Genomic DNA, 72,089 nt, shown 5'->3' with positions numbered 1-72,089 from the left:
CTACGCAGCATTTGTACCAGCGCTGCGTTCTTCTCAGTTAATATCTGCTGGCATTCCTCGTCAAACCATTCGTTACGTTGATTCGGTGCCACACGGCCTGGCACGTTCTCCGCTACGCTGTTAATGACTGTTTTCACGGCATTCCAACAGTCCTCAAGAGAGGCTCAAATGTAACTATTTGTAACTATTTTTACACAATTTTCCAAACATATATTAGTTATCATAGAGAATATGTGGTACGGTCCACAGCCTGTTCTCATCAGTAAACTTGAAATTAGGCATAAAATTGGACTGAACATTCTTTCAAAATTGCGGCCTTAATTTGAACTTTAATTCTGGCTTAATCTTGAAGTTTTAAAATTAAAACTAAACTAGAAATTGTACTTGAATTTGAGCGTAAAACTTGACTTAAAATTAGAAATAATAAATAAAGAATGACTTGAAATGGGACATAGAATGGGATTGGAAATAGGATTAAAAATTGAACTGAAATAAGAATTAAAATTGAATAATAATCGGACTTTAAAGTTTGAACCCGAAAACACAAAAGTGAGAATTTTGATTGTAAAAAAGCAATTGTAAAGCAAAAGTCAAAATGCAAAGCTCCAAAGTCAAAATTCAAAAGTCAATAGCCAAAAGTCCAAAATTTTACTCAAAAGTAGTAACTCAAAAATCACAAGGCGAAAGTTCAAAATGGAAGGCAAAATATAAAACTCAAAAGTCAAAAAAACAAACCTTAAAAGCCAACTCAATCAAAATTCTACATTTAAAATTTAAAAGTTTGAAGATTGAGATCATTTTTGAAAATTGCGAGTAAATTGAAAATGAAACTGGACTCAAAAATAGGCTTGAAATTAGAATTAAATTAGCACAAGTATAAGCATAAGCATAGGATACCACCCGTATGCTGCTACTCCGTTATTGACCAGAACCGATGAAAATTGCAAAATGATGGCTGGAAAGAGCATACTTGGGACAGCACGCTATTCCTCATTGTGCAACCTTATCAGGTCCCTGCATGCTGATCAATACCGACGCCGGCCACGTCCGAATGCGGGTCCTGGAGGGATAGGAAGGAATGTTAGTCCAATACTTGTTGCTACTAAAGACCAGGGAATCCTCTGCATCTTCACAAGTATTTCGGGAAAGCAATTGTTGTTAGTAGATGGGGGGAGTTATATGAGACTAACCTGACTATTCAAAAATTTTCTGGTAAAGCCAGTAATTACGAAAATTAAGATACCTTTAAAAAATACCTTTTAATAAATTTAATATAATGCCATTGGTGCTCATATACAACCATAATTTGATAATTTATATCTAAAAATATTATGCACATGCGAGATTTAAAGTGACTCGAAAACCTCGTGACAAATTTGAATTTATTATACCTGAAAACAAAAATCAGGCATAATGAAACAAGCCCATATAGTTCCTAAGTTGATAAGCATTTCCTCCTATCAACGCTAATATGCACAGATATAGCACCCTACACGCTTATAGCGCCCTACACGCTTAGGCTTGAAATTAGAATTAAATTACCAACGAACTAACATGACATCCCATACATTTTCTTTAAAAGTGGATAAATAAAGACCTGTGTAAAAATTACTGTAAATTATCTGCTTGTAGAATATTCATTACCGAGTTATTTTCAACAGTCATACATGTTTCCATGAAAACAAACAGAATTTCGCGTAGAAAATCCCGTAGCTTTGGTAATTTCTCTGGTTCAGCAATATTGTAGATTATAACTAACTCTACAACTGTTCTATACACAACTTTTGAAGATTTTGCTTGGTTCAGCCGGTACAGTCAAAAGAGTAAAATCGAAGCAAATTGTGCGTGCAATCCCTGGATTTTTCCCAGATCCAGGCTAGCTAATGTTCCCCGTACACTTTGGTTACGTTGATGACAGTTGATTTGGCCACTTTTAATGGTCTCGTCTCGCTAACTCGACTTGCACTTGCCTGGACGCAATTTTGATAATCAAAGAGTAAATGTCAAAATCAAAGTAAAGGCTTCACTTTCCATAGGCACACATCTATAAAATAAGGAATGTTCAGGTTTTTTTAAAGCACGATTAAAAAAGTGCGTCAAATTTAACCCATTTCCTACCAGCGCACAGTGGCGTCAGTCAGAACAGAACTGAGACAAAACTAATAAAGTTTGTAAAATAGTGTGGTACTTACATAATTTATTTATAACTGTGAACCATATCGACTAGTAAAACTAAAAGTTTACAAATATTAAAAAAAAAATCAATAATTAGGGTGTCTCTAAAATAATTTTCTATGAAAAGTTTTATAACTACTTGAACCATTATTTTTATTTTGTGTTTTTTTTTTTTGCATTGGGATAATTAGGAGAAGTAGTAATGACATTGTAACACTCAGCAATCCATAACGTTGAGCCATATTTAGAAATAAATTTGAAATTTGGAAAAAAAGCCCTTTCCCCAGCGAATAATCATGTTATTCAGCGAATATTCACTAAAATTTTAACATCATCGAATCACAACGTTTCTACTGATCTGGTACTTACCTTTAACTGTTAAATGCTCAAGGATTTACTTGAAAATATATCTATAATAGTATTGATAGAAGTAGTTACAAAGCGAAATTGCCTTAAAACACATGGTTCAAAAAAATTCAACATTTTGAGTCTTTGCGCAAAATGTGGTAATAATTTTTGAGAAGTAGATTCTACATAAAATATGTAAAAATGACGGTTACCTTCCGTTCCCAAAAAAAGATGCTCAACTTTGAAAATGCGAAGTCACACATGTGTCACTATTTTGAGATTTGAAGTAAATATATTTTAGAGTGTACTTGATTTTCGTCAATCTGCAAAATGGAGTGGTAATCTATAACAATTTCTTTGTATGCAAATACCTAATCGGATACGATTAAAAACAGTTTTTCGAAACTTCCGTTGAATGGAAAATATTGAAAGTTGTCTCTCAAACCTCAGATTCAAAACATTCTCCAAAAGGCTGTATCATTCCCAGTGCTCTGAAATTTTGGAATATAGTTAGTTAGTATGTCTACGTTCACAGAAAAATAATATATGAAAAACTGAAACTCCATTTTTTGTGTTTTGCCCAATATTTTCCACTGTGCAGCGTTGCGAAAACGCAACGCACCCTTCCCTCGATTCTAGAAAAGGTTAGGTTTGAGATATCAATTTGGACCCTAAGAAACAAAGACAGATTGGGAAAAAATCTAATCGACGTGTTTTTGCTCAAAGCTTAGATGTCACATATAACAAAATTACTGCCGTGTAAACATAACAGGTCTTGATAATTTTCAGACAGCTTAAGGGGGCATAGTACTTTTTCAATTTAAAAAAATCGAAATTTTTTTTATTGATTATTTCGAAAGATTAACATTTTGACCATGCGTGTTTCAAGTCATTTCGATGAATTCCAAAAATTGACAAAGTTACAGCTATTTGTACCGCGCATATCTGGAGCGATTATACAGCGAATAAAAACTTCAACGTTGTTTTTCTCGAAATCAGGTTTTGAAAGCCGGTACCATAAATATCTCAAGAACGGCTCAAGCAATTCTCATGATTCTTTTTTCGTTTTAAAGCCAGCAAAATTATATAGTGTTTGACCCATCCTTTTTTTGATATTACAATTTTTGTATTTTTTAGAAATGTTTAAAGTCAATTTTTTCGACTAAAAACGTTACTTTTATGTTTGAATGTCCGCCATTTTATTATGCGTTCGAATTTTAGAAAAAGGATGGGTCAAACACGAGATAATTTAATATACTTTCATGTCATTTTGGAATTTTTCAATTCGGATAAGCCCCCCAGCGCCAATCCATGGTACCGCAAATCATGTATTTTTCGAATAATCATGTTCAAGGAGCCGTAGGGGAGAGGGGAAGAGTTTCACATATGCAAACAAAATTGTAAATATTAGTATAAAATGCAATGTTTTGAATGCAAAAAACTCGAATCGATTCGCTTTTCGCGTTATCGAGAAAAAAATATTAGAAATAAGGCAAAATATATGGTGTAAAAAGTACTATGCCCCCTTAAACTGGTAATTTTGGCAAAGACAAAACTGGTGAAAGCGGGAACGTCAATGACAGTATTTCTGGATTCGAATCTAATGTTCTAATATCTTCGGAATGACAAAGTTATGTAAAAACTGCATACCAACCTCCCCCCTCCCCCTGTAAAAATTTATCAGTTTTAAAATCATGAAAAATTCTCCGAAACTTTTTCGAAAGGACAAGAGTGCAAAAGTAAACAAACCGAGTAAGAGTTTATTTCCCTATGTTCACCTGATAGAAAATAACTCACACTCGGTTGGTTACATTTTAACTTACGTTCTTTTGAAAGTACTTGAAAACGTGTTTTTTTTTCATGCAAAGGTTTAATTGACTGGGTTTAGATCAAGCAATTGAGTTAGTTTGCATTTGTAATTGTGTATCAATTCAAGAACATCGGATATATTGGCTGAAAAAGTGAAGGGATAACATGAGTTAGACATCAGAAGTAACTTATTATGGCATATGTTAAGGTACAGTTTCCCTTATAGTCTATAGACTATAATAGTCAATCGTTTTCATGTTTCTTTTTTTTCGGAAATAAAACTCGTTTTCAATGCATAAAACATTTATAGATTCCTAATAAATATTTCAGAAACATAATTCAATCCTGCCAGTGTTTTGACCAACAGAGTAGAGACCGTCGAGATAGACCGTCCAGTGCATGATGGGGCCGGCAATTTAGCTATAACACTGTTGTTCGGAATCGAATCCGATTCGTACATCGAGTACTCAGGCTTTGTTTGGCGTTATTGGTGGTGTTATTATTCTAGTGATGAAATACAAATATAGGAACGCGTAATAATGTAGATTGAGGTGTGAACGTTCCAATAAGTTCCTTGATGTCTTAATTACAATTGCTAACTCGAACCGCCGATAAACGATTCCGTCTCGTTAATATTCCGTCGGTAGACCGGAATGGCATCTATGCGACAACTTCCCGAATTGGTCAGTCAGTTTCCAATGCATGAAACCTTGTGGTCCCAGTGACCATCGGCACCCATTTCCGTAGCAAGCAGTAGTTCAACGATGAGGGCAAGAGTGTATTTACAATATAAATTGTCCAAATTTTCTTTTTTTCGACATGATGAACACCCTTTTAATTTCATTTGCAAATGGTGTACTGCGTAATCAGGTACTAATTGTACACATTACAACTTATTAAAATAATCATCAATAACGCGTCCGCTCATAAATTTGCATCGATTAGTCGGCGGCCGGGGTTCGAAGGCATTTCGAAGTAAAGGAAGTGATCCTAGCGGGTCAATCGTTGCTGGTAGTGAAGTGTGAAGCACGCGGCTTAACGGTAGTACGTGTGCATTATGGATCTGTACAGCTTACCGTTGTCAACGCAGTTCACGCTGTGTCGGGCACGAACACGCGTTCACTCGAAGGATAATTTGAGAATTAATTTGCTATGCACAACAGATCGCCTCCGGTGGATGAACCAGCTTAATTTATACTAATGGGAAAATCGGCGATCGCGGGCTTCGCGGTAGCTAATTTACAGCCAAGCATTGGTTGTATTGCTTGAATATTAGGTATAACCTTTTTCTGATATGAATTGGATGCGAAAGATTGTTCTACTCGAGAATCATTGTATTGCATTGTGCATGTTTTGCTTGTCAGCGATAATTCATCAGTCACCGAAGCGATCGTGATCAAATAAGATCATAGGGTAAAACTCTATTACAGGATTCCAGTGAATCTCGATCAATCAAACGTGGTTAGCATATAGCGCTATATGAGCCAAGTGAACTTGAGATTATCGGTTTCAGATTTCACTGTAATTTTGTTCTGAAATTTATTGTTTTGTTTAAATAAACACAGCGATCAAATTAAGGAAATGGTTTCATGCATAATATATTTACTTCTACGAAACACTTAAAGGTTATTATTATAGGAAACTTAGGGTTCCGAACTGCCTGTTTGATCACGTACAGAAAAAATTTCCACTGTAGTGAATTGAATTCCTTCTTTGTTGACAAGAGTGGAAAAAAACATAAACTACATGAGAAACAAACGATCATAATATTCACGATGCATTGCATGAACGGCAACGAATATTGCTCTTTTTGAAACATGTATTTTCCTACATCTTTACCATGTGAGACGATTGACCATTCTAGCCATATGAGGTGCGTTGAATCTTTCTAGAGCAACATGTTAAATGCTAGGTAAAATGTGCAAATGAAAGATTCTCTTCGCGCCTCCTCTCTTCCGTTTACCACGGCGATGCAAATGCACTTGAACGGGTTAATTTTGCATGAAACTGTTGGTGTTATAAGCTAGCTATTGGTTAAAAAAAATAATTGCATTGAAATGCATTTTTGTCGGTGTGATAATCGCAAGAGAGGAGACACTAAGAGAATCTCTGATTTGCCGCCTATGATCTTATTGACCTTTGTTTCGCTAGAAACTAATGCCTAGGTGCAAACCTTGCGGAACTGCAGAAGTGACTTTCGTCGGTTCAAGGAACATGTTTTGAAAGGGAACCATATCTAATCACGTTTTACGTGATATAATTGTAACTATCCCAACAGCGTTTTTTCATTCAGCGATTCTGTCAAATGCTTTAATGAAGTCAGTGTGAGAAACTTCTACGTAGTTACCATCGTCTGTTGCATGCAAAGTGGATGTTATAAATTCTAAAAGATTTGAGGTAGTTGAGCGTCCTATTGTTTCCCCTGTTTTCCCAAATATTTTAACTTGATTTTGATATTTCGGAACTATCTAAATCAATTATCAACAATAGCATTTTCCAGCAAGTAAAATTTCTTATGTATACTTGTTGGAAATTGCTATTCATCAATTGGGTCCTAAAATTTGTGATAAAAAGATGATTGTTTTTAGAAGGAACGATAAAGCTTCCCATTATGACTACCAGAGTATAGTTTTTTCTTTTTTAAAAAGATGCAGAGCACTAAAAAATTAAAAAACAAAAATATTGTAATTTATTCTCCCTTGACATTAGAGATCTTCCTTGACATAACGAAAATAACACGTTTCTGGCAACAATGATAACTTTTTCTCACTGGCAACTCTGGTTTGACATTAGAGCAGCTGATCGTTTTGACAGTTACAGCTTCGCAGTTGTCTCTTGTGCTTGTCTTGTCTGCGTTTTGCTGGTCGTGAGGAAGTGGAACATCAAATTTGTACTAGTTATCGGATAAAATTTTAATTCGGGCAATGTATTCCAATCCATCGATTCACGGTGCTAGACTTTGTCCAAATCTAGTTTGCGCTAAGAATGACTAAACGATGTCAAACTGATGGCCAACAGTATAATCTCGGTACAATCGACCCCGCAGAACAGTATGAAAAAAAAAACGCCAACCGAAACTGGCACCGTATTATCAATCAGATTGGTATGTTCTGCTACTCCGATGTGAATCAGCAGTAGGGCGAACGGCAGACCAAAAATTTCTGTGCGTTTCTAACCAAACACGGTCGCATCTCGATGGCGGGTGTTGCATCCGAAAACTGAAGCCATCCACGCTGTGACCAAGTGCAGTCACTACGCTTATTGCTGATTTTGACAAAGGCCTTAATTAAACTGAGATGACCGGAACCGGAAAATGAGCTGCAAACTCAGAAAATGTTTTAGGTCGCGATTGCCAAGCCATTTCCTGACTTTGCAACTTTTGACTTTTTGACACACTATCACATGAGCGTGAAGGTAAACAAAAAGTTTTCCGTGACATTTCAAGACATACTATGGTTTCTTTTTATAATTCGTGTTGTCTAGACACCGCTTGACACAACCATGCACAACTATAGTTTGTCTATATAAGGTTGCCCAAATGTTTATTTTTTGTTAAAAATTTCACAAAATTAAAAAAAAAGGTTTTTAACGGCAGTAGCCTAAAAATATAAAATTAAATATTAAAATATGTGTTCCTAACCCTAACCTCATCGTTTCAAGCTAAAAACGACATAGGGCTTTAGGACCCAATTCCAGCTCAACTAGCAAAACGGTTTGACTCGACTATTTTAGATTGGTATGATATTTTCCTGAGAGGCCATCCATATACCACGTGGACAGTTTAGAGGGAGGGGGGTGGGGGGTATGAAAATGTCTACGCTTGTCCACGGAAGGGGGTAGGGGGTATGGAAAATGTCAACGTGGACAAGTTTTTTTTTCATACAAGAATTAGAAATTAGAAACAGAAATATTGAATTGATTATACATATTAGCGTTAACGATTGATCAGTGATTGTTTTTAAGCTCAAATAAAGTTTTATCATCTGATAAGGCACATGACGTAAATACATGAACCGAGCATTATGAAAAGATTCGTCTTCAGAAAATTTTACGAACCACATCGGAAAGGTCTTATGTTGTGTCAAAGTAGACGGTCAAGTTCAGGTGCTCTAGTTAGACAGGAATACTCTTGACGGATAAGAATCGTCAAGCGAAAGTCAAACTGAGAAGGACTTGCTTGCAGTCGATAATAATTCGCAGTAGACAAAATAACCATGAACAGAAGAATTTAGGTCCTAACACCTTGCATACTGATTTTAATACGCTGCGGAAATTTGACAGAAAATCCATGGAAAAACTTAAATTTCCGCAATCCGTAAGCACCGTTGTATCGGGGCATTTAGAGCTTCCTTTTACGTAAGCTTTTTTAATAAGTACTGCAGAAATTAAGTTGAAAACAAAATTAGCACCATGCATTTCTGTTTTGTTGAATTTTACACAAGGAAAAAAAAGGTCCACGTGGACAAACAGGGAGAGGGGTGGGGGTTGACTCAATGTTCACGCTTGTCCACGGAGGGGAACGGAGGGTTGAAAGTTGGTATTTTTCAGTCCACGTGGTATCTGGATGGCCCCTGATGTGTTGGATATCACGCAAGAACTCATTTTCCAGTAAACTTATTTTTTTTTCGTCAAGAACAGCGTTGAAAAATTCATTCCAGCAAAAAAAACTTTGAGATTTCAGCTACACGAAATTTCAACCATGATCACAAGCGCCAAACTCACATATGAATTTCTCTCGCTATCACACGTGATGTCCATTGGCGTAGCTAGGAAATTTCTCTGGAGGGGGCCTAGGGGGTGGCTTCCAAAAAATTTTTGGTTATGGTCTTGTTTTTCTGGCTGTCATCGATAGCACAAGGTTTTGTAAGGAAATACCAGGCGGGCTTGATGAGGGTCCGCGCAATTACCAGAAACGTCGGGAGTACAACCTGTCCGCGCGTCACATCTTTATTGATTTCAAAGCAACATACGATACAGTCGATTGAGACCGGCTATGGCAGATAATGCACGAACACGATTTTCCGAATCAACTGACGCAACTGTGCAGAGCTACATTGGGGAGAGTGTTGTGTTTCGTGTGCATCTCGGAGATACTTTCGAGTTACTTTGAGACGCGGCGAAAGTGGGACAAGGTGACGGCTTGTTTTGCATGCTATTCAACATCGCACTTGAAGGGGTGATCCGACGAAATCGGAATCTAGGATCTAGGAATGTTCTAAACATAAATGCGGCCAAGACCAAACACTGAAAGGAAACAAACGCGTGCCTCTCGCGGACGGAAACTGTTGATGACGACGAACTATAAGTGACAGATGGGTTCGTGTATTTGGGATTGCTGGTGCACACAGACAACAACACTAGTAAGGGGATCTAGTTACGCATTTAAGCGGGAAATTAGGCTTCCTTAGCCCTTCGCAAAACGCTACGCATACGCAATGTTCGAGCGGAAGGTACTGCGGACGATATTTGGCGGAGTACAAACTGAAAGCGGAGAGCAACGGATACGTATGAAAGTCAGTAGGCTACAGTGCGACGAAAACAGGTCTCTTTAACAACTGCACCAGCATCAGGAACAGGGAGGCTCAACGTGCAAGATAGCTCGACCACGTTGAAAGTGATTTGCGACTTCTGTAATTGGGAAATTTGCGACGAGTGGCCCAAGATGCAGTTAAATGGAGACGAACACTTGAAACAGCATGAGCCGGAGTGGCTACTAAGCCACTGACGACGACGGCAACTACGCTTTTGTGATGCCTAGTGAAAAATAAAATATCTACACAGCGGGAACATATACACTGAGTTTTTTTTCCGGTTTCCAATTCCGATGAGGAAAATTTCTGGAGGGGGCCTGCAGAATTCTGGAGGGGGCCTGGTACCCCAGGCCATGAGAGGGTCCATCGATAGCTCTTCACCAGATTTTAAGGCATAATTTAAACTATCCCTAAAAAAAATTAGGCATATCGAAGGGGATGGTTTTGAGATAATTGATATTTTATGATTTTCATCAGGGTTTTGAAAAAATATTTCTTGCAGTGTAATTTTTTTTCTGAAAATACACTTAATTTCCTACAACTTTTCTTTTGACACCATTTTGATCAAAAAAGTAGTTTTCAGGATATGATGTTTTGAAAAAAGTAATCTCATTTCTAAATGCGCCCTTCTGAAAAAAATCAAGTTTAGTGGAAAATGAGTTCTTGCGTGGTATCCAACGCATCAGGAAAATTTCATTTCAACCAAAAATAGTCGAGTCAAAAATGGCCTTTTCCGCGTTTGAGCTATAGTTGCTCTATTATTGATAATTGATTTAGACAGTTTCGGAATATTAAAATTAAACTAAAATATTCTGGAAAACAAGGGAAAAAATCGCGGTCGTTTCAAAATTCTGTATAAACAATTCGGAAACCAAAAAAATGTTCAGTCCAGAAATTTTGCCACCCCTCCTCCCCCCCCTAGAAATGAGCGATCGTTCCGCCAATGATTATTTTTTGTGTTTACACTGTAGTAAAGCTGTAATTTTTGTATTGGCAAACGACGGCGTCACCCGAAAAGCAACGTTGCGAATCGATTTTGCGCAAGCACTTGGAAGAAATCGGGATATCTGGAAATAACTTGAAATCGTGCATTTAACGGTGAGCCATGTGATTAAACGTTGCTATGAAACTCTGAGCATCGAACGGAAAGAGGAATGCGGTCAAAATGGATGTTCTGTCAGAATCACAAGCGTGTCGTGAAAGTATTGTGGCCAGGTCGAGGATGTGGCCAAAAGGTTGAATCTGTCCAAGTCCTTTCCTTCGTTTAGAGAACCACTGACCAGGAGGGACTGCATAGGTACAAAGTACAAAAGTACAAAGTACCAGATGCAGGCAAAGCTTCATGGTCTCATGTCTCATCCATCATGGATGATGAGACTTACGTTACGCCAAGGCGGCTTCCAGGGCTACTGTTCTTCATAGCCCAGCACAATGTTCAGGAGGAAGTAAGGAAGCAGAAACTTTCAAAGTTTGCTGAAAAATACACAATTTGGCAAGCGATCTGCTCATATAGCAAACGGAGTGCGCCGCTCGTGACTACCGGGATTATAAACGGGCAAATCTACCTCAAGGAGTGTCTACAGAAGGAGTGTCTGCTTCCTCTGTTGAAGCAACATGAGGGCCCTACGATCTTATGGCCGGATCTAGCTTCGTGCCGCTATACAAAGGAGTGATACGAAGCCAGCGGGGTTGTTTTAGCACCCAAGGACATAAGCCCACCATGCTGTCAAGTGATTTTTTACATAACAAACAAATAACAAAAAGGTCCGAGATGGTGGCACTGAGGAATCTCGCATAAAATGCTAAATGGAACCTGCCCATATATACATTGAGATGACCATTCAACAGGTATTATTTGGCCCCCAGAAGCAGCGATTCTTCGATAGCGAGTTTCTTCAGTTTAGCGAAGGCGATTTGATAATTCATTTGGTCAAAAGCAGGGGAGAAATCCGTATAGATAACGTCAGTCTGTCAGCTGTTATGAACATTCCGCGTTCATCTCGTATAAGAAGTGAGTGTTAGTAGATTGGTGCTCGGAGTAGAGCACTTTGACATGAATCCGTAAGGCTCAAGAAAGATGTTCTGTATGTTATTTACCATCACTATTAAGGGTGTGATCTGGCGAACAGGTATTGAAGCGTGAGGCACAATTTTCAGCAAGAGTGGTCAACTACAGGGTGTTCAATAAGTTCGAATACAACTTTTCATCGTTGTGTAAGTGCGCATCATCTGTGTATTGGTATTGGTGTCAGCTTTAGACTAATATATAGGCTAACCGACGCGCAAGTTGTCGAATTGATATCATTTGCTATTTGTTTACCGCGCGCGATGAAGGAGTACCGCAACTTCGTAATAAAGTTGTTTGTGAGAGGTGAGCGGCCCGGCGACATATTTTGGCGGTTGAAATCTCACGGGATGAAGCGGAAGTTTATCTATAACATCATCCGTCGGTACCAGGAGACGGGCTCGGCCAAGGACCGTGCTAGATCCGGGCGGTCGCGTTCGGCGAGGACGCCAACAGCCATCAAGGTGGTGAGGGAGCGAGTGTGTCGAAAAATGAACCGCTCGATCCGGAAGACCACTGTTGACCTGGATGTGTCCATCGGGACTGCCCACACCATCATGGCGAAGGACCTGGGATGCGAGCCGTACAAGAAACGCAAGGTTCACGGGGTAACGGAGGCTACAACGAAGAAGAGGCTGGACAGAGCAAAACTGATACCTTCGCGGCACGATGGTCAGGAGTACGTGTTTTCTGATGAGAAACTCTTCATCTTGCAACAGCCCCACCATGTCCAAAATGAAGGCTGTCCAAAATGTCCAAAATGAGGAAAATGTGAAAATTTCCTTATTTTTTGCAAACATGTTGTTATAATTTTGAAAAAAAATTCACATGCTAAGTGAGAACTGAACATATTCAGCATGTTTTGATTATTCGAACTGCATTCAGTACAATACAGTCATTAAAAATACAGAATATCCCAAGTAACATTTTTGTTGTATAATAGCTTATTAAACTATTGTGCAGCTGATTCCCGTGGAACAAGTGCTTGATAAGCTATTGTACAACAAAAATATTACTTGGGATAGAAGTAATGGACATCAATCATAATGAAATTAGTAGTAAAGTAAATATTTTCAGAAACAATACGATTAATTGAACAGTCTTATGCAACTCCTTGTTCTAAACCACTGGCAAATGAATTGCTTTTCATGTTATCTCGAGACGATTATGAGTCTGAAGCTTCCAACACGTTCGAAAAACACTAAACCCTTTATGTTCAACCGGTAGTTGCAGTTGATTTGCGTCACGTCATTGTATTGCAGCATACAGAATGGCCTGCCATCAATCGCATTTTTTTAACAAAACATCTGCGACAAACACTTTTTTACTCACTCGCCGTCTTATTTTCTCATCGCAGCGATCCTGACTGCCCGTCCCTAGACGAAGCGGACCACATGTCTCAGACGCAGCTACTTTCTCGGCTCACTCACGTCTGCCGGTATGATCGATTGGAGCGACCGATGACCAGTAAGTATTTGCAACCGCCGCCGCCGCCGCCAAGCCCTAGCTTTTAAACGCCTATAAAGTACTGATGAAGCATGAAGCGTGTTTACTGTGTGGAAAATACCTTGCGGCTGGTAGTGCCGTGCTACTGAACAACCTATCATAATTTAGAGTTTACTAAAAGATTTAAAGTTAATAACTATAAATAAGACAAATCGCGTTAAAAATCATCATTGGAAAACGCGTACATAAATACTAGTAGGACAATATCGAAAATTTCTTATAATTATAAACATCCTTGACGCATGATGTGTAACATTTTTGTATGACTTAAAATATCTACTTATTTTGCATTCTCTACCTAAACTCACTCTTCTAATACTATAAGCGTCTGTGTTCGTCTGTAACCAAAACCAGACCCCTGACAGGACGCCATATTTTCGTGGTAAGAATCGCATTAAGCAAAGACTCCAGCTAATTATGCCAGCTTGCAGTCAAGACAAGCATCAGTAACGTAGTTGCATCTTATTGAGTTGCATAGTTCTAATAACACTTTACATTTAGGCGTTTTGATCATATATTCCGGTTATTTCCGTTATAGTGAAGCTAGATTAGCACATCAAAAAAGTGTTTTCGTCGAAATTATAGAAATTTAGATTGGGCACCTCCAACTCGCTCTCAATTCACGCGAGGTAATGCACGCGGGCTTCAACTAGTTTTTTTTTGGCAATAAGAGATAAGATGCAATAAGAGATTATATTATGGACTATTCTCTTTGAAATATTCCAACCTTAAAAGCAATCTGCATTAATGATAGATAACACGAATCGTAGTTAGTAGATATAGTTTATTACCGACATGTTACCTCGTGACATCAAACCTTGGCTAAAACAGAAAACGGAGAGAATGCATTAGTTGATATAAAATAATATTAATATAATCATTTGATTCCGAAAACAATAATTGTTTATAGATGATTTGTGTAAACGTAACTACCTAAACGTTGCTATTTAGACGCATGTTTATCATTTTTATTTCAGTTCAAAATGGTACAAAATTGCCGGTAGAGGTTTTTGCCCGAGCATACATCTATTTCCTCCAAAACTTGGAAGCACATGACTTGGTAAGCACTTATATGTTCATTATTTTCAAACTAACTTATCCCCGTTTTAAATTTCATCCAGCAATTCAAAATCCACGCATTGCTCCAGCTACGGTTCGTAGATCCTAGACTAGTTTTTAAACGAGTTGCACCGAACCGTACGGATCCAATTATGGGCGAACAGTCGCTGCGGGACGTGATTTGGGTACCGCACGTTTTCCTAGCTAACGAGCGCAGTTCAGACATTCTGGGAACGGCAGAAAAGGACATTCTGACATCGATTTCACCGGATGGTACTATCATAATATCCACGCGAATCAGTGCCACGTTGTATTGCTGGATGAATCTGCAGAAATTCCCATTCGATGAGCAACATTGCTCCACGGTGCTTGAAAGCTGTATGTGAAAACAGGACTTAACTAATGTAAACAGTAAATAACACTGTGTATTCTGTTTTTTTTTTCAGGGATGTACAACGTTGGCGATCTTATTCTGAAATGGGAGAAAAGCACTCCGGTGACACTGGCCCCAGAGCTACATCTAACAGAATATGTACTTTTAGATATGTTTACTAATGAGACAATCGTTAATGCTGATTTAAGTGATCTACGACACGGTGCTTTTGGTGAGAAATTTCTGAATAACGGGGTAACATTTTTTCACAACATGTTAATCTTTTCAGCTGGAAACTACAGTTCGCTAAGTTTCACTGTCCATCTTGCTAGAGAAATGGGCTTTTACTTAATGGATTATTTTATTCCCTCGATTATGTTAGTAGCGATCTCTTGGGTTACATTTTGGTTACAAGCAGACCAGTCTGCACCTCGAATCACATTGGGAACCAGCACCATGTTGACTTTTATTACGTTAGCTTCTGCCCAAGGCAAAACACTGCCGAAAGTTAGCTACATCAAAGCCTCAGAAATCTGGTTTCTGGGGTGTACTGGTTTTATTTTTGGCAGTTTAGTGGAGTTTGCTTTTGTAAATACTATTTGGAGACGAAGGAAAAATGTTGAGCTGAAGAAAAAGAACAGCAAATATATTTTTAAATCTCTCACTCCACTCCCTACTCGTAAGGATATTGGAGGCTTACAGAAATCTCATTCCTGCACTAGTCTAGACGGTCAAGCGACGGTTACTGCTTCGACGAACTCATTTAACAATTATCTAACAGTTCACGTAAGTGGAAAAAGTTTTTGGAAATCAACAGTTGCAAAACCTTATCTTTTCTTTAAAGTCTTTTCCAGCGAAATCCAGTTCTACACTTCCTATTATAACCACTTCCAGTGTAGATAATTTGGATAACCGAAGCGGTAACGTTTCAATAAGGATAGAAGATACCTCGTTGGTCAACGGCGATGCGAAGAAACCTGGCGACCAGTCCAATGTGAATGGAAATGGTTGGACGACAATGACACCGCAGGAAATAGCTATATGGATCGATAAACGGTCACGATTTGTATTTCCGCTTTGTTTCCTAGTATTCAACATTTTCTACTGGTCCTTCGTGTACTATACGTGATTTAAAGCAAAACATCGTCGCAAATCTCAACGTTGAATACAGCATTCGCTAACAGAAGGAAATCGTTGCCATTGTAAGATTAAAATGTGCCAGGTGATTTTAGTGTAGGAAAACGATAAAACTATCGATATATGTAAATGTATTTATGTGTGTAAGTTCTAATCACAGTTAAAATAACAGCTTTGTTCACGTTAGCAATATTAGTACTATCACTAAAACGAATGTAAAAAATAGTCAATTATTTATTAAAGTGAATTTTGAAATTATAAAAAATGTGTATTTCCTTTTAATTTATCAGTTAGGCCATTACAAATATTTAAAAAAGTTTTTGTTCCTCCGGTGTTAGGCCACTGAAGGCGGGGCGAAAAAAAAACAAAGAGAATTGTTTAAACTAGAGTGACTATATACAGAGTGGCGACAACGTCAAAATTGGAATGATAATTATCTGTCAGTGTCATTCCAATCGAGCAGACGACCTATCCAACGCGTATGCAGGAAAGAGAAAGAAAAACCTTGGAAAAACCGCATTGCATACATTTGGGATGACTTGTCGCCACTCTGTATATAGTCACTCTAGTTTAAACGTGAAAACCAAATCTATTCTTGCTTTTAATAAATACGTTGTTATTTTTCATGCAAAAATCTACGAACAAAAAGGCAAAAACCAAAGAAAATTTTTTTGGCCGAGTTTCGAAAATTTGTTAATAAATGAAAAATCAGTTATAAAGAAAATATTTTGAGTTAATATCCATCTGTTAGCTGTAAAAGGGCACAGAAAGTGGCCTATTTTACAATTTAGGCAGGTAATCGGAGACTGGACCATAGCTACAAAGGACGATAGCCACAAACGATCGGAAGGTGGTTGACAGAATGGAGCAGTTCTTCGCTGAACACCTTGCAGAAGGAGGCTAGATGGAAATTAATCTAAGAGTGTCCCAGAAAGATAGTAGTGCTCAGCACTAAATCCCCATAAAGTTTAGTGAGAAATAGGGACCCATTACCAGCAGAGATCTACAAACATGGTAGAGAAACACTAACAACAGTACTACACTGGCTAATTTCCAATATTTGGGAATAGGAGACGACATGGCCAGCGATGCATTAACTTTGCTGCTTCCCAAGGCTTGGTGATCACAAGGACGTTCTTTCCTCGCAAAGATATCCACAAAGCCTGACCATCAAACCTTGCATCTCATCGAGGGCCAGTTTTTCTCAAACATCACCAACGTGCGCTCCCTACGTGATGCGGATATCGATTCGGATCATTACCTAGTAGCAGTACATGTGCGCTTAAGACTATCGACGGTTCATACCGCCATCCGCGACAAAGCCTTGCTCCTCGGTTAAACATTCGGCAATTAGACAACCTGCGAGTTGCCGAAAACTACGCGCGCGTACTGCATGAAGTTCTGCGTTTCTGTGTGGAGCTAGATGCTATCGAAAACGGATGGAGTATGACACGCTAGGCCGTTAATGAGGCCACAATCGCGGTGCTAGATGAGGAAGCCTCGAGCGCACGAAATTGGTTTGACGAGGAATGCCAATAAGCGATAGAGAGGGAAAAAGAGCTTCGAAAAACTATCAAAGCATATTTACGAGAGATAATTTGGCCAAGTATCAACAAGTGCGGAATGAGTTGATCATGATCCTGGGGAGGAAAAAGCGCCAGAAGGAAGACAGAAATCGAAAGAAGCTGGAACAACTATTCCAGGCGAATGACACGTGCAAGTTTTACGAGAAGGTGAACCAAACTCGTTAGGGCTACACACCTAAACCTGACCTGTGTAGGGACGAGAGAGGGGATCTAATTATAAACAAGCGCGAGGTCGTCGACAGGTGGAATCAGGTCATCGATAAGCATCTCAACGGCGATGTAACAGAAGGAGACGCAACGGAAGTTAACCTACGTGTGTCTATCAGCATCTTTGGCTCCAGCAGCACGTTCCTCACAATCATGTCTATACAAACGGCAATAGTGTGCCGGCTTCCGACCTCGTAGAGATCCGGCGAGAGATCGGTCACCTGAAGAATAACAGAGCCGCCGCAAAGGACGACTCCCAACAGAACGCCGCAAAAATGGCCAAGAACCGCTATAGCAACGGCACTTCACTGGATAATTTCAAGGATTTGGTAGAAGGAGAAACTATCGGAGGAGTGAATGGAAGGTGTAGTCTGTCCCATCTACAAAAGCGACGATCGGCTAGATTGCTGTAACTACAGAAACTATAGATTACAGAGGCGCCGAGACACTCAAAATCCGCCAAATTTTGAAACAAAACGGAGAGTACCACTATAAATAAAGGTAACTCTCCGCTTTCGTTCAAAATTTAGTGGTTTTTGAGTATCTCGGCGCCTCTGTAATCTATAGTCTTTGTAGATGTAACTATCGCGGCATCACATTGGTTAACGCCGCCTACAAGGTGCTCTCCCAGATTTTGTTGCATCATCTATCCCCAATAGCAAGAGAATTCGTAGGGCAGTATCAGGCAGGCTTTATGGGGGCCCGTGCTACTACCGATCAAATTTTTACTCTCCGACAAATCCTCTAGAAATTGAAGTCGACTTGCGTGTGTCGAGACACACAACAAATTAGCGACGAGTAGTCCAGGACCGAGTACAATGGAGAGGAATCCTTGATACGGCAAGAGCCACCCCAGCTGTCGGCTGGTAAAGTAAGTAAATACGGAGGAGACGAGACGATAGCGGAGAATTGGACGAAAGTGAACAGTGAACTAAATTTTCACACACCGGCAGTAATCTCTGGCAGCGATGATGTAGAAGTGGTAGATCAGTAAACAAGAATATGGTAGGATAGGCTAGAATAGAACAGAATACTGGAGAGCACCTTATAGGCAGAATTGAGCAACGAAATGCCTCAATAGTTTTGACACTCTGGTGGATGTCCTGCTTAAAAATAGGGCAAATCAGGCCATCCAACCATTTAACTTCGCTGATTACAATATTGAAATACAGAACAAATGATAAACTTGATGGTATTAATGTGTTGCATTTTGGTCATACAATGCAATGTTTATCTCAGATACAACCAGATGCATGATATTGTCAAGATTTCGCAGTGCAAACACAATCGTAAGACGGTGAAAATTTTCAGAATAGCCGATTCGATCACTGTTCGGCCCCGATCTATACCTATACCTGTAAAAATGGATTTCTGTCTGTCTGCCCGAATTTTCCTTATAGAATCGAAAACTACTGAACCGATCGGCGTGAAAATTTGCATATAGGGGTTTTTGGGGCCAGCGAAGGTTCTTAAGATGGTTAGAGACCCCTCCCCCCACTAAGAGGGGGGCTCCCATACAAATGAAACACAAATTTCTGCATAACTCGAGAACTAATCAAGCCCAAATTTACTAATGGAACCATATTTTACATGTGGGTGTTTTTGGAGACAAGAATTTTTTCTATGATGAATTGAGACCCCTTCCCACTTTAGGAGGGAGGGGGGGCTCCTATACAAATGAAATGCAAATTTCCTCATAACTCGAAAACTAATTAACCAAATGAAACCATATTTGGCATGCGGGTGTTTTTGGAGGCATGAATTTTTTCTATGATGAATTGAGACCCCTTACCTTTTTAGGAGGGGGGGGGGCTCCCATACAAATGAAATACAAATTTTCTCATAACTCCAGAACTAATCATGCAAATGGAACCACTTTTAGCATGGGGGTGTTTTTGTAGGCATTTTTTTTTCTATGGCGAATTGAAACCCCTCGCCTCTTTAGGAGGGGAATAATAACCCCTCTCCCTTTTAAGAGGGGGGGGGCCTTCCATACAAATGAAATACAAATTTCCTCATAACTCGAGAACTAATCAAGCAAATGGAACAAAATTTGACATGTGGGTGTTTTTGGAGACAAGAATATTTTCTATGGTGAATTTAAACCTCTACCTACTTTAGGAGGGGGGGCTCCCATACTATTGAAATACAAATTTGCTTATAACTCGAGAAGTAATCAAGCAAATGGAACCAAATTTGGCATGTGAGGGGTTTTGGAGGCAGGAATTTTTTTAATGATGGTTTGAGACCCCCTGGTAGTGGGATAAGGACTTTCATACAAATAAAACAGAAATTTTTGCGTAATTCAAAACCTAATCGAACTCGAGAAATTTTAGACTCTGTCATAAAACTTTAGTCTATAACGAGACCACCAAAAACTATCAATAGTAACATTAGATAATTCAGTGCGAGACCGCGCCACAGGCCGCGAGTGTTACCAGCGACCTGCCGTCGGAGGCGCTGGCCACTGCGGGGGGCAGCTCGCCGTAGAGATCACCTCTATCTAGGTTCATTTATTTTCCTAGATCTACTAGCCTCTATTACTTTCCTTCGGTTGGGTCACCCCTGCGAAATGGTATTTTCTACGAAAAGAATTTCCGTGAAATGGTACATCCCGCGTAAGGTTTTTCGCGAAATGGTATTCTGCGAAACTCTGTATTCCGCGTTATGGTCAATCGAGAATTGGTGTTCCGCACAATGGTATTCGGCGAAATGGTTTGTAATGATGGCGAATATTTAAATGCTATCCGCTTTATTTTATCAGGCTAAGCAATGGAGGGAGTTGCAAAACTCAAGATTGTGACAAAGGTCATCCGAGATTCACGGTTTATGTACAACACAGTTTAATTTGTGGCAATACGAAGTTTGTCGGGTCAGCTAGTTTTATTTAAAAGGAAGAGCAAGTAAATGTAATTTTGTATTAAGGGGGGACCCTACTCTGGAAACTCGGGCAAATTAAATTTTATTTTTTTTTCTATTTTCGAGACGTTTATACCGTCAGAAATGTTACGCCAAAAGGATTTTTTGATATCTGATCTCATTAGAAAGCCATGGCAAAAACTGTGGAGGAAAATGGAAGGACAATGCATCGTTGCACGAAATTTTAAACGCGGTTTTGCGCGAAACGATGCTTTTTCAGCTGACGGTATCTCAGAATCTAGTGGTCCGATTTGGCTGATTTTTTTTTCAGCATGTAAAAATGATACTTCGTTGGTTCCCGGTTCGTACGTTTTCCGATACTTCGTTGGTTCTCGGTACGTACCGCCAGGAAGGAACTATTTTCTAGAGAGCATCCACGCGCCCAGCTGCCACCAGCATAATAACCACTATTTTGGAATTCAAAAAACAGAAAATACATGTTCGAATATACCTCAAACTATAACCAAAATACCCCAACACTTAACTATAATTCCAACATGCGAGAAAAATTCACGAAAGTCCACTATTTTTCGAACTTCTAGAGTAGGGTCCCCGCTTAAGCTTCCTAAATTTGTTTTTCAATACAGGACTAATTCTCGGGTAAATTTTCAAATAGACCTAAGTGACAATGAGAGATTCTCTTCGCGTCTCCTCTCTTCCGTCTTTCACGGCTACATAAATGCATAGAAAAGGAAATTCTTAAAACATTTAGCTAACTAGTGACTCCGGCAACCGTTTTATGCAAAGCTGATGTGTTAAAATGCATTTAGGATCGCCGTAAAAAGCGGAAGAGAGGAGACGCGAAGAGAATCTCTCATTGTCACTTAGGTCTATTTGAAAATTTACCCGAGAATTTTCTGCTTTATTTTTTATGCAATATCCCGCATTCATATCTGGTCGCAAAGTAGCTTTATAGGGTTTATTTCTAATTCCCGTCGTAGTAAGTGAAGCCATTCTAATTTTCATTATTTGCTGGATGGATTTAATGAATGCTCCAAAAGTTTTTGTGCTGATTTGACTAAAACACATTTACCTTCCGATCCGTGAACTTTGAAACCACTGAAAAGCGATTATTAAAGCATATTATTGAAATTACGCAACTCAAATTCGTCGTACCGTTTTAAAATCCGTCCATCAAAATTTTTCATCGTCCGAACTAAAAATCATAAAAATGTTTACGAAGCTAACGCGCATGTATTTATGTAGAACGGCATGACAAATGTTATTCTGCAAAATTTCTGCAGGTCAGGCGAGTTTTCCTGGCTGTAGAATAACGATAATGCCTTCCGTGAGTTATTTTCATTTATGAATGACGGAAATTAAAACGATTAGTCGACAGTTACTTCTTCGTCACACGAAAAAACGTAGTAAATGTGGATGGTAGGACTTCTTTAATGATAAAAAGCATTTAAATAGATCTCAGCTCACTTTGATTGATCGCGTATGATAGACAACAAACTAAAATATTGGGATATAATTAGTTTTGCATTGTGTGTCATTGCATTGTGCATTGCAAAACTGTGATATTTTTAGTAATTTGTGTTGGATAGGACGGGAATAGGCAATTACGACGAAGCAGCAACATACCCAACAAAGCATTTTTTCACCGTAAACAATTTTATTTTTTACTTTTATCCAGCTTTTTACGAGCCATAATGGCGGACGTGTTCGTAATATTTGAACAGCATTTTTGACATTTCCCTAATACATCGCACGTTTTCTTTCCGCGCGTTCACGGTAAAACTAAAGGAATGTACGGAAAGAACACGTGCGATGTATTGGGGAAATGTCAAAAATGCTGTTTAAATATTACGAACACGTCCGCCATAATGGCTCGTAAAAAGCTGGATAGACTGCCTAATTTGGCATTCGCCTCTGTTCATAAACAATTTGTTTGGATTCCTACTTCCAATTTGAAAACTGATAAAAATCAACTTCACCACACTTATAAAATAATACGGTGTAAAAATAAAAATTAAAACATAACTTTTCCCTAGGCTTTTCCTTAGAGTTTTTCTCCTTCATGGACAATTTTGTTCAAATTGTTAGGAAATTTTAAATATGAGCAATGTGCTTGAAAATCGGAAAATGTCCATTGAAGCTTTCTGTATATATGCAGTATATATACTGTATATAAACGTCGAATTTTTTATACATTGTTCTCATCAACTAAATCCACATACAAACTATATGTTCGTAATGCAAAATTTTATGAAATTCTGAGACACAACGGTTCAAACCAGTGTACGACTGTACGATAGTTTTGAAAAACCCTTTTCTGGATCTTCTCGTTCGATTCATTCGTTACTTTATGCGCCCACTGGGAATCTACGCTTTGAGCTGGTACTAAAAGTTAGTACTCCAGCACTGGCATCACTGACACCTGAACTGTCAACATTTTTCCTTCGGATCGAAAAGCGATTGTTTTTTCTTTATTTGCGAGTGAAAAATAGTGACGAAGGTGAAAAAATATTTTGATTTTTAAATTAGTGACCCCAATAACCCATTCGCGAGTGTGATTACGTCCCAAAATAGCAGTGCAAGGCATCGAAAGCAACAAAATCGCCAAGTGCAGCAAAATTTCGACCGAGAAAGCCAACTATCAGTTCAACGGGTAGGTGGAAGTTCATTTGCACAAGAGTTGATTATTTTGGTGCACTTAGTGATGTGGTGATACGGTTAATTCTCACTTCCAACGAAGCTAGCCAGCGAAGCAAAACAAAAATCAAGAGGGCGTAAAGTGGAAACTTTGAAAGTGTGAATTGATTTTGATACAATTAAAGAAATAATAATGTCCGCTCAGTCTTTAGAGCGAACCGAAGTAATCCTCTTGTTATAATCATCAGTGTGAGCTCGGGTTTTGCATATTCACCGACAGTAAAGTCGAGCTGAGCTACTGTGGCTGTGGACGGAGGTTATCTGTCTAGCGTACTGTTTTTTCTTTATTATCTGGACAGTGAATCTTCCTGTGAGTAAATACTTAAGTGCTTGGTTTGATTTATGAATTCGAATTAGATGACGGTGATGTTGTGGCGAAAATTACTGTCACCAAATCAAAGTTGTTCGTAGGGTTGGAGTTTCAACATTTATGCAACGGAAGATGTAACACTTCTATCAATAATACCTGCCTTGCTGCTGCTGCATGTGCAATTAAAAACTATTAATCATTCGTGATGAATGCCTACGTTTGGCTGTAGGGTTTGAAACTAAAAATGAAAATTAATTATTATCGGTATAAAGGATCAATTGAAATTTAAGAATTGCTAACCAGGTTCCTAATGTGGATTCGGCTAAACTAATCAATACTTGGAATCCACTTATAATTCGAAAAATTTTGATTACACAATTAGTCGATAATTTAAAGCTTAAATAGTGTGTGTATTTAACCGTGCAGGTGAAATTATATTTCCTATTTACTTTTTTAATTCTTTTCATCGTTTCACCTAATTATACAATTTCCAAAAAATGCAGATCATATGCATTTATAGCTGATAGGAGAGTGTCTTTTATTTTTTATATCTACAATCTACAATATTGTGTAATAGTAAGTTATAAAATTCTAATACCCTACAATCTGCTAAATGGGGTCCAGTTTTCAGTTTCAGAGAGATTAATGCAAAATATCCACACTATCTAAAGAAACATATAAAATTCCAGCTTCTAATCCCTAAAGTGGTGTATTTACATTATTGCTCTCAGAGTAGTGCAGATGTTTTAATTGAACCACCCCAATGTTTACTTGTTTCACATGACAAACTTCCTTCGCCCCTCGTTGGTTGGTTGCATGCACCCGCTTTCGAACTCTAGCGAGTGCAAAACAATTAGCGCTTCACAAGTGCATGTATGGCTCGATCACGAACAACGCTTCAAGACCTGGAGAATTTAAAAGCGCGATGTTTGCTTAGACAACGTTCGGTGACTTCAGTCACGCTTCGATTAAAATTATTTACTGTGATTTACGCAGTCTGTTGGCATACGAAAATACAATCGATTTGCTAAATTTTTATCGATGCTTTACGCTTATTTTTCTAATTGAAATACGCATCATTTTTGTTGGCTCTTATTTGGAATTTGTTTCCAAATTGCGATGATAAATGATAAGAAGCATAGGAATGAATGTGTTCCGGTGCGAAGTACAAAGCGTGCGTTATAATGGTGCCCGTCTGGCAATAAATACGCCAATGTTACGTAAAATTAAGAGCGGTGTATCCTACACGCAATGGTTTATCTTACGCGCCCGTTTTACAATTTTCTGTCTTACACGACCCCAGGTGTCTGATTCCACTCCCGCTAGCGTATTTTACGTCGGCTCGCTCTTGGTACCCATCACTGCACGGGACGCGAGCTGACACACTCCATGTACACTTGGTAGAGTACATTTGCACCGTTGTTGCTAAAGTTACAATAAAAAAATATTAGCGTGAAGCCGTCTATGCCATATCATGTGTTGGACTATGTAATTGAGTGGTCGCATATGCCTACCGACTGCTTTTATATGTACATTGTACAGTACTAGTGCGAGTCGTAGCTCGTAGTTTGCTTTCTGTGAGTTCATTGTCGTTATTCGTGCCGAATATCCGGTGTGTGTTTACAACTTAATTCTCTCGGATGTTAGATAGATGTAGCGGCATCTATGCAAAAATCTGTACGTGCATATGATCATTACTTTCTGTTTTCTGCTTGACCTTAAAGTTGTACAATTTATTACTATGATAGTTTTTACGTTATTAGTTTCCCTTTTTGTGGATGGCACAATTGAATTTTTTCGTATTTTTTGTAAAAGCGTTTATATAAAATAAGAAAGAAATAAAATGCAGTGAAGAAATATGAGTTGAAATCGGCCGGTAAATTCCAAAGCTATCCTCGTTATAAAATAAATCATGAACATTGCATTATTCCTAAAATAAAGCTGTGCTGAAATTTCTAAAGTTCTTTGGAAAAAATAAAACGAAAACTGTAGCCCTTTTGCTGAATGTAAGTTACATGTATGATAAAAATGTTCTCATGTGAACCTCGCTAACAATTATACTTTTTAAGAGATTTGCGCAACAGGCTATTGCAGCTCGAAATGTAAAAATATTATACCTTCCAGATGACTCATGCCATGTTTCGGCAAACTAACAAAGTGCTGGCTAAATTCTTCACGTTTGCGTTATCTTTACAGATTTCTAATGTAATATTATGGTAACACGATTCGAACGGCTGATGGGGTGCTCCTCTATCCCGATAGGAGAGGCCCCGCCTGAGGACGAGACGCAGTGTTCAGGCCGGGGTGACTGTCTCAATGGAACCTGTCTTTGTGAAATTCGCTACAGCGGGGACGAATGCTCTGGCTTTAACCTGCCATACCATGCGGGTAAGTAAAAGCGTAAAGCGTCACTTAATGGTACCTCATTCATCATGATTTTCTCTATCTTTCTAGGCATCTCTTCCGTGTTCTACTTCGTCGCTTTCATATCTATGGTACAGCTAATGATCTGTATTATCGCGGAATATCAGCGACTAAAGCAGCCAACTTTTCTACGTGCCTGTCGGCTGACAACGCAGAAGCTGCTGTATTTTTTCGTTTTCATTGCATCGGTGCTCCGAGGGGCGTATTTTACCACGCCGGTAGGGCTAGATTTTCTATAAGTTTATGTGGGCTGTTTAAAGCTAAATCTTTATCTCGTTTGTAGGAAACACTACAACCAGCTTGGGTATCGTACCTGATGTCGGCATACTATCCACTAGTGATGACTTGCGCGTCACTGGTCGTTTGTTTGTGGGCTGAGGTAAGTTTCAATTGTTTGTTGGCACAACTATCAAAAACACCCAAAGCTTTCTCATGAATATTGGCAGAATGTTTTTTCTTCGTCAAGAAATCTAACATGAAGCAGTTAACTCAACCGCATGTTTGTGTCTTGACTTATTGTGAAGTCAGGCATTATTCGAATAATTTTTAGTCTTGTAGTTGGTAGTCTTTCCATTCGGGCTTCAAAACGCGTGCCTCGTGTACCTGTAGGCTTAACATAGACCCCATAGTGGTCCCCTGCCTCTTATCTAGCAACTTATATCGGGATACAAGTAATCTTAGTGTAGGTCGAGTCACCAACCCAGGTGGAAACTAAGGTTGTATGCCGACAGGGAAGGAGGTACTCATGCATGCTTCCGCCTTGCCAGCCGTGAGCGCCTGTCTCCAGGTTGGGGGCGGCTCATCCCACTGCACGGTGGGTACCAGGTAAGCGGCTGTATCCCAGGTTTGGGTACTGGTTAAGGTTGTGGTACCGTAGAATAGACTCCGGCCTATTAAATATCGAATTACGATTTTGAATATCGTGAAGTGCAGTTTTGGTGTTCTACAGTACAATTGGCAACGAGCATTAACGGTGAACTTATTCGGTAACAATAATCTTGTGAACAGTTTATTGATTTAATTCACTTAAATGCGGGCAATTTGCTTGGACACTGAATTGCGAAAGAGTAAGTTTGTTTCAATGCAGAAGATTACATAAATCTGAATCTAAAAATGAGATATTTTGCTTAAATGCTGGATTCGGAGAATAAGTTGCTTGAATGTATGAAATGAATGGAGTTCAGCAATCTGAATTGTGAAAGAATGGCTTATATGCTGGCATAATTAGAAGAAAGGAAAATCAGTTTTAGTCAAATTGAATTGTGCCAATGGAAAATGGTAACTACGGAAATATGAACGCTTGACGAATGACCTTCTGGGTTAAAACTCTCAGGTTAAAACCACTCTAATAAAAAAAAAGATAGCTTTCAACGTTAGAATCAGACTAGCGATCAACGACAGAATGGTCATTAGATGCCTCACAGATGCCTCGGGTTCGGTACAATCCAAGTGCAATTGTTACCTTGTATGCTGTACATTGAAGAAAGTACTAAATTTTTATCAATATTCAAAGATATTGGAGTGTATTCTGTCACAATAGCACCAACCATTAGTGCAAAAATAATCAGATGCATTTAACTAATTGATGACTAAACCGTTTTCAAGTCGAAACCAAACTAAAAGCTAGCCAAAATTTTAATATTGTTTTATATATTGTTTGACTAGGAAAAACTTATTGCTTGCAGCAGAATATGAAATTATACTCAGAAGATCGACCAAATAGCCTCAATATTTAAAAGTCTGCATATAAAAAATTATTAAAATTTAAAAATTCAAAATTATTAAATTAAAAAATAATTTCATTGCTTGCAATGCGGGTTGGGCGGACTAACAGTCGGAGTCTGTCAAAGGGGAGCCAATCCCATCCAAACTCATTTTAAAAAAATCTGCATTTGTACGTACCCTATGCTCGTAGCATCTGGTTTGCAATGAACAATAGATTCGTTGCGATACTCGCAGATTACCAATGGAATATAAAACATCGTATGTGTTGAATGCATGTATTGTGCCCGCCCAGTTAGCTCCGGGGTACGTTGCAGGTCTAACAAGCCAGTCGTCGTAGGTTCGAATCTCGACTGGGCGGTGCCACTGTTGAGTTAATAGGATCTTTACACTACCCCCGTAGTTTTCCTGTACTCTAATAACCGGATGCGAAATCTGTCGATAAAGAAGGGTTAAGTTCTTAAGGACGGTTATCCCCATAGCTTTGCTTTCCATGTGCTGAAGGTGCAAAACAGACACCATCGTGGTCCTTAGCCTCTTATCCAGCAACTTCTATCCCTACCTCCCCGTGGTACCAGCCGGAATACGAGCAACCTTAGCGGAAATCGGATAACCAACCCCGGTAGAAACTAAGGTCGTATACCAACAGGGAAGGAGGCACAGTGTTGTCTCGACACTTTGAGATGGCAGCCCCATCACGAGACTCGGTAGCGTAGGCCTTAGTACGGCTAAGGTAAGATAGTACCTATCTAAGGCTAAGATAGTACCTATCTAAATCCAAAAAAACTAACAAAAGCCAAGAAAATTCTACTCGGAACATTCGGCATGGACAAAGGCGGCGAAATAAGGACATGGAATGGAAACTTGGTATCTGGAACTGCATATCGCTAAATTTCGTTGGTGGCGACAGGGTGCTGCTCAATCAATTAGAACCTCGAAAGTTCGGCATCGTGGCTTAGCAAAGCGCATAGCGGGTCTGTCGCAAAGACGAGTAAGTGTGGAGGATCCATCCGTGGCGCAAAGTCCAATTTTACCAGAGCGGTGGAGCGAGCTGGGAACGCGTTTCGTAGTGATGGGCAAAATGCAGGATCGCGTAATGGACTGAAAAGCGATCAACGAGAGGATGTGCATGTTGAATATAAAAGGCCGTTTCTTCAACTACACCTTGATAAACGTGCATTATCTATAAAAAAAGGTAGATCCAACGACGAGAAGGAAGTGTTCTATGCGCAGTTGGAGACAACATACAATAGCTGCTCACAGCTTAGACCGCAACCGCGGTGTAAGTTGAGGAAACCTCGAGCGCACGAAATGATTGGTTTAACGGGGAATGCATGGCAACAAGTGATAGAGAGGAGAAAAAGCTTGGAAAAACTATCTAAGCATACCCACAAAAGAGAATTTGGTCAAGTATCGACGATCGTGAAATGAGTTGACCACGATCCTGAGTAGGAGAAAGTGCCAGAAGGAGGACAGAGATCTTGAGAAGCTGCAACAACTATTCTGGGCTAATGACACGCGCAAGTTTTACGAGAAAGTCAGCGAATGAGCGCGAGGTGGTCGACAGGTGGAAGCAGTTATTCAATGAGCATCTCAACGGTGGCATAACTGAAGTAGGCGCAACGGAAGTCAACCTAGGAGTGCCTACAAACGACAACAGCGTGGCGGCTCCCGATCTCGAAGAGATCCGGCGTTATATCGGTCAGCTGAAGAATAGTAGAGCCGCCGGAAAGGACCCCGGGAGTTGGTCAAGGACTCTCAAAATGGTCAAAAACCGCTAGCAACGGTACTTCACTGTATAATTTAAAGGATTTGGGAGGAGCCCAGATAACACAAAATCGTAATAGAAAGTTCACATTAAATCGTTTTCATGTCAATTTCACATTGGAACCCATGGGAACCCGTGCTACTACGGATCAAATTTTTACTCTCCGACAAATCCTCCAGAAACGTAGGTTATACAACGTGCTCATCATATTTTCATGAATTTTAGAGCAGCATACATTACAGCATACGAATGCATTGTGAAATTCGTCTTTATGGCTCCCGTCTGTTTTGGCAAACAAACATTGTCATTCGTCTTTATGATATTCGTACATATGGCCTCCCAGTTGGCCTCGAGGTATGATGATGGCCTAATAAGCCAGTCGTCGAATGCTGGAATCTTGGCTGGGTGAGGCTGTTAGAGTTAATCGGATCATAGCAACTGGCCCTGCAATTGTCCTGTACTCTAACAGCTGGCTGCGAAGTCTGTGGTATAAAAACAGAAGGTCAAATTTCGATAGCGGAATGTAGCACCTAGGCTTTGCTTTTAACGTATGGCAGCCGTTCGTATGGGAAATGTATATATGGCTAATGGGATGTCCTAGGTACCTCTACAGCCCACTTATTTTTCCCTCTTTTTCCTGCTGTTCTATACGATTCTCTTTCTGGAGTATTCTGCTGCCACGCCATCTGTCATCAATCGCTGGATGTTGAAACGCAGCGTCCTCTCATTGCGAACCTTCGCCGAGTTCTCGTTCTCGGTACTCTCCATAAGTCCTCTCGTGCCTGTCGTAGAACTCTTCCCTAGTATCATCTATGGGCTTTCCCAACACTACGAAACCGACTCCATGTTCTGCCTTTCTACCGCTGCTGTGCCGGTTCATTAGCTCGTGCCGGTTCATAGAGAGCTCGGACATTTCAGGTATAGTAATACCTCGATATAAAGCAATTTCTTAAAATTAATATTTTTTTAACAAGTTAATTAACCTTCATTGTAACCTCACATTGTTACTGTGCGAAAATCGGCTATACGGTGCTTGTCAGATGGATTCAGTAGCATCATTGCACTAGCCCCGTACTCTAACAACCGGCTACGAAGTCGATGTCGATAAATGGTCATGTTTTAGAAAGACGTTAGATAATGTGTACTGTCGGAGCCTCGCGTACCTGTAGACGTAAAATAGATCCCATAGTGGTTCTTAGCCTCTTATTCTGCACCTCTTATCACTACCTCCAGTAGGCTTGTTATTTCCTCACTCACTGTGCAAAAAGTGCAACTTTTTTTTTCAACACTGTGAGCAATACTGCTGTCAGAAATGAGAAATAAATCCACACAAGGAGAAACAGGCTAAACATAAAGAGAGAAACTGACGCGCAGAAAAACTTCTTATTTCGTTCTTTAAATGAGAAACTTTCGGTTTCGCTCTCGGTAGCTACATCAGTAAGCTTGAAAACGAAACAACCGGTGCGCGTACAGAAACTATAGACTCAGAGGCGACAAGGCAATCAAAAGTCGTTAAATTTTGAATCTGTGGAGAATTACCTTTGTTTAATGAGACTTTCTTGTATGTGCGCGCCAAGAAGCAAGTGCATGGGAATTCCAAAGTTGCCATATCTAAATAACATGTTTCGCACTGCTGCCGTTGTGATATGCCTAACCATATGATGCAGTTGCGTTCACGGGCAGTCAAACTCAACTGAATATACTAAATGTAAGAATCGTGATTCAACTGCAATAATGGATTAATATTTTCCTGATGGCAATAATCGCTATTTTCAATCGTCTTTTTTTTTCAACGCATTTCCCATGTTAAAACTACCCGTAGTTGTCATACATCAGCGCATCGCATCAACGTATTCAAAGTGTATTAACATTCTGTTGCTCCTCAATGAGTAGCGCAATGTGCGGTTGCTCATACAACTGCCTTCAGCAAGAAAGAGAAAAATCAAAATGAAACGGAGAAGAATAAATCGCGTTGAAGACTGAGCACAGTTTGAATTTTTCTTTTCTCTTTTTTTCCTCTGAGGAGGAATCATCCCTGACATCCAGGAACCAATTACACTAACTCGCCAGCCGGAACTATTAAAAATTACGCAAAGGATGGAAAACAAAATAAAAAAGAATTGGAATCAGAAGAATTTTAGAGCGTCTTAGTGGAAGTTAGAGAAAAGAAAAAGCTTTTGATTTATTTAATCGTTACGTATTTGATGGAAAAATGGACTATAGATTGAAAACTTGAAGCACTCGAGTGCTCTCCAACGTTCTGAAGACATTATAAATAATGCCGCAAAATATGCGTTGGAAGGGCTCAACGATACATACATTCAGGAATGGTCATACCGTCTACCAGAGCTACAGAAATCCAAACGAGCTGGGTATAGCTTTCTTGGTTAGTGGCCAATCAGTCTTCAAATGTGCAGGTCAAGAATCAAGGGTCGATTCTTCAACATAAGCATTGTCAACGTACACAGTCGCTGTCAACTGTGCTATCAGAAGTGGCCGAACCGTACGAAGTCCCTCTCGAAGATTGTTGGAATCCACTATCAATAGCAGAGAACTTTTCTCGGGCACGTGAAATAGAATCAGTGGGCCAACAACCAAGAACAGCTACCGATTTACAAAAAAGGCGATATACTGCTGACTTGCGATACCCGTTCTCAATATTGCTTTCAAAATAATTTCCCAAATCATCTTCCATCCACTCTCGCCAATTGCGAACATATTTTTGGTAAGTTATCAGGTCGGCTTCATTGAAGGACGCTACAGCAGATGCTCCCAAGAGGACGTGAATGCGGGGTCCTCACGCATCATCTGTTCATGGATTGCATATGATACCATCGACCACAAAGAGTTATGGAAAATCATTAACGAGAATGGCTTTCCTACGAAGCTGGTCAGCTCGGATGGATGGTACTTTGGTACATAGTGTTGTGTGAATTGCATGTGAATTTAACGTTCCAAGAATGTTGCAAGAATACTAGACATTTACTCTGTAAAGATGCTGTGTGCTACAAATATGGTAGAAACAATACAATTACTCAAAGCAAATTCTTAAAATTATTATTTAACAACTGAATTAATACTGCCGCTCACGAACTAGTTAGTTCGAAGAATTTTGTACACCAGGCTCTCTTTGACAGAGAGCCAATTAACCTTCCTAGTGCATTGGGGTCGTTTTCGACCCATCGGCATACTTACAAAGCTTGATACTCAGTAACGGTACGAGCTAGAGACTTGAAATTTTCTGACTTTTCCTAACTTTGGAAAATTAGCATTGTGGGGGAGTTTCAGCTTTCAGCGACATCTAGAAGAGCCACAGCAAAAAAAGTTACATATTATGCATTAAGGGTCGAAAACGACCCAAGTTTTGAAATTGCTCTCATTCATCCATTTTCAATCCGAATTTCGTTTTCTTTACCTCGTTTGAAAGATATGGCCAAAAACTAGCACCCAAGGTATGTTGGGGAATATTTGTTGACTGATGGCCACTTCTGCGTCGGTTCCGGAACACCCACTACCAGGTCCCGGGGAATATTTTTATATTTTGAGATAATTCATTTTGCGGCACATCAAATCACATTGGCTTGATAAAATAAGACTAGTGGAAGTACAATAGGGACATTTTGGACCCGAATGGCCACTTCCCCATCGGTTACGGAACATCCGGTACCTGGTTTTTGAGGCCATTTTTGAATTTTAGGATGATTTCTATTGCGGCACGTCAAATTTCATCACATTGATAACATCCCGATCAGACAAACATAACAAAATTATAACAAATCATGATATTCTGTTATGACGGTATTTCTAACATAATTTGATATAATTTTGGTCTCGTTAGTAGTTAAAATAACAAAAATTCTATCAGAACTTCTTAGCAGCAGTAGCAGAAATGTAACAAAATTTGTTATGTTTTGAACAAAATTATATCAAAATTTGTTATGATATTTGTAACAGGTTTTGTTATAATTTTGTTAAAATATAACAAAAACTTCTTTGCCTTTATCTGCTATATCGACATTTTATTTCGGCTAAATTGCCAAAAATAGTACAACTATTTATCAGGAACATTCACAAATAGCACAGAAAAAAACTTTCATACATTGAAAAATCGTTCCGGCCGCGGCCGGAATTGAACTCACGACACATCGCACAGAATGCAACAGTCTTAACCTCTGTGCTAGAACTACTCTTGAATGAAGGTAGATTAAATGCTTATATGATTTGGCCGATAGCTCATTCGGGGTTGTCAGTTTTTGCTTCGAGCTGTCTATAAATAGAAAATAAGCGTTCAATCCAAAGCCAATCAAGAAGACGAAGAAATTGAATCATTATATGTTGCGCCACTTTAACCGTTATGTGTGCGACAAAAAAAAACACCTTTAGCAGGGCGAGAAGGGTACCCGGGTACCCAAAATTGATATTGTCATAACATCAACAATTTTAAACCGATTTTGATGAAATAGGTGTCATTTGATTCGTTAATTTATCTAGTTTTGAATTATCTGGCCATTTGGCCATTAAAAGACATACGGGGCCCGAAAATCCGGAATTCCGACAGAGTGTCCGCTGTGAGGTAGAGAACTGATTGTATTGCAGGAAAATCTGTGGGGTCATGGGTGGCCAGTCTAGGATTGGAGGTAAAACCTAGCAGTATGGGTATCAAAGTTCTTGGAATTAATTCGGTAGGTGATATTTTTTTCATTTCGATGTATTTTGATTGGTTATATCGAAAATGGTTTCTACGGAGTCACAGATGATACCGCAGGATTTAAGATAATGCTTAGGATTATCAGAACAGTTCAAAACGTCCGTTATACATTTGGAACCAGTTCCGAAATTATTAATCAATATTAAACTGGCCATATCAGTTCAAAACATTTCAAAGATCCGCTAAACCAATTCTAATATTGGATTAGGCACCCAACTGGTCATCGGTATCCCTACAGGAACCCAATTCTGGAATGGCCAATGCGATTTAAAGTCACCAATTTATATAAGATAAAAAAAGGATCCAAAATGTCAAGTTCAAAGCTAATGGCTTTGCTGAAAGCTGATATTCTTCCAAAACAAGCGGCTTCCCACGTTTTACCGGACGTTGCTCCGGAATTACCGATTCCCGGGAACTACATGTCATATGATGGCCAAATGCTTAAACTAATCAAAACTAGATAAATGTACGAATCAAATGCCACTGGTTTCATCCAAATCGGTTTAAGATAGCCAAAGTTATGAGCATAGCAAATCATGGGTACCCGGGTACCCATGTCGCCCTCCTACGTAATAAAAAAATTCAAGTGCCTCCCATTGCGAATCCCCTTTATGGATATGCACCAAAAACCCTTAATTAATTAAGATCAATGAGTTTTACGGTGTCGAAAAATTTCAATGACGTATGTTTTAAATTGAATGAGTTATAACTATTTTAAAACTGAAAAGGTACCCGGGTACCCTGTTGCACACATAACGGTTAAGAATGTTGCACGAATTGCCATTAAATATGGTCGGTGTTAGATCAGACTGGACCAAGTCGCAAATTCAAAAAATGAGTTAATGATAGCTAGCGATCAACAATTTTCTAAGCTGCATTTTACTTTAATCAGACTATCATAAATATTGCAAACAGCCATAGTTATCAGATGATTTCGAACGATTGATAGGTATTAAACATACAGAGCAACAAACTTTTAACACGTTTTTCTAGAAGAGTTTTGTCACTTGGTTCGGTTTGACTTAACGACGACCATATATGATCGGTGTTAAGTCAGACCGAACCAACTGAGTGATTTCGAGAAAAACACGTTCAAAGTTTGCTGCTGCTGTCTAGTTTAAAGCTATCAATCATTCGAAATCATTTAATATCTTTGGCTGTTTGCAACATTTATGTAATCTGATTAGAGTAAAACATAGCTTAGCAAATTATTAATCGTTTGCTGTCATTAACTTATTTTTTAAAATTTTGCGGCTTGGTCCGGTCTGATTTAATATCTACCATATAAGAAAATAATGCCAGGCTTCATTCTTGGTTTTGTACTCAGTAGATGCTCAATTGACTACAGCGCCTCAACTAAACAGAATTCGAAAAAGTAGTGTAAAGGGCGTTTGTAGAGCTTATTATTATCTACACTATTGTTGAAGAAAGTATAGTTCTATCTTTTTTATTTACGGCGCTATGCGATTGCTACAAATGAGTACTCTTTTTGCTAATTAAAAAGTAAATAAATAAATCTATACCTATAAAGAAGGATTTCTGTCTGTCTGTCTGTCTGTCTGTCTGTCTGTCTGTCTGTCTGTCTGTCTGTCTGTCCTGTGTTCCTTATAGAATCAAAAACTACTGAACCAATCGGCGTGAAAATTTGCATGTAGAGGTTTTTGGGGCCAGGAAAGGTTTTAGTGATGGTTAGAGAACCCTCCCCCCACTAAGAGGGGGGGCTCCCATACAAATGAAACACAAATTTCTGCATAACTCGAGAACTAATCAAGCAAATAGAACCAAATTTGGCATGTGGGTGTTTTCGGTGACAAGAATTTATTCTAGGGTAATTTGAGACCCCTCCCCTCTTTATAAGGGGAATTATAACTCCTCCCCCCTTTAAGAGGGGGGGTTTCCATACAAATTTCCTCATAACTCGAGAACTAATCAAGCAAATGGAACCAAATTTGGCATGTGAAAGTTTTCGAGGGCAAGAAAAGTTTCTATGTTGAATTAGGACCCCTCCTCACTTTAAGAGGGGGGGCTCCTGTACAAATGAAATACCAATTTCCTCATAACTCGAGAACTAATCAAGCAAATGAAACCAAATTTGGCATGTAGGTATTTTTGGAGGCAAGAATATTTTCTATGATGAATAAGAACCTCTCCCCACTTTAGGAGGGGGGGCTCCTATACAAATGAAATACAAATTTCCTCATAACTCGAGAGCTAATCCAGCAAATGGAACCAAATTTGGCATGTGGGTGTTTTCGGTGACAAGAATTTATTCTATGGTAAATTGAGACCCCTCCCTCTTTATAAGGAGAATTGTAACTCCTCTCCCCTTTAAGAGGGGGGGCTTCCATACAAATTTCCTCATAACTCGAGAACTAAACAAGCAAATGGAACCAAATTTGGCATGTGAAGCTTTTCGAGGGCAGGAAAATTTTCTACGGTGAATTAGGACCCCTCCCCACTCTAAGAGGGGGGGGCTCCTGTACAAATGAAATACAAATTTCCCCCTAACTCGAGAACTAATCAAGCAAATGGAACCAAATTTGGCATGTAGGTGTTTTTGGAGGCAAGAATTTTTTCTATGATGAATAAGAACCTCTCCCCACTTTAGGAGGGGGGGCTCCTATACAAATGAAATACAAATTTCCTCATAACTCGAGAACTAATCAAGCAAATAGAACCAAATTTGGCATGTGAGAGTTTTAGATGGCAGAATTTTTTTTCTGTGGTGTATTATGACCCCTTTCCCTTGTAAGAGGGTGGGCTCCCATACAAATGAAATACAAATTTCCTTATAATTTGAGTACTAATCAAGCAAATGGAACCAAATTTAGCATGTAGGAGATTTTTGAGTCTTGAATTTATTTTATGATAGTTAGAGACCTCTCACCCCTGTGGTAGGGGGATATGGACTCTCATACAAATAAAACAGAAATTTTTGCGAAACTCAAAAACTAATCCAACTCGAGAAATTCGAGACTCTTCCATAAAACATTAATCAATAACAAGACCACAAAAACTATCTATAGTAACACTAGATCATTCAGGACGAGCCGGTCGCGAGTGTTGCCGGTGACCCGCCGTCGGAAGCGCCGCCCATTGGGGGGCTTGCAAAACTCGAGATAGTGACAAAGATCATCCGAGATTCATGATTTATGTACAACACAGGTTAATTTGTGGCAATACGAAGTTTGTCGGGTCAGCTAGTAAATAAATAAATAAATGATGTGTAGAAGAATCTATTCCTCAGTAATTATGTGAATTATTTAGATAGTTTTTTTTGTTTTGCTGGTAAAGGTTTGGAGAAAATTTTAACTACTTTTAAACTTTGTAAACATACATAAACCGAGAATATGATAAGATTTTATTTTATCTCAGTTATGTTCAGTCCAAGCATATAGCATATAGCATTAACTAAAAAAACTGGTTCTCTCATATATGAAATTCTACAATGACATTCAAAAATAACTCTTTAGGTTATTTAAACAAAGACTTCTGTCAATACGTTCTTTAATTTCTAGTAATAAACTGCATGAGGTTCCTCAAGCGCGACTTGACAGGAGCGGCGTGTTACTGCATCGAGTATGTTTCTTAAGGTGCATTTAGATTAGGCAATTTTTTAGCAACATGTAGAATGCGACATGTTGCTAGTTCTTGCTCGCATTAATCGTGGGGAGGACCAACCAGCACCAAATTTAGGATTTTTACATTCTGACATAAAACAAACAATCTGACAAAATTTGGTTCAAATCCGTCAAGGTCGATTACATCTCGGATACTTCGCGTAGAATTACCCTAATACGTGACTTTTAGATCTTAGAACGACCTAAGAAAAAAGTTTATACAGTAAACTCTCGGAAAAGTTAATCGATTGGGGAATGGGTCGATTAACTTTTCCGAAATATTAACTTTTCTGAGTAGTCCTGAAAATCATTGAAAATGATAAATACAAAAGCGAAAAATGCACTCCGGGATATAGGATACACATTTTTATGTATTTTGAAATTGTAATGAAAAGAAATATGTAGCAAGATCTTTATGAAATAATACTTAGTTTACTGAAAGGAACTTAGAACTTAGTTTAAAATAGTCGGTTACACTAGTTTACTTTTGTTTTTTTCGTATAGTCTGCGACTACGATGATGTTCGCGCTTAATTTTAGTTTCTTGCTGTTCCTTCTTTTGCATTTAAAATTAAATCTGAGTTTGCGCTTTTCCAGTATGTTATCAATAATCCTGAAGTAACTATGTGTAACTAGCAAATAGTTCAATACGCTATTGTTGCAACTATCCGGTACAAGAGTTTAATTTAATTCCAGTTATGATGCGACTCTGTATGACTCTGTATGACTGTGGAAAGGCGACAATAAACCGAAAAATGAGAAATAAAGATAGAAGGTAAACACGCGTGTGTGTACGAACGCTTGGACAACCAATAAATTCAAGCTCTCAGAAAAGTTAAGGTAAAAATTAACTTTTTAGAGCGTTGCTTGAGAGCTGATATTCGCTTAACTTTTCTGAACAATTAACTTTTTAGAGAGTTAACTTTTCCGAGAGTCTACTGTATGATATAATGCGTAGAACTTGATTTTATTTTAGTTTTACAAAAACTTGTCAATTTTCAAAGATTATAAAAATTCCGAAAGAGCTCTTTACCAGATTTTAGAGCATTATTTGCGCTTAAAAAATCTTTAAAAAAAGACATGTTTTGAGATAATTCACAATTTATGATTTTTATCGCGTATTTGCAAAGCTTTCTTTCAGTGTAATTGTTTACTGAAAATACACTTGATTTACTACAAATTTTGCTTTGACGTCATTTTCATAAAATAAATAGTTTTCGAGATAGAATTTTTTGAAAAACATATTCTAATTTCTAAATACGCTCTTTTTAAAATTTACTCTTGACGAAAAAATATATTTCATGGAAAATGATTCGGTGCGGGATTGTAATTAGCAAAACGTCATTGCAATCAAAACTAGTCGAGACAAACCGTTTGCAAGCTGGAACAAGCTGAAATTGCTCTGTAACAAAATTATAACAAATTTTGATATAAGAGCAAAACTTGTAATAATTCTGTTAGCATCATTATTTTGTCTGATCAAAAATATAACAAGTTCTGTTATTTCTATCTAATTGAGATATTTTTTTGTTATATGTTTGTTATAATCATTTACTCGGGATAAGACTATTGAAAGTATAATAAACACATGTTGAAGGCAAATGGCCACATCAGCATCGGTCCTGGAACACCCGGTACCCGGTTTTTGGGGACTTTTTTGTATTTTAGGATAACTCATAATGCGACATATCAAATCACATCGGCTTGATAAAATAAGACTGATGGAAGTATAACAATGTCATTTAGAAGCCAAATGGCCACTTTACCATCGGTACTGGGTCATCCAGTGCCAGTTTCGGGGGACATTTTTGGCTTTTGATATAATTCACCATGCGGCACCTCAAATCACATCGGGTTGATAAAATAACAACAATGGAAGTATAATGGCGCGTCAGTCGCATATAATCCGGTACCCGGTATTTATACCGGAGGAGATGGATTACCCTGTAATCCAAAAATGACCCCAAAACCCGGATACCGGATAGTCCGGAACCGATGGTGAAATGGTAATTTTGGCTTCCATTAGTGTTATTTCATCAAGCCAATGTGATTTGATGTGCTGCATGATGAATTATCCTATCCAAAAATGTTCTCATAAACCGTGCACCCGAAGTTTCGGAACAGTTCGGTAACTGTCTTATTTGTTCAAGGCGTTGTGATTCGATGTGCCGCACGATGAGTTATTTCAAAATCCAAAAATGTCCCGCGGAACCAGGTACCGGATGTTCCAGAACCGGTGGTAAAGTGGCCATTTGGCTTTTAAATGACCTTATTTTACTTCCATTAGTCTTATTTAATCAAGCCGATGTGATTTGATGTGTCGCAAGATGAATTATCCTAAAATACAAAAATGGGCCCAAAAACCGGGTACTGGATGTTCCGGGACCAAAGCTGATGTGGCCATTTGCTTTCAAAATGTCTTTATTATACTTTCAATAGTCTACTGATATCAAGCTGACGTAATTTGACGTGTGGCAAGATAAATCATCCTAAAATTCAAAGTTGTCCTCAAAAACCGGGTACCGGATGTTCCAGAACCAATGAGGAAATGGCCGCTTGGATCCAAAATGTTCCCATTGCACTTCCATTAATCTTATTTTATCAAGTCAATGTGATTTGATGTGCCGCAAAATGAATTATCTCAAAATATAAAAATATCCCCCGGGACCTGGTAGTGGCTGTTCCGGAACCGACGCAGAAGTGGCCATCAGTCAACAAATATTCCCCAACATACCCTGGGTGCTAGTTTTTGGCCATATCTTTCAAACGAGGTAAAGAAAACGAAATTCGGATTGAAAATGGATGAATGAGAGCAATTTCAAAACTTGGGTCGTTTTCGACCCTTAATGCATAATATGTAACTTTTTTCTAATGCATTAGGAAGGTTAAGTAGGTGAGTTCAGACTTCGTGGATCTCCTAGAATGGTAAAAGGAAACAAACTACGAACCTAGTAAGGGTTGCTTCAGACCGTTCTTTATACAATTTTCCGCTTTTTGCCCTTCACGTGTTGTGTTCTTTTATTTCGTCCGTTTATTGAAAAGACTACTTAGAAAATTTGTTATAAAAATTAATATTGCATTACTTAATTATATAAGTCAAGACAACAAATATGAGGTTGAATGCCATTTTAGTATTGGAATTTTGGTAGTCAATCATTACTATGCCGTAAAGCGTGCACTATTTGTGTAATTTTTGTTAAAAAGTGCCACGCTCGTTAAATTTCACACATTATGTTTTTCGGCGATAGTGAAACATTTTATATTGGGCTAATGTTTTTTTCGTCTTGTCTTACATATTTGTAGTTCTGCTAAAATACTGGAAAGTAATTTGAAGTGATTTGCTGTAGGTTTTTTCAAATCCATGCTTGTACATTCTGTTGGTGCATGGCATCAAATTCTATTATTCTTAGTCATGATTTAAGCGTGGGCACACTGGACATCTTACAACTATTAAACCTTTTTTGTCACACCGCTAATGGCAGCGATACTTTCAGTAAACAATTTTCTTGAGTACAATATAGTTGCGCGAGAGGCGGCCTTTGCGTTTGTGACAACTGTTGCTTACTCACGCTGCACTTGGCAAGTGCAAATGGTAGTACACATGTAAATACGAAAGTACTTGTCAACGTGCTGCTGCAAATGAAAAACACAATCGTCACCTTCGATAAAGACTAATATTGAAGCGCACCGGTGCGGCGCCCTCTCCATATGGTGAAAGCATGGTAGAATAAAGAGTGCCATTCAATCACAGAGAATACCTGCAACAATTTTCATTCCCGTTTCAATAATAGATGACCGTCGAGTGGCGAGTGTACTCAAACTGACGAGCTCATTCATTATCCACATATGTGAAATCAAATCGATTAGGCCAAGCGCGCGCGTACTTCACATGATTTATTTTTGCATTATTGTTATTGCTCTCCAATCATGGTGAGGGCTGATAATTAATGGCGGTCGTTATCTCCTCAAACACCTCCATCAATAATGCAGTTTGGTTCTGGATACCGAAGGATCCGCACTAGCATTTCAGTTCTAAACTTCAAACTACAATCGAACGTTAGTGAACGCTTTGCTTTCAGTTTTTTTATTACCCGGTAGTAATAATAATCTTCTTTCGAATTGTTTCTTTACAGATATTCCACCTACGCGACATACGTTGGGAGCGTTCACAATTCCTGTCCAAAAGCTTTCTTGGCTTTTTGGCTTTCAACTTACTCCCGTACAGTTTATTCCTGTGGGAAATAGCCTATTCGCATTTGTTTTCCGTCAGAAATACGCACTTCTTCAACGGCTGCTATGCAGCACTTCTGCTGATCGTGGTCATCTTCTTTCTCATCTACGGTGTGGAAGTGTTTTTCAAGGTAAGTGTTAAGCCAACCTAAGCTCTGCCTGTTTAGATGACGATACGCCGTAGTAATCGCGACTCAAGAGTGAAGTGAAACTATTTTTTACCTTTGTTATACTATAACAAAGGTTTAGGAATTGGTCGAAAAACACGAAATTGATCCGTGGCCCGGAGGGCCGAGCCACATATACCAATCGATAGGGTTCGACGAACTGAGCAATGTCTGTGTGTGTGTGTGTGTGTATGTGTGTATGTATGTGCGGGGCGCAACTTTTCTATCGCCTGTTTCTCGGAGATGGCTGAACCGATTTGTTCGCTATTACTTTTATTTGAAAGGTATTATTGCCTAGTATATCACTATTGAATTGTTTCGAGGTCCGACATTTCGTTTAAAAGTTATAAGTAAAAACGTGAAAATTACGTGACACGATTTTCTCCGGAACCAAATGACTGATTGCAACGGTCTTGGTATCGAATGAAAGCTCTTGTTAATGCTAAATTTTTCGGGTAAATTTTATTGAAAACAAACAAGTAGTTTAAAAGTTATCCTAAAAAAACCTGTTTTGACAAGGTAATAATTATCGCCTGTTTCTTAAAGATGGCTAAACCGACTTAGGCGCTATTAGTCTCATTTGAAAGGTAACATAGCCTAATAGATCACTATTGATTTGTTTTTTGATTGGACGTTTAATTTGAAAGTTATGAGCAATTGAATACAACACATTAAAATTTACAATAATTTATAACTATTTCATCTAGGATGATTTATCTAGTTTGAATTATTTTTGCATCAAATTAGAGATTTTAATGCTGCAAATATATCTGCAAAATTTCAGAAGAATTGGTTTTGCCGATCAAAAGATATTAACCCTCCAACACTCGCGCCAACTTTTGTAATACGGTTACTCGCGCGCACAATGGCCCAAAGCCAAAAAGACATGCGCACTAGAGTTTTGACTGGGAAAACTTGGTTTTAGGTTTATCGAACCTTTGGAAGAATTTCTTGAAATTGAAAATTCTATCGTCTGGTGCAATTTAAATTTTGATTAATCCCCCTAAAAGAGAAATAAAAAAAATATTTTTCTTCAGTTTCAATATAACACATTGATGTATTCTGCAAAGTTTTAGAGCATATTATTACAAGAAATTTTGCTGAAGACAGTAACCCTCTATCTCTTCAGCGAAACTAGAAAATTCTTATTTATTGTATATGAATTAGTGAAATCAGTTTTTTATTTTAGCTCTTTTCGTAATTGTTGTATGGCTTTTTCATATATTACAAAGTTGCACAAATAGTAAAAATACATAACTTTTCTGAATATAGTATACCTCTACGTTTGCTTGTACGTTGGAACTGTAGAACTTTGATTATAAAAAATACCCTAATTTTGACCCCGAATTACTCGACTACCAACAGACGGATACATGTTAAATATTTTACATTATTGCTGATTGTTTTGATGCATATAGACACCATTTTTCCATATGAAGAAACGAGAGAAAATTCCAGTTGGGCCAATTCCGGTACACTTCATATGCTGATGCTTCATTTCTGTGATGTCAGTTTATGCTGATCTATTTTCCCAACAATTTAAAGTATTAATGCATTGAATAATTATGACATTTTGCTCATAACAAGTTTATTGAAGAATATACGTTAGTTACACAACGAATAGTAACTTTATAACAATGTGGCGTTTACAAACTGACTCGTGTTATACAAAATACAAAAGCGTGAGTAGCCGAAGGTTAATAAAAATTGATGAAATTTATTCTGGAAAACTTTATTGGTGTGAATCAAATAGGCATTACAGGAAATTATGCATAGTTCAAAAATCTATAAACTAGACCTTTACTACGCAATGTATATGTTAAAGAATAATATTTGCTCTTACAACTTACCTTTACTTGCACTTACTCAAATTATTAACAACTTACTTATCCTTACTCAGCACTTTCATGAAAAAAGGATCTATCAAAATTTATAAGTGGTCATATTTTGTTCACATTTTGCAAACTTATTCAATTTTCAAAAATTTTATGTAAAGCAACGCGCTACGTAACGTTAACCAATAGATGAATTATACTCCGAAGACGTGTCGATTTCTATCTCAAATAGCAAGTAAGACCGTATAACAAAGGTTCCTTTCACCACTAGGTGGATTAAATCGGGTTTTTACCTTTGTTATAGTATATAACAAAGATTTAGAAATTGGTCGAAAAACACGAAACTGATCCGAGGCCCGGAGGGCCGAATCACATATACCAATCGATAGAGCTCGACGAACTGAGCAATGTCTGTGTGTGTATGTGTGTGTGTGTATGTGTGTGTGCAGCTCATTTTCTATAGCCTGTTTCTCGGATATGGCTGAACCGATTTATGCGTTATTAGTCTCATTTGAAAGGTATTATTGCCTAGTATATCACTATTGAATTGCTTCATGGTCCGATGTTTCGTTTAAAAGTTATAAGCAAAAATGTGAAAACTACGTGACACGGTTTTCTCCGGAACCACACAACCGATTTCAATGATCTTAATACCAAATGAGAGCTCTCGCTAAATTATAAAAATTTTCAGGAAGTTTTATTGAAAACAAACAAGTAGTTTAAAAGTTATGCTTAAAAACGTGTTTTGACAAGGTAATAATTATCGCCTGTTTCTCAGAGATGGCCAAGCCGATTTATGCGCTATTAGTCTCATTTAAAAGGTAATATAGCCGGATAGATCACTATTGAATGGTTTTTTGATTGGACTTTTAGTTTGAAAGTTATGAGCAATTGAAGTTACACGTTAAAATTTACAATACTTTATAGCGATTTTAACCAAGATAATTTATCTACTTTCAATTGTTTTAGTATTAAACGAGAGGTCTTAACACTGCAAATGTATTTACCAAATTTCATAAGGATTGGTTCTACTGGTCAAAAGATATTTAAAAATGATTGATGAAATTTATTCAAGAAAACCTTAATGACCAAACCTTTAATTGGACTAAACCTTTAAAACAGAATAATATAGTAAAAATGTGTAATTTTTCAACGGATGTTTCTTTTCAGCAGTTAATTAATAAAATATAGCACATTTTCTTACACTTTTAGGGTGACCGTGAATCCACCTAATAGGGTGACACAAATTTTTGTTTTTTACATGCGTCCAAAAAAATAGCGTCTTCACAAAAATTCTAGAACACTAAAATAAGCAACTTTGCTGCATATAGTAACTATCTATCTTTTACTGGTTGCGAAATTTAATGATTTATTTCAAGAAACCACTTTAAAATCAAGCAAAGCAAAGCCATGGGTGTAAACGTCCTTCAGAACTTGACCCTTCTTTAGCGACAGACTTCGCAGCCGGTTATTAGAGTACAGGAAAATTACGGGGCTAGGGCAAAGATCCTATTAACTCTGTAGCGACACCGATCAGTCGAGATTCGAACATACAATGACTGGTTTGTTAGGCTAGCATTGTACCCCGAAGCTAACAGCCACTTTAAAATCAGTTCTACTAAAAAATTCTGTACACGATGTTTTCATTTCTTTCCTATATTCCATAAAGTAATTTAGTAGGTTAAAATACACTCTGAAAATTGTTTATCGCTAGGATGCATATGGATGATAACTAGCACAGCGTTAACAAACAGTTGAATTAAATTCCGAAGACGTTTCGATTTCTTTATGATCATTTCCAGCTCAAAACGCTAAAAAAAGCCAGTTTTTACTCGACTATTTTCGATTGGAATTGAAATTTTAATGTGAAAATAGTTTCTTTCTAAACCTAATATTTGACGAGCAGCATTCCAAAAGGTCCAATGTGCAAATGAGAGATTCTCTTTGCGACTCGTCTCTTACGGTTATTACGGCGGCATAAATGCACTTGAATGCGTCTATTTTACATGAAACGGTTACTGGTGTTATTGGAAAGCTTATCCTTTAGAATAATTGGGTTGAAATGTATTTATGCCGCCGTAATAAGCATAAGAGAAGAAACGCAAAGAGAATCTCTCATTTGCACATTGGACCTTTTGAAATGTTGGTCGAGATTTCCAGATTTATCTGTAAGTAAAAAATAAAAAGGTTTGACAAAACGGGTCTTTTTTTAAAAAGGAGGTACTATCACTAATCGTACCACTAATGGAGGTATCAATCGGCACCAAATTTAAGATTTATTTTTGCTTTCTGACCTAAAATGAACAATCTGACAAAATTTGGTTCAAATCCGTGAAAGTCGATTACGCGGTTATCGGATACTTTGCATGTGTTGACTCCAATAGATAATTTTGAGATTTCACATCTGAATAACTTGAGAACGGCTGGGCCTAAGAAACAGTTTATATAAGAATTTAGTTCAAAGTGATGCGTATATAATTTGACTCTGTCAGTTTTATGAAAATTACAAATACAAATACAAATCAAAAATAATATTTTAACTGAAAATGCCTATGTCAAATGACATATAAGATAGTATAACAAAGGTTCCTTTCACCACTAGGTGGATTAAATCGGGTTTTTTTTTTTTGAAAATGCCTGTTTGTAAGTGGTTATTCAGCGTGTTTGCCTTTATGGATTTCGCCGAGTATTAAGATTATTGGTGGAAACTGGGTCAAGCAGCCGTTTTTTTACGCATTAAAAAAGTTATGCCTGCGTGCATCGAAGAACTTCTAACTTAAATTAATAAGAAAATATTGTTTGCCTTGCTGTTACAAATGGAAATGGTAGATAAATATTTTGTAATAGCAGACTGAACTAATCTGTAATCAACAATCAACATTATTGCCAACTTTTAATTGCATGCTTTGACCCAATGAAGCCCTTATTTAGATGCCTCGACCTTTTACAAAGTATCATTCACGTTCGATCGATAAAATTTATAGCTTGTTCTCAGGAAAAATAAATGCTGAACTATATTTGATTATAATTTATATCATAACATGTATTTAAAAATGGAACTATTGTAGCCATCGATTATCATATAACTTGAATTGCTTTTTCATTAGGATGATTGTGTTTTATTCATTTCTATTTCATTAGATAAAAATGTAAACATGAGTAGTTAGTTCAATTTGTCGACTCGAATTTTTCAGGTACGCGGTGGTTTCGTGTATGATTTTGGTGCAGTTCCAACCAACGAGAATGTTAACGCCTCACAGTTACACCAGTCCCGGTTCGGCTTGCTGAGTCAGGCGATAATGCTAATCGTCATTATCGGCTTCCTCACATCGGAAACACTTGGCGATTTGTGGAAGAAAAAGTAAGGCTTCTCTCCGGTATTCTTCTGATTAACGGTACCGTACGAATAACTTCCACTTTCTCCCGAACTAGGGTGCCCGTGTATTCTCGCAACTGGCACGATATTGTGTTTCGTCTGGCAGAGGTAGGTGTCGCCCTCTGGTTTCCCTGCTGTCTATGGAACTCGATGGCTCCCGAGCAGTTGTGGATTTTGAATCCACGCAAACTCCTGACCCGCCAAATCGATCCGGTCTCGGCTGGCGCCAACAGCTCACCGGAACCGGAAGCTTCCACCTCCACCGCCGAAGAGGGACAATCTTTTCTGGCCAAGAAGGATTGCTGGATTTGTTACGACAACGAGAAGCCGGAGCCGTTGATTCAACCCTGCAAGTGCACCGGTGACGTTAGCTCAGTCCACCACGAATGTCTCCGTCGGTGGCTGGTCGAAAGTTGTGCCAATTCTGACGTCGTACTCCACTGCAAGGTGTGCGAATCCCCGTATGAAATCGAAAGATCTAATCGGTATGTATAAACTTTTTACCTTTTCTGTTCTACATGTTTCAAGCCTTGGGCTAACAAAATCGAACATTCTTTTTCGTATCACTTCACTTTTTTTTTAAACAAAAGTCTTGACTGGGAGAAAGGATTCACCATTCAACACTGGGCCAAGACGATCATAATCGTGACGCTGATGTGCATCACCGGCGCGGGCGCATGGGTTATCATTCAGCTGAACGAGGATTCGTTTGTGCGAGTCCTAGTGGCCGGTTTTGCTATCATTATCGGATACATTTTGTTTAAGATGCTTGGGGAAAATACGGTCACGGCGATCGAGCGAGCTAAGGTGAGTTCGATTAACATCGTGACATCTGCCAGCGATTTGAACAACAGCAACAACGGTAGCGATGTGCACGAGAAGCTCAACACCATCTGTCAGGATGTGGAGTGCAAATGAGTTTTAATTATCAACGGGCAGGCTGCTTGAAAAGCAAAACATGGAAATCAACTGTGACTGAACCCTGCTCGACGCCGAAACGACAGAACAACTGTCTGCATACCGTTGGCATGGTGTTCTCTAGAGTGTAAGTGAAGATATGTTTTAGGCTTAGAATATTTCCCTATGCATAGACTAAATTTTAGGGATAGTCGAAAAGTGCAAGCAAATTCTTGCGTTTCAACATAGACTTTCGTGTATTTAACGAGTGGTTCTACCTGACAACATTTTACAATACTAACCCATGTAATGCGAGTTTCGAACCTTAGCGAAGAATTTTTATATGTTCTCATCAAATGAGTCTACATTTGGTTTGTCCTATTGAATTCAAACGAAAAAAAAACGAATCAAAGGGCCCTACTGATCTGAATTGATGCATTTAAATGTTTGATTGGCGGTGGGTGTCTGATTTATGTAATGTTCAGAAACAACTAATCGTGCTTTCCCCACTGTTCGTTTGTTTTGTTTTTTTTCTACTCCGATAAACCAACTTAAATTTACAAATTACCTTTACCTTTACTACAATGATTAATATAACTTTGTACGTACTACAATTCGGTTAGGATGCTAATTATGTGTGATTTTTTGTATCAAGTGTCATGCGTTTATCTAGAAATAAAAAAACGTGTTAATCCTCTATGGACTCAATAAAGGATGAAAAAACCGTAAAAGAAATTGACTAGAAAATTCAACAAACTTGAACTGGGTAAACTGTAGATTTTTTTATTTGTAATTTTTTAACATATTTTACTGTTTCCTGAAAAAAATTTACGATCCCATTGAGGGTTGTACAATAGAATCCCGTTGGTTCCGAAATAACATAACTTACTAGGGCGCTGATTCGATAGTTTTTTCATTAGTTTCGACAGTTGTTACGAAAATTCAAATTATATATTTTAGGGTATAATAAATACAATCAAAATTTAACCAAAAGGTATGTGTAGGTCAATTTTCTGGCATATTTGTTTTAGTACCTGTAGTTGTAGATTGCAAGCAAGCATAGATTCGGTGATCTCGTGGTGGTTGTAACGGAAGCTGTCGCTAACTAAAAGAACTGTCGAATGGGCAAACCAAGAATTGCAAAAATAAAAACTAAACTCGTAGGTTTTATTATGCCCGGTTGTGTTAGGCTATTTTATTTTCACTGGGATCATTGAGTACCAGCACAAACGAGGGAATGTAATTAAATATTACTATTTGGTTTCGCTTTAGTAGAATTTGCATTGAAATGTAATCATAATATGTGTATGAGGTTTTTGTTTAAGTATACATTGGTTTAATGGAACGGTTCAAGTCAGTTCATCGGACTCAATAAATATTATGCAATGTGAAGTGTATTCCTTGGTTCTGTTGATATGTTAGTTTGGCGTTAAGAATGTACTATGAACAAATTGTTAAACAACTCTAGTAGCGACTTAATCTGATCGAAGATCCTTATCTATCACATATAAAAAAATTAAATTGTAGCAGCGTACTAAAAGTTGATATTAATTTCAACCTGTAGGCTGTAGCGAAGAAATCGTTTCGCTCTCGTAAGTTTTAAAATAGATAAACATGCAAAAGATCATACAAAAGAGATTATTATAAAGCGATAACAGAGGCGACGTTGATTCGAATATGCATATTTAAAAATAAATATTTCTTCAACAATAAATTCATATTAAATATTATTTGTCAAAAGAAATGCTCTCTCCGTTACACGTTGGCTTGCGTCATAAGATAAAGCCTGATATACAAAGGTTCTCCAATGTAACCGGTTGTGGGCTACCGCTCATCAATTCCTTGGACACCGCATACTCTCCGCCAAATCTCGTTCTACGTGGTCTAACCATCTTCCTCGCTGCGCTCCTGGTTGTCTTGTTTCTACAGAATTTGAAGCAAACTTCATCTTTGCAGGGTAGTTGTCCGGCATTCTTGCAACATGCCTATCGTATCCGTCCAGCTTTGGCATCTTTTTGAATACTGGGTTCTCCATCCAGCTTTGCGAGTTAATCGTTCATCTCCCGTCTCCATCCGTCGTTCTCTTGACGCCACCAAAGATCGTTCTTAGCAGTCATTGTTCGAAAACTCCGAGCACCCGCAGGTCCTCCTCGAGCATTGTCCACGTTTCATGCCCGTAGAGAACAACCGGTCTAATGAGCGTCTCAATTACTTGTGAAGCCCGTAGTGAACACAACTTTTGTTGATAATACGCGTCCGAATCTCACGACTGGTGCATTGTCCTTCGTTACCAGTGAACCAAGGTAAACAAATTCGTCAACTATCTCAAACTCATCGCCGTCGATCGTAATAATACTGCCCATGCGGCGTCGGTCGGCCTCGGTTCCGTAGATCAGCATGTATTGCCCGTTTCTTTGGTAACAAAACGCGCTGCTCACTTTTTTGATAACTGGAAATCGTCGCAGAAAGAATCTGCTTGGCTGTATGTAAGTTATAAGTACATGTTATGCTTGTCTTGCACGTTAGCTATTGATTTACTTGATAATATAAACGATATTTGCTCCCGCGACGGTTCTGGCGACGGTTTCGCCCGCGACGGTTATAATTCATCGCGTACGAAAGGGTGGGAAATTGATAATACTTTGTTTTAGAGATATTTACCTATCTTCGCTATTTCACGACGAAGCCGTATGTGTGATTCGAATGAATTCGACAATCCACCCGAGATCCGAACACAGTACTGTGGTTCATCCATCGAAGATTGAATCAGTTTGATGAGCTTCCTGGGGAAGCTGCTCTCGTCTATGGTTTTGCATAGCTCTTATCGGTCGATAGTATCATATGCAGCTTTGAAATCAACGAATAAATGGTGCGTGGGAATTCTGTATTCACGATCTTCTTGGAGGATCAACCGAAGTGTAAATATTTGATCCGTTGCTGGCCCCACCTTTCCACTTCTTCGGCAGCGTTTCGGTATCCCAAATGCTAATAATTAGTCAGTGCAAACAAGTGGCCAGCTTTTCTGCTTCCATTTTAATAACTTTCGCTTTGATGCCATTTTTTTCCAGCCGATTAATTGTTGACCTCCTTGAATTCTTGGAGCCTGCTTCTCTTTTCCATTTGCAGCTGGGCGTCATTCAGGTGTTCATCGAAGTGCTACTTTCACCTATCGGTCACCTCATGATCGTCCGGCAAAATACTACAAACTACACTCTTACCCCGACACATTTCGGCTCGCGGCACAAAGCCATTGCGAGAACCGTTCAGATTCTTTTTCTTCGTGTTCCTGTCCTTCCTTTACATACTTCTGCTCTTCCTTAGAAGACTAGGGCTCACTGCATCTTCTTCCGTTTCTATTTTTTTACGTTCTGACGTGGAGCTCTCTACACAGCTAATGATTGTTTTGATAGTATCCAACAGTTCTCGAAAAGGGCTTCGTACGACACGTCCTCTTCCGGCAGCTCAGATTCGAGTGAATGCACGCTCTTTACGGCCTTCAACATCCAGCCTATTACTATGAGGGCTCCAGCTCGTATGTGTCACCGTAGTTCCTGTAGATCTATTTCTGAACGTACACTTGAACCCTTTCAGCACACTTCCTGCAGCGCAGGGACGTCGAACTTGCGGCTTTTCATTACGTTGGAGAGCACTCGTGTGCTTTCTTGGAAGTTGAGAGATCAGCAGTTTTACGTCCCGAATTTCCAATCCATAGTTCTATTGTGTCGGATGAGTCTATTTCGATTATTGCAGCCCTAATTCTTTTGTTCCTCATTCATTGGTTATTAGTTTTTCATGGTAGCGGCTTGCACCAATTCACTGTCGCGCAGGAGGATCAAAAAAGGTCGAAAGAGCCCTCCTTCCCTGGCAGCATATGACCTTGGCTTCCATCGGGGCTGGCTATTCGATCTTCACCAAGGTTGTTCGTATCCTGGCTGGTACCAGGAATAGGTAGGAAGGTAGGGTTGCTGAATAAGAGGCTGTACTATGAACCACTGATGGTCTATTGATATTCCTTACAGTTGGTCACAGTGGTCCGAAACCAAAAAATCGGATTCGGAAAAGTTTCTTGAAATTAAAAGTTCTATCGTTTGGTGGGCTTCAAATGGTGAGTTGACAACCTGAAAGGAGCATGAAACACAGCTCTGGTCCTCTGAAGCTCCCGCCTCACGCCTCCACGAGTCATGATATGATACCAAATGCGGCGTAGCCTGGGCAATGTTGTCAATCTAACAATAGCGAAGTGAGGAGGTGCGACGCGAATACTGGCGCGGTAGCCATAGCATGACGGTAGAGGAAATGCTTCGTCAAACACGAGCGTCTGTTCACCAAGGGGGTGCGGCTCAAACAGCTTCTGTTCTCCATGTTAGTGGCGGTTGATTATTATACTCGTCCTCGTGCCAGCAGCGACTCTAAACAGTGCTGTGCACGATGGTCCTCCGGCGAGACAGGGGGTTAAGGGCAAGCCTAACAAGCCGCCCTGGAAACCAAAAAGTTACCGACAACGAAGAAGAAAATAGGGATCGGAACAATCGGCGTCGACCTACGCGACGAAATAAGGACTACGATTGGAAACTCGGGACATGGAATTGCAAAACGCTCGGCTTCCCGGTTTGCGATAGGATAATCTATGATGAACTACATCCCCGAAACTTCGAAGTCGTAGCACTGCAGGAACTTTGCTGGACAGAACAGAAGGTAGGGAAAAGGGGGCATCGAGCGACTACTTTCTACCAAAGCTGTGGCACCACCAACGAGCTGCGAACCGGCTTTATAGTACTGGGAAAGATGCGCCAGCGTGTGATTGGTTGGCAACCGATCAACGCAAGGATGTACAAGTTGAGGATTAAGGGCCGTTTCTTCAATTACAGTATCATCAATGTGCACTGCCCTCACGAAGGGAGACCCGATGACGAGAAGGAGGCGTTCTACGCGCAGCTGGAGCAGGTGTATGATGGCTGTCCGCGACGGGACGTAAAAATCGTCATCGGTGACATGAACGCGCAGGTAGAACGGGAAGCTATATAGAGATCGGTAATCGGGCCAAACAGCCTGCATGCCACAACGAATGACAACGACCAGCGATGCGTAAATTTTGCAGCTTTCCGCGGCATGGTAGTCCAAAGTACCTTCTTCCCTCGCAAAGATATCCACAAGGCCACCTGCAGATCACCAGATCAACGAATAGAAAACCAAATTGACCATATTCTAATCGACGGTAAATTCTTCTCTGATGTTATAAACGTTCGCACCTACCGCAGTGCGAATATAGATTTGGATCATTTCCTAGTTGCAGTCTGCATGCGCTCAAAACTCTCTACGGTGTATAACACGCGTCGAAGTCGTACGCCGCGACCCAACATCAAGCAGCTACCAGACACCGTAGTTGCCCAGGAATACGTGCGGCAGCTGGAAGCAGTGCTACCAACGGAAGAGCAACTTGGCGCAGCAACTCTTGAAGATGGTTGAAAGGGCATTAAGACCGCCATCGGTAGTACTGGTCAAGCGGCACTAGGTACAATGAACCCGAACCGAAAAAACGATTGGTTCGACGGCGAATGCGAGCAATTAGTGCAGGAGAAGAATGCAGCACGTGCGAGAATGCTGCAACACCGTACGAGGGCGAATGTGGAGCGATATAAACAAGCACGGAACAGGCAAAACTCCGTCTTCCGGAGGAAAAAGCGCCAACAGGAAGAACTGTACCGTGCTAAGTGCCAACAGGAAGAACTGTATCGGGCTAAGTGCCGCAGATCGATATGTGTCGGGACTCAGACGGTAATCTTCTCTCGAACGAACGTGAGGTGATCGAGAGGTAGAAGCAGTATTATGACGAGCACCTTAACAGCGATGCAGCTGAACATGAAGATGACGATATGGCAATAGATCTTGGAGCACATGCAGAAGATGACAGAACACCAGCCCCCGACCTCCAGGAGGTAGCAGAAGAGATCGGTCGGCTGAAGAACAATAAAGCGACTGGGGCTGATCAGCTACCCGGCGAGCTGCTGAAATACGGTGGTGACCCACTGGCTAGAGCACTGCACTGAGTCATTGTCAATATTTGGAATGAGGAGCTACTACTGGCGGATTGGACGGAAGGCATCGTGTGTCCGATCTACGAAAAGGGCGACAAGTTGGATTGTTGTAATTACCGCGCAATCACACTGTTGAACGCCGCCTATAAGGTATTCTCCCAACTTTTATGTCGTCGATTATCACCATTTACAAACGAGTTCGCGGGGCAATATCAAGAGGAATTCGTGCTACCACGGATCTGATTATCGCGCTTCGGCAAGTGTTGCAGAAATGTCGCGAATACAACGTGCCCACGCATCATTTATTCATCGACTTCAAATCGGCGTATGACACGATCGATCGAGATCAGCTATGGCAGACTAAACTAACGCGATTGGTCAAGCCGACGATGGATCCAGTAATGTGTGTTGTTCGAGTATCAGGAGCAGTCTCGAGTCCCTTTGAATCTCGAAGAGGGTTACGGCAAGGTGATGGGCTTTCATGTTTGCTGTTCAACATCGCTTTGGGGGGTGTGATAAGAAGAGCGGGATAGACATGAGTGGCACGATATTCACGAAGTCCGTCCAGCTTCTTGGTTTCGCTGACGACGTTGACATCATTACACGTAACTTTGAGAGGATGGCCGAAACGTACATCGAACTGAAAACTGAAGCCAAACGGATTGGACTTGTCAGTAATGTATCGAAAGCAAAATACATGAAAGGAAGACGGTTTTGACATCGACGGTGATGAAATTGAAGTGGTAGAAGTGTTCGTGTAAATGGGCTCACTGGTTACCGCAGACAACGACACCAGCAGAGAAATACAAAGACGCATTATGGCAGGAAATCGTGCCTACTTTGGACTCCGTAGGACGCTGCGATCGAACAAAATTCGCCACCCTCTAGTCTCGAAGTTAACAATCTACAAGACGCTGATTAGTTCGGTAGTCCTTTACGGCCATGAGGCACACCGCAAAAATCGATCGTCTGCGATGGGCTGGGCACAGCCCGGTTAAAAAAGTTCTCAATGATGATCCGACTGGAACGAGACGGTGGGGCGCTGCGAGCAAGATGGATTGATCAAGTGGAAGGTGACCTGCGGACCCTACGCAGACTACGTGGCTGGCGAATTGCGGCAATGGACCGAGTGGAATGGAATTTTGCTGAAAACAGTAACCTTCCATCTCTCCAGCGTGGATAGAAAAATACTATTTCTTATATGAGAATGGTTAAAATCCATTTTTCTATTTTAGCACTTTTTGTAATTGTTGTCCTATTACTTCTTTATGTTATACAAATTCTAAAAATACACAACTTTGCTGAATATAGCATATCTCTATCTTTGCTAGTTTAGGAACTGTAGAACTTCTATTATAAAAAATAATCTAATGTTGACCCCGAATTACTCGTTTATGCGCAGACGGATACTGATAGTTCAGCAAACTCACCCCCGCCCCCCGTAGATGAAACTGATGATATATTGCGGTCTATTCCGCGAGGCGAGGGACGTGGCAAATTTAATTTCATTAACCTGCCAGCTCCCATGCTCATTTACTTCAGTATTGTGCATTGAGTCACACTTCGCGAAAGGTTTGTCTTGCAACTGTCACGTCATTCGCTTCGACTCGACTTATATTGAACGAAACACAGAAGAGTAGCGCGTTAAAACTTGCCGTGTCACATCACTCACCTCGCGGAATAAGCCCCAATTTTTATATGTCGAGAGAAAAATAAAAGCCATTGACTAATCATTCTTTATTCTACACATCTTTATTGACATACTTTGCGCTACTATAGCGTGTTGCATTATTTGTTTGATTTATCTTCATTCAGGAATGAACTAAAATCATATATAAACGAAAAAAAATATTCATTATAATCCGAATAGTCGTCCTCTCGCATTCCTTACAAAACTAAGCGTTCTTACTCGTCTCGCCCGGCGTTAGCATTAAACTTATAAATTGTTCCGGCATCACTTGCCCCTTGAAATCAGTTACTATTTACTTCGATGGTTCCGTAAATTGTAGTGATTTCCCCTTTCCATTATCGTACTCACGGTTCACAAAATGCGCTTAACTTAAGCATAAAAAATTGAATAATGAACGACCTAAGAGTAGTGTACGGCGAGCAAATTAGAAGAGCAGCGTACCCATGCCACCCATTTCGCTTTGCTCTTTTACAAAGATCTCAAAGTACTGGTAGATAATGGTGACGGCCAACAGGATACCGGTTCCGGATCCGATAGCACCCATGAAATCTGCCAGAACGGACAATGCACCGATACATAGACCACCGAAGGCAGCTGCAGTCGGAATGTATCGGTTCAGCTCGTGAATCATCGAATTTTCACGGTGGCCACGCATCACCATTTGCTGTTCCTTAAGCTGTTTAGCAACATCCTTTGCTGAACTGCCGGAAACATCGATCCATGTTTTGGAAAAGAAAGCACACGATCCGAGCATGAAAACGATATATAGCACGGCGTGAATCGGGTCAGCCACAATATGTCCGAGTGACTCGGGCGGTGACAGATAATAGCAAAGTCCTCCAATTGGATAGGAACGGGCTGGGCCACCGCCTCCCACATCAGCCCACACGCCGAGTAAATTGATCAGGAAGTTGCCGTGGAACTTAACTGCTAACATTTGCGAAATAACGTACAAGTTGGAAACGAGTGCCGACTGCAGGATGATTGGAATGTTGGATGTGTAGAATAGTTTGATCGGATAGCTGCTGTATTGTCCTCGATAGCGGGCAGATTTTATCGGAAGATCCACACGGAAGCCCTGGAAGTATATTACTACAGCAAACACTAGAACTGTGGCCAGCAGGTTCATCAAATTTGGCAGGTTCTGACGATAGAAGGCTTCGCGCAGTCCACGAACTTTATCTTGACGGGTAGCCAATAAATGGAATAGAGCAATTACAGCACCTTCGAATTCCGTGCCACGGCCGGTATTAACAGTAGCCGGTGAGAAAGCCTTCCACACGATCGTTTCGCAAATATTTGTGGCAATAAACAGGGAAATACCCGAACCCAATCCGTAGCCTTTTTGAAGCAGTTCGTCCAAAAGTAACACAATTAGACCGGCAACGAAAAGCTGGATAATGATGAGTAAGCAAACGCCAGCACCGATCTCAGCTGGATCGCCATACATTCCGGTCATTACATAAACAATAGCTTGTCCCACTGTAATAACCATTCCAAATAATTTCTGCGCTCCGTTGAATAATGCTCGATCCTTTGGAGTGTCACCAACTTCAATAATCTTTGCACCAGCCAGCAGTTGCATTATCAATCCGGATGTGACAATCGGTGAAATACCAAGTTCCATCAATGTTCCTCGATTAGAAGCCAGAATAACACGAATCCAGTAGAACGGATCAGCGGAATCGGAACTCATAATGCCGAAGAGTGGAATTTGGCAGCATACCAGGAAAATAAATAGAGTAATAGCCGTCCATAGCACTTTCTCACGGAATTGAATCTTCCGTTCCGGTTTGGCGATCTCCGGCAGAATACTGCAGAAAGGTTTTATAACCTCGAGAAATTTAACTGCAAGATAAAAAAATAGATTAGTTATTTTGCAATTACGAATCTTATATGTAGCAGTTCTTTTACATTAAAATTTATGAAAATATGAAGCTAATCAGTGTTAAAAAGCAATTGTTATAAAAAGAGGATAGTTTTTTGCGATTGTTTATAACAAAGTTAGAGAATATCAAAAACGAAAGGTAAATTATGAGGGGACCGTGGGAAGGAAAAGTTCCAACGCGGAGCTTTTCTACTGTCTACGTGGATACAGGTGGAGGAGGAAGCGTTACCGTTAGTAAACTTTTTAGACAAAACTTAGGTTTTTCTTTACTTACTTCCCATTGTGAGCAGCTGTTTGCTGGTGTATTCCGAATGTTGTTGCAAAGAACAGCAGAATATCGACTTTTCACTGATTTTCTTGCCTGCGAAAATTCCACGGATTCAACTCCATCCACAGGTGTAACAAAAAGTGAACAGTGAACAACACACCGCACTCCCTGCAAACATCGACACGACACGGGTTACAGTAGTAGTGAGAAACGTCACTACACAGCGAACACGAACAGAGAAAGTTTGACAGTTGAACTCCAGCGCAGAAACGAGAAAAGGGGCGTCCAAGTATAAGGCCATAACTTTTCTTTTAAAATAACTCTACAACTTTTAGTAAAAATTCAGTTTGACGTTTATCTGAAACAGTGAGCTTTTGTGATGATAACAGTGTTTAAATGAAACTAAAATAGAGATTTTTCGAAAACTACAGAACTCAGTTCTAGCGAATACAAGTTTACGTGAGAATCTGTCTGCATTTCTTTTGTATCGTAATAAAAGGGCGCTTCAAAGATGAAAAAAAGATATAGAATCAACAAAAGGGCGAAAGCACAGTGAAAACTTGAACGAGGGGACCTATGAAGAGTTTTGGATATAACTGTCGGTAATGCAGGGTAAAGGCAAAAACACCCCTCTGGCAGATAACGATGTTTTCGCCGCCAACATCTCGTGTGTGCGAAAATGAGATAGCATGTCAGCACTGCGTTTCACTCAACTGCCAGCAGTCTGATTTGGGCCCGCTGTCAAATTTTGAGCCCCGGACATGCTGTCGCTGACGTTTACTGCAGTTCGATATAGAGATGTCGATGGGGTGGGCAAAAACATTCCATCAAGACGATATTGCGACATTTGCCCCTATTTAGACTACCCCGATTTACACGATTATCACAGAACAGAAGTGGAAGTAGAAATCCAAACACGTACATGCTGCTTTCTACAGATACTAGCGAACCTGGCGGTAGCGAGTCACTTTTTTCCACGTAAACACACGAACGCATACGAATGCACACGAAAGCATGTGAAAGCTGCTATGCGATTGGTAGCGAGTGTTCTGCTTATATTGCTGTTATTCGCTTCTATGCGAAAACCTTCCCAAAGAAAAATAAAAACAAAAAAGACTCTGTTACCAGTTTTGATCGCCGAATCGTTCGGACTTCCACTTCTGTTCTGTGCGATTATCACAGTCGAATCTCGCACACGATTTCGCACTAGGAAAATGAAGTGAAAAAGAAGGGAAGGAAGGAAAAAGAAGTCCGACTTATAAGTTGATTAAACTAAACGCTACTCTAGTGTCAGATTAACAGTGCAAAATGCGGTATGTTTCATTAAATGATTATCACAGTAGTCTAAATAAACATAAGAAGGGCAATATTGTAAGTTTCCCACCTTATCGAACGCGATGAATTAAACCATCGCGAACCGAAATCGTCGCCAGATTCGTCGCGAGTGCAAATTTGGTTAATTTTGTCGATTAAATCAACAGCTTATGTCCTAGTCAAACGTAATACATACGTTTAGCTCACTTAGCTCACTCACAGCCACACTTTTTTTTCCTGCGACGATTTCAAGCTGCCAAAAAATTGTGCAGCGCGTTTTGTTAGCAATGAAACTCACAATAGTAACTATCTATGTCTTAATGGTTGCGAAATATTGTGCTTTGCAGCTGTACCTGGATAAATCCAGATTATTTTCTCTAATGCCAATGTATATGACAAAAGAAAACAGCAACATTACAGTTGTCACTCTTTCTCTTTCTCACTCACAGCATTCGCATTGTCGCACTTTTTGTGCCAGTCGCACTTTTAGACTGCGGTGTCCAGTAAGGTGCAAAATGCGGGATATAATGGTGTGTTCATAAAGAGCAATAAAAATCAATTACACTCAATAACTTTACACATGATTTTTTTTATTGCTTTCAAATGTTCTATAAAGTTATTCACTATGCTAAAATACACATTTTCTGTGAAGACTATTTTTCACTAAGATGCATATTTAATGAGTTATAAAATGTTTTATCTAAAAGTAACACACTTTTGATTTAATTTTTACCGTGGAGACTCCAGAGATCTCTTGACGGAAATTTTTTTTGTAGACAAAATATAGTACTTCCCTATGAAAGTCGTTAGTTTGCCGGAAGTTACTCAAAATTGAAAGAAAAAAAAAATTGAGTGCGAATTTTTTGCTGAATTTTTGTTGGTGAAAAACCCTCGTTTTTACATGCGATGATTTCAATTAACCCATTATTTTCTAGCGTATAATATATCTTACCCCGTCTTCAAAAACTGTTTACTGCTAAATTTCAATAGTTAGCATTGTTAATATATCACTACAAGAGAGATAAGACATCAATCTGATGTATGTGTGAGATAATCTGTCAGTTTTTGTCATTTCATCTGTATTTTCAACAGTGTAAAGTTGAGATAAATGGCAGAAAAAAAGTTGAAAAAATGGTGAAAAACTACAAGGTGTACAGCCTTAAGGGTTGTACGAAAGGGTGACGTATGACTATAGCAGATCATTAGATCAAAGACTAATGTAAACTGCATTTCTAGCATTAAGAATCTGTGAGTGCCCGTGTTTAAGTGAATATCTAAAAGAGAAGAGCGAAATAATCAGACTCAATTGAATGCAATGGTGGCTTTGAAAATACGTGGGTGGGGTTCATAAGTACAACGCCTGCATCCATTAAGAGATCTTTTAAAAATCACTTGTGTGCATTATAAAGGTTTAAATAGTAATGAATGACCAGCCCACAGATCATTGTACTAAATATGATTATGCGTAGCTTGACATGTTTCAATAATCTTACTTTAACTCGCTTGTGGCCTTTAAAAGGGCCATTTGTTACAAATAACATTAAAACCAACGCACGTTCATCGCAAATATGACGTGCTATTCGAATGTCCTTCTTATTTGACATGAATGGCAGCAGGCATGTAAGCTAGCGGCGTCGATTCACTGTCTCTTGCTCCAAGAAGGTTTTACTAGTTAACTAGCACAGCTTACCGCTTGTTCCATAGCAGAAAATATGGCACATACGCAAAAATTTCTGTATTTTATTTGTATGAGAGTCCTTATCCTTATACCACAGGGGTGAGGGGTCTCAAACCATCATAAAATAAATTCATGCCTCCAAAAACCCCCACATGCCACATTTGGTTCCAATTTGGTTTGGCTTAATTAGTTCTCGAGTTATGAGGAAATTTGTATTTCATTTGTATGGGAGCTCCCTCCCCCCTCTTAGAAGGGTAAGGGGTCTCAGTACACCATAGAAAAAATCCTGCCTTCTAAAACCCCCCCTGCCCGAACTTGGTTCCATTTGCTTGATTAGTTTTCGAGTTTCGAGGAAATTTGTGTTTCAATTGTATGGGAGCCCCTTCTCTTACGCCCTTCATAAAAATGCTCTTTTACCCCCTCCATTAAATTGCTGGTCATTTTATCTATCCAACGACATATAAATTGTTCAGCACTGACGAACTGACATGACACATAGAAGAAAATCTTTTAAAAACCATCGTCCTACACATTTTGCTTACACACTAGCACCCTCTGTTACGCATGTCGCGGAGTAGCTTGCATTTGCAGGGTTTTATGCTCTAGGGTTTTTACATTTGTATGGTTTTATAGATCATTTTGCGATGACGTCATTTTGCCGTCAAATGACGCCACTTGGTGGTTTGTTTACATGTTTTTTGTCACATCCGGCAGTTTCGATTTGAAATTTCGTGAAGGATTATACTGCATCAATTTCTGTAAAACACATGTAAGGCACTTTCTCTTCAATAAAAACTATAAATTTCTATCATTATCTGCCGGACAAAGATAGAAAACTCAATTCAAAATTTAACACCACGTAAACAAACCACCAAGTGCTGTCAAAAAAGTGTGGTTAGGAGCTCCCGTGTAATGATCTATATTAAAAACTCGAAGCGATACCCGCGCGCCTTGGTGTGGCCATGTTGCGAAACATGCTTTTTTGAAAAATGAGTGGTTTTTTATTGGACGATGGAATTATCACGAGTGTCTCGTCTGTTTGTCTGTGTGTTCAGTTTCGTTCAGTAGTTTAGTAGTTATTAGCATTTGAAATCTTTCATTCAAACGTTACACTTCTATTTTCGTTTTCACAAAGTGCTACCCAGTCCCAGTATAATAAACAAAGACGTAGTCCTACGTCAAAAAACTTCGTCTCCAAAACGTATGAAAAAGTCTACATTTTGTGATGAGCCATTATCTGAAATGTAAAATGGTATTTATGGAAGTCTATCACAAAATTTGATAAGAAATATGAAAACAACTTTGTAAGGTCATTGCAAATTATTTTTAAAGTTTTCGTCATCACCACCCCAACCCCCCCCCCCTCCCTGGGAAATTCGCTTGAAAAATCGTGGGGCAAAAAAATAATTGGTAGTATATGAGTCAAATTTTGTTTTATTAGGTCAATTGTCTGTGGGCTCTACAGCCTGAAATGAGTGTACGACTTGAGTTAACGTTTCTAGCACGAAACAGAAATGGAATTTCCGAAAATCGTCCAAAAAATTGTCTTTCGTTTTTGTCTTTTTTTGCATGGAAAATAATAACGTATATATTTAATGCAAGAATAGATCTGGTTTTCACTTAATATTTTGCTTAATGCTTAATATTTTTTTGCTCTATTAAAAAAATTTCAAAAAAATTCGAAAAAATTAAATTTTACAACATGAACGCAATAAATAAATACAATGTCTAGCAACTATTAATTGGTTCAGGTGTCAAACGTTATATTGCAATTAGCGATGAACACAAAAGAAACTGAGATGCATGCGAGAGTAAGGTTGCTGTGTTGAGTAAATTTATTGTCGCGCAAAATTCAGCTGTTTCCGAAATGTACAATATGCGTTACAAAGTAACGTTGTATTCAACGGGGAAACATTGATAGTTTCAAGCATACTCTCACGAACGGTGCATAATCAAACACTTGCGCCAACTTCTGTTATTTATTATCAGAAACTAGAGGCGGTGTCCTATTGGCAAGAAGAATGCAGCGAATACATTTCTATAAAACGAACCCCGATCTTGGGCCCAAAAACTGCTTCCGAAATTGGGCTCTCCGACGAAAAGTTAATGACTACTAATTTCCCGTTGAGGTAACCGCATGAACACGTGCAAACACGTGTTTGTTTATCGCACAACGTACAGGGCAATGGCGTTGCTAGAAATCGAGCGTGGAATCGGCCGAAGATCGTAGCAGACATTGATGTGGCGCTTGCGATACGTTGTGGATTTTATATGGAAAACTTAATTTTCGAGTTTTCCAATCGTTACAGTAAATTTTCCGATATTTCTTGCTGATAATGGAAATGAACTCATCTCAAAAGAAGGCTCAAATCGAACGCTCCGTTCTCAAGTGACGCTTGGTCCAACTTTTAACTCTCTTATGTGTATAAGATTATAAGATTATGAGATTATAGGATTAAAATATTAGTTATAATCTAATCCATAATATTGAAAAATAAATAAATAAATTTGATTGATACAATTTGGATATAATTATATGCAATTGCTACGAAACTGTCGATATGTACGAGCCATATAAGGGCTGTTAAATTATGAATAAAATAGCCTAAGTTTTAAATTAAAAACCAGTATTTTCTATTAAAACTAATTCTTGTGGCATCTTGGGACATCAAACGATACTGTGCGACACTGCAAGTGAAAACTTGAGCTTCCTCCCATAAGCTGAAATTAAGTAAAGTACTTGGAAAGGTTCAAGTGACACTCGAAGAGCAAAGATCAATCATACGACCATACGGCTGTCCTGTAAAGTGCAACAGATAGCACCAGTTTTAATTAACATATTCTGTCCGAACCAGTGCCGGGTTTTCGTAATTGAGTAATATGGGAGTGTGCAATGAATTTCATTGCCGAATTCCTCCGTTGCAAGCAAGAGTAAAATCGAGCATATCACCATATTGCACTCTCTGTTGTTTATTGCATTGGGAAATTGCAAATTGAACCTTGCAGGAATCGGTGCAGTTCAGGATTAACGTTAAGTTAGTACCGAGTGCGAGCACAACTGGCAAGTGTGGAGAGTCCCGGTGGATATTCATAGATGTATGCACTTGACACAAATGGTGTACCAGTGTGTAAACGAGCGTTTCGCTCGTTTCCGATCCAATCCAGCTGATAAATCCCCAGTTGGATATTTGGATGTGCGAGTTTGATGCGGCATCGTTTCGCAATTATGTGATACTCTCTGCCCGTCGTCGCTCGGTCGTTGGTGCATGGTACAGATTATGCAATATCGCTCGAGGCTGCGGAACATCACCGGCAGCTTTGTGTCACTATCATCAGTAGCTGTATTTTCGATATGTGCGCAGTTGGGACGATCGAAAAATTGTAATAACCAGTAATAATGAAATCCGAATTATGGTTCGAAATACAATTTGAATTTATTAAACATTTGATTTCAATTAAGTTTTTTCATTTTGTATTCTGCAAACGGTACTGTTTTATAGGGTTGTTAATAATATCTGTATAAAAAATGTCTAGAACTTAGAACCTTCGTTAGAAGCTACTGTTAAAAAGAACATGTAGCTCTAATAATATTTCTATGAGCGCCTTAGCATAATCTGTTGTTGTTGTTGTTAATAATCTTATCATCTGTGAATTTTAAGGTGGCATACGATTCAGTCATACGAAATGAGCTGTGGTGGATAATGGAGGTTCGCATGGTGCCAGTGTAAGGTAAGGCTGAATGGGAAACGTTATTGAAATTATTGAGAAATTCATATATGTACCTAATTTGGCCGAATTGTGACATGTGAAAAAAATAAAAAAAATAATTACATCTATACACAGCCACTGTTGTTTTAGCTTAGTTAAATAGTTATAGAGAATTGATTTCTTGCTCGTTCTACTTGGATATATTTGAAATATTTTCATCTTATAATATAAAAGTCTTATTCGGTCTGTACCCCAGCCGTCTGTACAATTCGATAACCCCAGCGCGATAGTGGCTACTAGCAAATGAATCGTAGTTAGATACGGTTATACTTGATTATTAAATCTAAAGCTTGAAGTATCAAGGCTTGTTATAAATATTTATTACAGACGGTAGTTTTTTCTCGTAGAATGCGTGGCAATGCACGGGGGTACAGCTGCATGAGTACAACAAAGCCAAAAATTAGAATGCCAAATAAAAGTTAATACACTTCATCAGTCTCCTGGCACAGGCACATCAAAGGTAGGACTCGCACTCGAGAATTGAAATCGTTTTTAAACATCCCCGCTTGCGGTGCTCGTTGCAGCCTGAAATGGTATATTGCATTGTGATGCCCGTTCACGCCAAATGCCACCGCTTAGAATCGAACTGCAAATGGTGGGGTTTCGGGTTACTCATCCTGTAGGCCCCTGACAGGCACGGCAGAAACTTGGAAAACGACATGAGGCAAAGAGTATAATGCCACTGTTTATGCCTATAATAGACGACCGAATAAATTGTACTATTTCTAAGCATTGCCATACGCATGTTTTATTGGGAGATTGCAGTTGCAGCACCAGGGTCATTATGCGTACGGTTCTAGCCCGGTTGGTGGCCATGTCGTACCGAAGCGACATTTGCGCTACATTACGGGCGATTCTATTTTTGATGCGACTGTTCTGGAAAATTTTCGGATCATTTCCGCCTGGGGTTCAACTGGCACGTGCAAAATTTAAAATTGTCGATAAACGGAACGAATTTTGGAAAACGCGGAACTAGTCGGCGGTAACATGTCCACCTTGCAGTCGAAAAATTCTCGAACATCAATTGTATTAGAGGGAGCATGTAACGATGTGTTTTGCTCTTTGGGTTGTCGAAATTTGATTTATGGTACGTGCTGGTAATTTTATTGCATTTTGAATGGATAGATCCAGCATTATATAACATGGAAGCATTTTGATGGCACCATTGGATTGGAATATGAATACTGGTTTCGTTGGAACGGTGAAGTATCGTTGTTACGTATGGCAATTTTCCATGGCGTAGTGAAATTTAAATAGGATTTGAGAATCTGAGAGTCATATCAGTTATTTAAATGTGTATTCAGTTCAGTAATCATACCACGAATGGGAAATTCAATTCCATTCATTGTTAAATGATCTAGAGTTGAAGGCTATGAACAAATGTTTTTCTTGACAAACATTCTTAATCATAACTGCGACCAGTGTGTCAATCAATTGTAATATATAATATTATCAACGCATTTTCAGTGTTTCGCATTTCATTTTCTTGGCAGTATCACAATTGCATAAGTAATGTGCTAAGAATAAACCTATGCATAACTTTCTATCGAATAGCCAGATTTGGATGAACTAACGAAAATTACCGAACGTAGTTTATGAACGACGTTCTCTATTGTACTATTTTTAGTGTCAGCGGTCACCAGTGAAAATTTGGATGAATTATCAATTGCCAAAAAAAACATAATCCATTCATACTATGGAATCGAACTGTTGAAAACCCGTAGGCAACAGTTATTATTTAAAAATAATCCACCACTCGTTCATAGCCACAAACAGCAGTTCCAGCAATTAAACGACTCTGACAGGTCATTCAATTCATAATAGAGTACGCGGGCCAGCGGAGCACCCATTTGGAACGAGCAATTCACGGAATTTTCCATCCGCTTTCCCAATTTGTGGCAGCTCTTGTGATGGCTAAAAAATCCTTCCGGTGCAGTGTTTGAATAACGGGTCACCGTTAGAGCGATATTCCTTCCGTTACGTAGCGGAGAACAAAAGCTTACTTGTCACCTTCCGGCATCATTTTTCTCAGTGCCCTCTGGCCTAGATTCGAATGAGGATTGATTCAGAAAAAATTAATTTCACTCTCCGAGGCCGAGCGCGGACTACTTCCGTGGATGGGTTTTTCTTGATAGAACAATGAGATCAAATTTCATTCTTCCACTTCTCATGCAATCTGTGTAAAGAGTTGTAATAAGGTGTTTTTGAAAGGCTGTTGGGATGAATATTCTTATTTGAATAAATACATAACGTAACGGTGTGTTCTATTTACATTGTACACCAGCCACGTAGCCAGGGGGGGGGCCCTGGGGGCCCTGGCCCCCCCCGAAATATTTTGGCTTACATTAATAAAGATTTCTTACGCAGAATAACGATGCACGGAACTAAAACTGTAGCACAAGTATATTTTTCACGAATGCACATGTGAATAATAATATAGCCGACATCGTTTTATATCTATCATAGTCTATGAAAATTCTTGTAGCTCTCCCTTTTTTAACATCGTTCACGCTGGTGTACTTTATATATTCAAACATATTTTGCTTTAGATTCGCCTTGACAGTCTGCTCAATTGTATGTCTGATGCTCATACTTTCATAGAAGTCCAATTGTATGTGTGACTACAAAAGGGAAAATATCTACTTGCCTTCTTACACATCATAGAAACTATTCGCGACTACGAAACTAAGAGAGATTTTAAAGCAAAAATTCTACCAGCGGCGGACATGTTGAACTGAGAATTTTCCATAATTCTCTCTGAGAATCTACTGTATGAGGCAAACGATTAAATCATAGCATGTACGGCGAAAAACTAATGAATTATCTCAGTGAAGTCGTGCAGACCGCAGTTAAAAACGTTTAGCTAGTGTTTGTATAGTGAGTAGTGAGCAAACAGCAAAATGAAGCGAAACCCCACCGGAAGCCAACAAAGTATTACTGCATTTTTCAAAAAGCCGAAAGTGAATGGTAAGCTGCTATAGTGATTATAATAACGTCTTGATGCATATCACTAAAATATTTGTTTTTTAAATACATACATTTCCGAGACTAGACACAAATCGTTTACTCAGTAAGAAAAGTATGTCTTTTTGTATTTGATTGGTATTTTCGTATGAGTTGCTATTAAAGTTGCTTCTGGAATGCATATTCTTGGTGAAATACTAAGTGAAAATGAGTACCGTCGTGCGGGGCTTCTTTTGAAATGCGGTGCTGCTTTGGACACTTATAATTTTTAATTAATGTCAACTGAAAACCTGATAGATGTCATATCACATCCATGTCATTTTATGAAACAGCATTTAATCTACCTTTAGGGGTAAAATAAATTTTAAAAGTCTGCCGCCGCTGTTTGTCAAAACAAAAGGAACTCTGAAAGTCGCAATGAGGTAATCATCAGCTACTGGAACTTCTTCTGTGTAAACATTGTTTACGCTATTCCAGATAACGGTAATATCTCAATTTATATTCAAAAACTATTCTTTTATCATATTCTGGAATTGCAAATCGAAATCAATTGATTTTTTGAAAAAATCCCAAAGCGCTCAATTTTCGTTTGCAGCCATATTGCACAGTTATATTTGTTTATATTTTTTCTAAGTTGGAAAATGGTGCGGAATTATCGTAAAGCCAACAATAGTCGCTCCATAGTTTTTGCTCCATTGAAGCAGGAATGACGAAAAATTATAGAGCGATGGCACGCTTCTAGTGAGGGGTCAAAGAATGCAACGGTACCAAAAATCCGACTCGGAAGTCTAATAAATAAGCTGTTAAAAGCACTAGCACCACATACTAGCCGTATCCTAGTTTTAGGTTTCAGAAAGTGTGGTATCATACCATGGAGACCACACGAGCCTTTTAGCTGCCATCTGAGAACGCTGAGAGCGATTTGGTTGAGAAATCATTCAAGGAATTTTTAAAGAGTCATCGGGACGACGTCATTGGCTGTTCAGCTGGGTCCAGTGCTGTTAATATTCATCAGCATAACGTTCAAACTTTTGGATTATAAGTCTAACTTGCATTGAAAATCTGCTTGCTTTGATCAAACGTACATAATAGGCCGTATGAATAAAACAGTTTACTTTGCTTTTCCCGTTTAAATCGTATGGGAGCATTTGCTCTAACTCTTTTATAAGATTTTCTGTTTTGCTTGAAATTCGGTGATAATTTAAGGCCCTGACCAACGAAAAAATGGAAAGTGCTCCCTGGAAAAGTGTTTCGCCAGACGCCAGAAATACCTAAACGAGATACGAAAACTTCATCCAAAACTGCCAACAAACGAACACAAAGAAGTCCAAAACGGTCGCGTTGTAAAGAATATAATCTAACTCAAATTTGGTTTTCTTCTAAATAAAATAAAGTCAATTAATGGAAAATATCTAGATATATATGAATCTTAATTAATTCTTCAAAACTAATTATAATTTGACTAAATAATCTTGTTGTTATAATGAAATTTATTCATTTGCTTAGAAGTGTCAAAGGTAGTCCCCCGCTATTTCTAAAGGAGATTTTTTGATCGCTATGGGAACAAAATTTTTATTTTTCAAGTAATTTAGCTAACATTTTGCCTAAGCGTTGAATATACATACACAATGATTATACATTAAAATTGTGGAAATATACCCATCATTACGAAAGTTATATTTTCTTAAAGTCAGTAAATTTAAAAAAAGTGTCAAAAGAAGCCCCGCACGACGGTAATGAATCATTCCTGTGTTCATAATGATAAAATTTGAGGAATTGATACTTTAATTTTGAATAATGCAGCAGAGCGTCCCAGTTCCATTTTTTTACTGCGACGATAAGTGACAGGTGACAGTCTCGTTAAAGAACTGGCAGAGCAGCTTTTCTGAAAGATCTAACAAATATATATTAGCACTAAATTCAAAATACAGTAATACCTCGATGCAACCGGTTGCTTTATGCAACCTCCATTCAAAGCAACTTCGAAATGACGTAACTCATATAACATAACTTTTACCTCGATATAACGTAATTTTTTAAAATCAATAAAAACAACTGAATTAAATTTCATTGTTGTGTGACCTTGCATTGCGACTGTGCAAAAATCATTGTTATTTTTCAAATTCTAAAAGTTATGATATAATTTCGTTATTTAGATTCTCAAATTTCAATTAACAAAATGTTTACACACTCTTCGCCTTTTCGCCTTTCTTAATGTATCTTTCAAACTACAAGACCAATGTAACTTCGATATAACGTAACCAAAATAACGTTGCTTTATATCGAGGAATTACTGTCTTGCGGAATAATACCAGGCGAGGTGAGTTAAGTTTTTCGTAACTTTTACGGATTCTATTAACTCTATTACAGTCGAACGAGTTCGAGATTTGAACGTACGACGTAGAGATATCGTACGGTGTCTCAAAGAGAACTGGTTGGGTGAACCATTAAAATTGAATTTATATTGTACTATACAATTTTTAGAGGATTGAATTTTTTATGCTTGACAGTTTTTTTAATAGCGAAAGTCTACGGCTTCGGAACTTTGATAAATCAATTATATATTTATCAAAGATTATTTGGACTCGAAAGACTTCAGATTAAAAGGGCCTTAATAAAACTATTATCATCGATTATATATTGATATTGTTTGTTGAACAGGAAAACATGCAATACATTTTTTATTATTATTTTACAATAGTTGCTGAATGTAGTCGCAGCTGTCAAGAAAGTTCGGACGATATTGAACCAATTTGTCCAATGGTTCATACGAACGAAGACGAGGTTGCGGAAACATCTATGCCAAATAATAACGTATTCATACCGAATCTGTTCGATATAAGCGACGTAGTTGGAAAACATGTAGATGACCTAATGAAACGGAACATTCTAACGAATATTTTGCTACCAAAAGAACCCCATAAATATCCTCTAAGTTCATCCACTACTCATAGAAGAGCATTCCAGTCACAGTGGATAACTCATCCGCAAACCGGCTTTCCTTTTCTGGCGTACTCGGTTAAGCAAGATGGTGTTTACTGCAAGCCTTGCTTATTGTTTTTTCCACTAACTGTTGGCAAAGGTTGTCATGAAATACCAGGAAAGCTGGTGAAAAGCTGCTTTTCTGATTGGAAAAAAGCCCGTGAAACATTCAACTATCATGTTGAACGACGGTATCATAAAGACTGTGTGATAATGGCTGATAATTTTTTGAAGATCTCGTCTGGAGAGCAAACCAATGTTGCATTGCAGTTGAATGTCCAGGAGGCGAAACAGAGAGCGGAAAATAGGGCCGCTATTAAGCCTATCATCGAGACTATTTTATTTTGCGCGGAACAAGAACTTCCTTTGCGAGGGGATGAGGATAGTGGTCCGTTAACGTTGGAACGTCCCAAAAAGAAGGACGGAAAATTCCGAGCGCTTCTTCGGTTCCGCGCTAATGCAGGAGATCTGCAATTGAAGGATCAATTGGCCAGTTGTTCTCGCAATGCCATGTACACTAGCCCAGACATTCAAAATGAAATTATACAGATTTGCTCTACTCTTATCGTACAACAAATTGTCGCAAAAGTAGAAAATAGTATCTATTTCAGTTTACTCGCAGATGAAACTATGGATGTATCTGGGAGAGAACAACTTTCCCTATGCGTAAGATATGTTGACGAAATGGAATCGAAAGCGATCGTAAGAGAAGATTTTTTAGGATTTGTCAAGATTCATGATCAGGGAGCAGAGTCTCTGACTAAAGAATTATTGAAAAAATGCGAAGAGATGAGACTGGCAATGGAAAATTGCGTTGGCCAAGGATACGATGGCGCCACCACCATGTCTGGAAACACAAGTGGTGTTCAGACCCGAATTCGAGAAAAGTATCCATCTGCAAAATATTTCCATTGCGCTAGCCATCGGCTTAATTTGGCTTTGTCAAGCTCTTTGGGTATTCCTGCAATTAGAAACTGCTTGGGAACCATCAGCGAAGTGGTAAACATTTTCCGGAATCAGCCCTATGCAAACCATGTGCTACAGCAAACGATTCGTACGTTGATGCCGGAATC

General features: G+C 38.9%; 3 protein-coding genes across 4 annotated transcripts in view; 2 read left to right on the top strand and 1 right to left on the bottom strand.

The window, feature by feature from the left end:
* The window catches only part of LOC128741399 (pH-sensitive chloride channel 2-like), a 38,176-nt gene extending 21,945 nt beyond the window's left edge, over positions 1–16,231 (top strand). The window contains exons 2-7 of the mRNA XM_053837197.1: positions 13,286–13,395; positions 14,412–14,494; positions 14,556–14,871; positions 14,940–15,098; positions 15,156–15,652; positions 15,711–16,231. Of these exons, the coding sequence (XP_053693172.1) occupies positions 13,286–13,395; positions 14,412–14,494; positions 14,556–14,871; positions 14,940–15,098; positions 15,156–15,652; positions 15,711–15,995 (1,450 nt within the window). The 3' untranslated portion in view covers positions 15,996–16,231. The remainder of the gene's footprint in view (positions 1–13,285; positions 13,396–14,411; positions 14,495–14,555; positions 14,872–14,939; positions 15,099–15,155; positions 15,653–15,710) is intronic.
* A 6,903-nt stretch (positions 16,232–23,134) lies between these two features.
* On the top strand, positions 23,135–50,129 carry LOC128739908 (uncharacterized). 2 transcript variants are annotated; one of them, XM_053835409.1, is made up of 9 exons: positions 23,135–23,329; positions 23,417–23,683; positions 25,880–26,071; positions 26,138–26,325; positions 26,391–26,486; positions 42,058–42,285; positions 47,351–47,517; positions 47,589–48,017; positions 48,123–50,129. In XM_053835409.1, the coding sequence occupies exons 3-9, from the start codon at positions 25,897–25,899 to the stop codon at positions 48,448–48,450; spliced, it is 1,611 nt and encodes a 536-aa protein (XP_053691384.1). In that variant the 5' UTR covers positions 23,135–23,329; positions 23,417–23,683; positions 25,880–25,896; the 3' UTR covers positions 48,451–50,129. The 2 variants fall into 2 exon arrangements, with proteins under 2 accessions (XP_053691384.1, XP_053691383.1); XM_053835408.1 differs by lacking the exon at positions 23,417–23,683.
* Positions 50,130–56,188: 6,059 nt separating this feature from the next.
* Positions 56,189–58,492, bottom strand: LOC128741038 (protein transport protein Sec61 subunit alpha). The gene is made up of 2 exons (XM_053836615.1): positions 58,317–58,492; positions 56,189–58,002 (listed from the first exon to the last, which is right to left on the bottom strand). The coding sequence occupies exons 1-2, from the start codon at positions 58,321–58,323 to the stop codon at positions 56,579–56,581; spliced, it is 1,431 nt and encodes a 476-aa protein (XP_053692590.1). The 5' UTR covers positions 58,324–58,492; the 3' UTR covers positions 56,189–56,578.
* Between the last annotated feature and the right edge of the window lie 13,597 nt (positions 58,493–72,089).

The sequence above is a fragment of the Sabethes cyaneus genome, chromosome 3, assembly GCF_943734655.1.
Source record: "Sabethes cyaneus chromosome 3, idSabCyanKW18_F2, whole genome shotgun sequence".
In the NCBI taxonomy this organism is placed as follows: Eukaryota; Metazoa; Arthropoda; class Insecta; order Diptera; family Culicidae; genus Sabethes; species Sabethes cyaneus.
Note: the sequence above shows the minus strand (reverse complement) of the source record. Positions and strands in the feature narration are given on the sequence as shown.

What these genes read in the sequence shown, in the direction of transcription:
- LOC128739908 (XM_053835408.1), top strand. Translation starts at nt 25,897, where the DNA reads ATGGTAACACGATTCGAACGGCTGATGGGGTGCTCCTCTATCCCGATA. An exon ending in TAACCTGCCATACCATGCGG is followed by an intron (nt 26,072 to 26,137) that starts GTAAGTAAAAGC and finishes CTATCTTTCTAG; the next exon opens with GCATCTCTTCCGTGTTCTAC. An exon ending in GAAATCGAAAGATCTAATCG is followed by an intron (nt 48,018 to 48,122) that starts GTATGTATAAAC and finishes TTTAAACAAAAG; the next exon opens with TCTTGACTGGGAGAAAGGAT.